At 38.3% G+C, this 72,089-nt stretch overlaps 1 protein-coding gene across 1 annotated transcript; it reads right to left on the minus strand.

Moving 5' to 3' along the window:
* Window positions 1-33,270: 33,270 nt before the first annotated feature.
* Window positions 33,271-58,912, minus strand: LOC140231056 (follistatin-like). The gene is made up of 6 exons (XM_072311210.1): window positions 58,792-58,912; window positions 42,893-43,102; window positions 37,857-38,078; window positions 36,836-37,060; window positions 35,423-35,653; window positions 33,271-33,701 (listed from the first exon to the last, which is right to left on the minus strand). Exons 1-6 carry the CDS (start codon window positions 58,910-58,912, stop codon window positions 33,271-33,273), a joined length of 1,440 nt encoding a protein of 479 aa, XP_072167311.1.
* Window positions 58,913-72,089: the final 13,177 nt, after the last annotated feature.

The raw sequence follows: 72,089 nt of genomic DNA on the forward strand, positions 1-72,089 counted from the left end.
TTTGTCTGTCGGTTTGTTTGTTTGTTTGTTTGTTTTTTCATAGGATATAACCTGTATTCTGTCAGCTACTAATGCCCGGGTTAAAAAAAAAAAAATCGCTTTCTGCCACTGTCGCTGACATAGCTATGTACCTGTGCAAGAGTTGAAATTGAAACCTGTCATTAAGTAAATCTAATTTCACGGTGCTTCAATTTATCTTTCCATTGATGTTCTCTTCCAGAGGGGCTCACATTCTACAAGCTCTGTCTTTTTAGTGGGTCCTTCCATTTTCTCACTTTACGCAAGGTTATACATGTATACTTTATTTCGACCACTTGTTTCTTTTTTTACTACAATGTATAATTACTATAAGGCTCCTCAATTATATAGTCTTTTCATTTGAATGTTCTTTTTACCTTATTCTCTGTTATGAAAGGAAGTGAAATATATATGTTTTGTCGAAAAATGAAATAAACTTTGAAACTGAAAAAAAAAAATCACAAAGGCAATAACTTGATTTGTTTCTGATTCAAGGGGAAAGGAATTAAGAATTCGGCTAGGACCTTTCACGACCGTGCTAATTGTCAATCATCATTGGAAATAGACGACAACACCATAGCGACTGTGAAGAAAGGACCGCCTACGTCCTGGACCAATCAAGTGTCAGGAAGCAGGGCCTCAAATCACATGTCAGACATGCGACCACAGCAGAGAACACTACTGTATAGTAGGACTTTGTTAAAGACACCTGCTGCATGTTATTAATATTGATAAAGCAGTGTTCACATCTGACATTGTGTCCGTGCAATTACGTGAACAGTTCATGACTTGATAGACAGTCAGTATACGTATAATGCGGTAAGATGGCAGCATTGTCGTTTTAAATGATGTTGAGCAGAATGTGTACTAACAAATAAATCGGTCTGTCTTGATATTAGGTATTCGTGTTTTGAAGTAAAGAAAATAAATATGTCACGTTTCACTCGTATTGTCACTTTTTAAAGGTGTGTCATCGAATGAACAGCCTCTTTCAGAATTTGGAAATACTCATATCAATGTACACACCAAGCACATGCACTTACAATCATTTCGCACATCTTTTTATGAAATATCTCAAACTAATGATAACACTAGCATCCACTATGAGGGTATAGAGTTCGCAGTTCAATAGCTGTGTTTATTCCTCGGGGTCCTTACCCTAGTCCATGCAAAATAGCAAGGTAGGCCTATACATTATGACCCATGTAGGCCTATCCATCTCTGGTTCAAGATAGAAATGTCGAGTAAAACATGTTATCAGAGCAGGATTCAAACCAAGCATATCCTGTTTAGGTGTCAAGATCACTATAATAGTACCCAAGCTTATACAGTAATAGACTGCTGCGTTTTAACATGACAGTGCCCATAAGTACTATAGTTAAAGAATTAAGCACTACATTATTCCTCATCAAGAGTTCCTGCTTGGGTGCATTGCACACCTCATTATGATGATCCTTATACACAGAGTGTCGCCCATACCACTGTGTTAGTCATGACCTAGATAAAGGTCCTATTATGTAGAAAAGTGGTGAGGGCAGGTCCCTGGACCTCAATTCAAATATCATTATCATCAACATTATTGTTACTACGTGTATTATAAGTGCTGACTTTGTCATGAATTCCTATTTGTTTTTGTTTTAGTAATTACTTCTTATTGGTAATATTAATGTAACTATAGTTATCTGTACTATTATTGATACTACTGTCATTACTTTTTAAGTGGCTCTTCACAATTATCCTAGGTCTAAGCTATTCGTGTGGTATTGCCTGTTTTTCCCCGTTACCCCTAGTCCTCACCTCGAAGAGAGATCTAACACGGGTGATAAACCATTGCTTGTACATGACGCGCCCTTAATTGTAAATGTGAAAAGTCGCAGAAGAAACTTTGAATGATCTGAACGCCTCTTGTTTTCTGATAGACCTAGACTCGTTCTTGATTTTATTCTCCACCCCCTAGTAAGATATCATCTTTATGTTACACCCAAGAGTTCCCTGACGTCCGATTCGGGGGTTCTTCTATTTCCGGAGCGCACGTCTGTAAACTTTCGACGCGACGGACATTAGAGGATACACGTCAACTTTTATCTCCGTTCTTCCCAGGTTAAGATTAGGTCTGTGTGAACTTGACCCGTGTCAAGCCACGTTTGTCATAATGTATGACAGTCAAATTGTTGTTATAGTTCATACTGAATGCTGGCGAAAACTCCAGATATACATACTCCAGATACAATTGAAGCATAATGATTATGCCAGTCATGTGTTGAATTATTACATTTTTCGTTGCATGATGTTGTTTACGCTTTCCCCGAATTCATGATGGAGTTGTCATAAACTTGGCTACGTGTCTCGTCATAAAATGAGGTGAAAAATCTTTGTCTTGTAAGTAAGAGAATATCACTGCAGATGAGGTGAGATGTGCTATGACAGATCTTTATTTTCTTTTTAATCAATTGCCACCCTCTGTACAAGATAGTATTTGTGAGATCGCAACTGCTGATGTACATTTTAACAAACATGTCGGGAAAAGGAACCATGGGGAATCAAACCTGTCATCTACTGCTTTCCGGGCAGCGACACTACCACCAAGCTATCCCTCGCCCGGAAAGCAGTAGATGACAGGCTCGATTCCCACTGGTTCCTTTTCCCTGACATGTTTGTTAAAATGTACATCGGCAGTTTTGATCTTACAAACTACATTTGTACAGAGGGTGACGATTGATAAAAAAAAAGAGATAATGTTTGTTTTCTTTTAATTCGATTTCACTCTGTGAAATGCGTTCTAACTGCGAATCAGACCATCGCTAACTCGTTCCTGACCTTCAGCATAATATGGTGAAATTGTTAACTAAACGATGAGACGGTGGTCTCGTGAACATTCAACATCTAACTCCAAGTAACGATCCCTCCCGTCCAAAGTGTGGTTATTACGCTTCGCCTCGGTTTCAAATACTAAAAAATGATATTCACAACAAATCCACGCAATGCATTAATGACGTGTCATCATTTGCACTCCTGAGTATTCAACTTATTTTTGTTCTCTTTTTATGTTTTTAATAAATGCCGAATTAAACTGAACTGAACTGAATTGCTCTGCACTGCACTGCTAACTGCACTGAACTGAAAAGAATGGAATTTAACAGAACTGATCTGACTGATGCTCCGATAGGTAATATACATATTATAGTAGAGCTGCTACATGATCGCCCATACCAGTTCCTGAATAGTATAGTGACAACCATTGATCTCTATAGAGGGTATACGATTATTTCACGAGCCAATCACTTTGAAGCCACCTTACCGCCATCTTACCAGGCACATCGTACATGTACGTCCTTACATGTAGGTCTGTGTACTGAGCTCACGACATCAGACCTGATGACCTGAAGTCTTGGTGACAGTCTGTACTAGAAAATGCGTGCAAGAGTGTGCCTAGTTTTTACAGATGGCGGTTTCACTTGTTTAATACAGCGTACATTGTAAATGAGCCTGTTGCATATCCAGATACCAAAGATCAGTGGTGACAATGCTAAGTGTGTCACTGTGGTAAAGTGGCTAAATCAGGGGACAATGATGGCGCCCTTCTGCTTTGGTGATCTACTACCTTGAGGAATAATACCAAGGAGCCTCCTTGATAATGCCTTTTGAGCGGCGCCATATCTTGAGAGCCTGGAAGGCAGGGAAAAAAGCAAACAAACACGAAAAAGAACGAACATGCAACTAGAACAGAAAACATGAAAATAAGAAGCTTTCTCTGAACTACATTATGATCGGCAAAATTCGGCCATGACCGCCGAAGTCCGTAAAATAGGCATTGTACTAGTGTTGAATGTAGCCATCGCGGGGTGGGGTGGGGGGGGGGGGGGTGGGGGCGGCTGGGAGGGGGACTACACACACAACAATGAGTATTGAAGGGCAAACTACTTGAATTTCAGGCCTAAAATGTCAGACTGAGTGGAACAGACGGTCGATTACAAGGAAACAAGTAGGCCATTGGTTTGTATAGATGAGTGATCCGTGTGAGTCACTTCTCTATACGTCAATATCCATCCAGCATGGCCGTGAAGGTTGCAAACCTACGCTGTAGAGGTATTAAACGTCGATGAGACAAACACGAAACGGTGTCAAGAGGTCGACATGGTGTGTATATCACGAGACGTAGATTAACTCTCTGTCTCCTATAATACCAACAATCATTATTATGCTTTATGTGTAGGCCCTAATACACTGAGCACCCGATTCTCCGACAGACAATGGGTTAAAATTGTGCGTACAACGTATATGATGTACAAAAGTAATCGGACTGGAATGGAGGGAAAATTGAAAACAAATTATTGGCTCTCATTGCCTGCAGTTGAGATAGTCGTGCATTACGTTTATAGTGTCCAGCCACCACATATCTAAGTATATTAAACCATGTTTCTCCTTGTGCCATTCTCTCCCTCCCTCCCTCCCTCCCTACCCCCCCCCCCCCCTCCCTAGATTAATTTGGTCTTTTATTTTGCACTCATAATATTCCTTTTCTGCTCCAATCTACACATAACATGTCTATAAAATTAAACATTATTTTCGGGAGGTGAGAACTGTGACAATCGTATCACAATTCACTGTAATGTATATGCTTGCTGGGTTGTTTTTTTTTTTGTTTTTTTTTATCAATGTTTGATGTCTGTCCAAACACTGAACAACCAGCCCTCCGTAATAAGACCATCATTATTCATACAAGACAAGTGTGTCATATTTTTTTTTCTTCAAATTCATTTCATGAAAATTGAACAGCATCGTATAAGCATGGTAAGTCGAGATTCAGCCAAATGTTCAAATCAGTGCGTGATCAGCTACTTTTGTTCTACCATGTTTTTAAACCCTTGTTCCTTGTGGTTTATCATAATTTGTGGCTGTGTACCAAGGACATCCGCCATGATGGCAAAATCCAACTCGTGTGTTTAAAACCATCCTTATCTGAAGTTCCGACATACGCTCTTGACTCATCCGAAAAGGAGCCAAAAGGGGTTAATCGCTCCCCTCCGACCCCCCTCGACCATTCCCTCCCCCATGCTCCCTCTCTCTCTCTCTCTCTCTCTCTCTCCCTCTCCATCTCTTATCCCTCTTTCTGTCACACACACACACACACACACACACACACACACACACACACACACACACATACACACGCGCGCGCGCATGTAATGCCAAGTAGTGTAGTGTAGTAACTGTTATTCGCGGCGCCACATAACACGTTAAAGGGATGATACAGTATTGGTGGAGATGAGAATTGGGCTTTTAACTTTTTGCGAGATGCCAAGAAAACACTTATGATATAGTACAGGCCATACAATTTTAAGAGGAATTCAAAGTTTATTTGATTAATATCGGGTTTGAAATGACTAGAACATCCAAAAACAAAGTAAAACAAAGCGATGGTAATAAAGTTTGGGTCCCACACTTTATTAGAATCACTATTTTTTTGGATATCTCAGCCATTTCAAAACCAAATTTTCATCAAATAAATAAAAAAAGATTACATGCTCTTTCATATTTCATAACAGGTTTCTCATTATCTAACCCAAAAAAGTTAGAAACCTGAAATTAGGTCTCAACCAAAACTATACGGTCTCTTTGACCCCTACACACTACATTATATATATGACACGATATTGCTTATACAGAAAAAAAAACAAAAATGAATACCTCCGTACAATGCGTGTCTTACCCTTTCGTAATCTAGGGCAAGATCATATTGGTTTACTATAGCAATGCGACTTTGAGTCATGTGTCCAGAGAGAGAGAGAGAGAGAGAGAGAGAGAGAGAGAGAAGTTAAAGGACAAGTTCACCTTCATACAACCTGGAATGAGTGAATGCAGCAATATCAGGACACGTCAGTGAACGTTTGGGGAAAATCGGACGATCCGCTTACAAGTTATGAATTTTTAAAGTGTCTGCGCAGTCACTGATGGATGAGAAGACTACTACAGTGTATGATGTCACATGCGTAGAAGGAAAATGTAAAGAGAATTTCACAAATTTTGATTTTTTTGAAAAAAGTGCACATTTTCCTTGACTTGTCGCTGACGTATGTTGAGGGTAATAATATTCCCTGTCTTCTGAAAGAGGCAAATCAAGTGTTCTTTTATTATGCGAGAAAAGTGAAAATATGTTGATTTTTTTGTTTGTTTTCTTTGTATCGTTGTACACATGTGCCATCACAAGCTAGTCTTCTCATCCAGCCTTGAGTGAGCAGAAACTTCAAACATTCATAACTTTTGAAGGGGTTGTCCAGTTTTACTCAAACTTTCACTGATGTGTTCTACTAATACTGCTGCATTCACTCAATCCACATGTCAGTAAAGGTGGACTTGTCCTTTAATGTGGCACACAAGGGTTAATACAGAACACCTACAGTAAATGCAGATTATTTTAGTGAAGGAGTAACTGACTGCTAGGAAAGTCACCCATTAGCAGAATTTTAGATAATTCCTGATATGGAAAATCTGTCGAGATTTGTAGATTTTCACCCTCGGGACATTGTTAAATGGAGTGTAACTTGATTTTGACCCTAAATCCAGGTCTTAACCATTTCCTATGTACGTGCTGCTTCCGTCACGACAAGCTTGAACTGTAGAATTGATTAAGCCGAAGTGATTACATTCAGTAGGATATCAACAGATTCATAGCACATTGGTTCACACAAGCTTGATGGTGACGATGCTATTTCTGTTAGGATTTTTAAAAAGTATCTCCCGTAATTCATTCGCATAAGTCGAAACGGCGGCGGGACAGCGCTGCATTCCCGAACACTGCATGGCGAGAGTGGAACTTGTTTCTGTGCGTATATAATGTTCACTCAACCTTAGTTCTTAATGTGATTCTTTACATATTAATTTTGCATGTTGTGTCCCCTGCATATAACTCACAATACAGTGTCTCTGATTTATTTCCACTTCTGCCTGTCCTTCCTTTTATAACTGCTCTTTATTAACGTGATTATAGTGCTCGAGTCCAATACTTTCAAGAATAAACGCGTTCTTTAGTATGGTAAGACAAATTTTGCTCTTTGAAGTTTTCTATTAATTGTGTATGTTATTTTCGTTTTCATGTCTGTTCAAATTAACTCTTGATATCATTACGCAAGTAAAAAAAAACAAAAAAACAAATCATGAATCTACATAAGTAATCAATCATACTTGCTTACTTGAGTGTTTGCCTGTGGAATATACCCGTTGTTGATGGTAATTTATATTGTTGTATTATGATTCCTTGTTCTTTATGAAATTACTGCATCGTTCGCATGTGATTTATCTAAAGTGAAACACGAAATTAAACTCATTTTTGTTACATTAAATAATGCATTGAACACACACACACACACACATACACACACACACATATATATATATATATATATATATATATATATATATATATATATATATATATATTGTTATGGATACATGTGCATTGTACTATCATTTCTGGGCACTTGATTGTTCCGCGGAGGAATATGTAAATAAAGAGTTCGACAAGATGACCGAGATCGACCAAACACCTTGTTTGAGAGTCTGGGTATTTTTGGTGGTTATGATGGTTCGCTAGGCCAAGTTAACCTCCCGTAACAAATTGGGGGCACGTCACAGGAGTTCGGCTATGGTGGGCCATCGTGTTCATAAGTCGCACAGTCGATACGTATCCCCAAACGATACGTATCCCAAAAGCAACAGATACGTATCCCTATTTGACCAATCAGATACCTCGCACAACAGATACGTATCCCTCCATCATGCGATACGTATCGAGAATAATGAGATACGTATCTCTCTGTGCTTCTAATACGTATCTCCTATTCTCCATACGTATCTCATATTCTCGATACGTATCACACTATTTGGGATACGTATCACATTATTTGGGATACGTATGCTCTCTTCTTGATGATACGTATCTTATATTCACGATACGTATTGAATTATACTAGATACGTACACCCTTTCCTTTGTGATACGTATCTCGTTGTTCTCGATACGTATCTTACTGTTTGGTAGTGCAACTGTCCAATCAAAACCCGCGTTTCACAGTAATGATTCTCGTAGCCAGTAACCCTCTATAATCCCGCTGTTTGCTTCCTAAAATGACCGCCGTGGGGCTCCGTGGTGTACCACGCGCCCGTCTATGTGTACTGCGTGCGCTTCTTTACTCTGTGGCATCACAGATCTCGATGGAAATACACTCTGTATTGATATTTTTCCATAGAGAACAGAGTTAGTATTATGCTGAAAGGCTTCGCCTTGTATCAGTACAATGCAATATACAAAACACACGCCCTCTACGGTCATAAAGGGTAAGAATAGAGTTGCTGGAATTCTTCAGGGTATTCACGTTTTTCCTGCTCCACATTTTACAGCTGGCCATGTGTCTGTCTGTGTGTGTGTGGGTGTGCGTGTGTGCGTGTGGGTGTACTATTACAGACAGAGGACTGGGAAACTTACACTCCGGCGGGCTTATGTGGTTTTCCCACAATCTTAAGTTTTATATGAACTTAAACAGTTTGAATCATGTCTATCTATAGCGCAACCTGGTGGGGGAAGGGAACAGGGTTGTTATAAATAAATAATTAAATAAATATTTATATAATTATTAAAATATCAATGGCTACGCTGGATAATTACATCTCAGACATGCAGAATCATATATGTACGGCTTACGAAATACTACACACTGTAGTACTTTTATCCTTATTCATGCAGTTTTTTTAGCGTGTTTAAGCAAACGAGTTTTCAGACAGTTTCATGCAACAAGCGAGAAAATGCATTTGAATGTGTTTTTTTTTTCAACAAAAAAAAAAAATGTTTGTATTTGTCTGCATGAGCTCTTAATCGTTTTTGGCAAGTGTACGAGACTGGCCACATAATTCGACACATCACTGAACAAGACATTCATGATTGGGGTTCCAGGAAGTCTAAAATGAAGTTACTCAGGGATATCTCCGATGAACAACATGATGGTCTAATGAATTTGAAGTTCTCAGATTTCTTAACACTGCTCTTCTGTGCAATGTGTTCATGCAGGGCCTCCAAGAACAACAGTGTTTAACCCACTGATGGAGCCACCCTGTGAAAATAAAACATATAAATAAATAAATAAATAAATAAAAATGTCAGAGGCTTCCTCCTATACAATACAATCAGTGGCACAATGTCTAAAAAGAGATGACATCTTCAATAATTTCATTCCCCCTCCGTTGTTAAGAAGGCTAAAAATCTCAGCTATATCAATGAAGCTAAAATCCGGAAGGAATTAGAACGACACTACACATGTATGAAGCACACTGTTACGACCAAACTTCACAGAAGGCGTCAGACCACCAATATGGAACCCAAACAAAAAAGTTTAGAGCCATTATTCCTCTAAGCATCGGCTGAGTACAGTATACAATCGAGTCAATATTTTGAAGATGTCGACTTGGACAAAATTCCACAAAACGTGAGCACCACCTCTGTTTAATTTTTACGCCTGAAAATGCAAAATCCTTGTGTGGTACATGTAGGGGAATATCACACTTGCCACTTCCTTCCCATACTGAGTTCAACTCCGACAGACTTAATGATGCTTCTCGAATTGAAAATGCTAAAACACAAATCTCTAGGCCTATCTAATCTGGATCGATATCTAACTGTGAGCGGCGAATGTTTGCTAACGTAGCAAATGGTAGGTTTTGTCAGAAGTTTTGAACATGTTCAAACGCTAAGAAAGACTTGTTTGCAAACAATGAAAACTGCTTTGATGACAACTGTTACCGAACCCTGACAAAAACCTACTATTTGCTAGAATAGCCGATCAGTTAGACAATCCATTAACCAGGGCTCCACACTAATTTTTATTTTTGATTTTATCATTGATTTTTATTTTTTCATTTTTCGGTGGCCCGAAAGTAAAATCTGGTGGCCCGATAAAAAAAATCAAGAAAAACATTGGGAAAACTAAATCGGTCCTACTAAACATAGAAAAAATAAATAAGTGATACAGGCACCCATGTCTAAAATAAATTAATAGAAAATGCAATCATCTTACCGTTATTTTGAATTCTAAGATTTAGCAAATAGGCTTATAGATTATTATAAAAGTTGATGCCTATTTAGGTGGTCAAGACTTACGTTTGAAATGAGAAAGTGGGAGCATTTGCAGACACTTGTAAACATCCGACATTTGTTTTAGCATTGTAAAGAGCCGAAAGTTACCGTTATTCATTTCTGACTGTAAAATCAATCATCCAACATTTACTATTATTTCAACACCTTACGGGGCCAAATGTTACCGTTAATCATTTTCAAATGTAAAAGCAAAAAACCGACATTCATTTTAACATCTTACTTAGCTGAATGTTATCCTTATTCATTTCCGAACGTGAAAGCAAACATCCGCTATTTATTTTAGCATCTAACTGAGCCGATTGATACCGTTAATCATTTCCAAATGTAAAACCAACAATGTGTTATTTTAGCATTGTATACGGCACAGAATATTAGCGTTATTCCTTTCCAAATAAAAGCAAACATCCGACATTTATTTCATTATCGTACGGAGCCGAATGTTACTGCTGTCCACTTCCGAACGTGAAATGAATCATCTGACAATTATTTTAACATCGTACCGAGCCAAATGTTACTATCTTTCCTTTTTGAACGTCAAGGCAGACATCAGACATTTACTTCACCATTAAACGCAGCTAAATGTTACTGTTATTCATTTCGAAATGTAATAGCAAATATCCGACATTTATTTAATCATCGTACGGAGTCGAATATTATTGTTATTTATTTCGGAACGTCAAAGGGATCCTTCGACATTTATTTCAGCATCTTCCGGAGCCGAATATTATCCTTATTCATTTCCGAACGCAAATTCAAATATCTGACATTAATTTTAGCACCGTACTGAGCTGAATCTTACCGTTATTCATTTTCAAAAGTATAAGCAAACATCCGACATTTATTTTAGTATCACCCGTTTCACCCGTACATAGGAATACATACGGTGTCATCACTTTGGTTCTCCTCACCTTTTTTTTTTTTTTTTTTTAACCCCGGAAATGGCACTAGAAAAAAAAAAATGAATCCTTTGAGCGCTGTAAGGCCTTTAATTTTGCGGGGTTTCGTGTGCTTGTTTGTGTGTGTGTGTTTTGTGATTTTGTTTGCTTGTTTGTTTTTTCTTTTTTGCCTGTCAGCTGAGGAAACCCGGAATTGGAATGAGAAAGATGCACTGAAGCCCCCTTTTTTCGCTTTTTACCTCATGAAACCCGTAAGTTGCCCCCCCCCCCCCACTTCTGAAAATAATTATGGTGATGGCAATGAGGGTAGTAATGTCACATAAACATTTTGAGAGGGCCTATACGATCTGAAAGTCAACCGCTCTTTAAATAATGTTGTTTTTTTTTATTTTCTTTAAACGGCACCTGTCAATCTCCTCGACGGGTAAACATTCAGGCAAAGCACACATTAAACATGATGCATCGTAACAAGCAGGAAGCACAACATGGCGCTCTTTATCTGGCAGTAAGAGCCATTCGACTCAATAGAGAAAAAGAAGATGTTTGACCATAGTTTCCTTTCATGAGTTAAACAATGAAAAAATTCTCAATGTGATGAAAACTGGCACCATGATCACATGATCAGCATCAATAATTTCTCCTAGAATTGAAGGTAATTTCAGGCATTGTATAGTCACAGCTCTCATCGCGGTAAACGCATCGTTGATGGCGCTCCGTTTATTGCATCAATTTTCATCATCTCAATCTCTTTTCAGGAGTGAAAAATAATTGCGTGTAACAAGACAGGTCTCAACTATAATATACGGCATGATTAAATGTTATGTCAATTAAACCAAAACTTTCGATAACAAGCATGAGCACATACAATTGTTATACTTATCCCGAGAATGCTCACGATAACACTTTTCCGTCGCATTTGTTTTGTTTTGTTTTGTTTTGTTTTTTTCTGTTCATCAATGTCCTGTCTTTAGAATGCATGCAACCCATTTTTTACCAGATCATGTTTATTGCAGTGTGTAACTGCGTGGGTTGTATGACTTGTGGGATGTATGAATCGTGGGCTGTATGACTTGTGGGCTATGAATGACTCGTGGGGCTGTATTAATATGCGGGTTGGTACATCTCGTGACGTACAAGTCAAGTTGCTTCGAGCCTCAGGGGCTCTGACATCGCGGAGCATGGTGATCTGTAGGACAACGGGTACACATCTATTTCAGCAAAGTTTCCCCGATAGTCACATATTAATAAGCATCTCTGCATGTTTCTCAGATACCAGATATCATGTATATTATATGATTATGTAATTATCAGTCCTTTAAATTCCTAAATTCATTGTACACTGTACTGTAAGATTTTCAATTAAGAATCAGTTTGTTATCTTCTTATTAATTACTATCTTTTTTTTCTTTTGATTATATCATATTGTTATGCGCAGATAATGTCTCACAGACACTGCACAATATAAATTCACAATCACAATTATATCATAATACACTGTATTTAAATAATTTTACAAAATTGACCATGCATAAAAATATAAAACTGGCGCTTATCGTTCTCTGCCCTCGCCCGACAACCCTTGTATAGTTTTGAACAAGAATATTGAAACATGTATACAATATATATATATATATATATATATATATATATATATATATAATACAGTGTATTATAATATAATTATGATTGTGAATTTATATTGTGCAGTGTCTGTGAGACATTATCTGCGCATAACAATACGCTGTATGATATCATCAAAAGAAAAAAAAAAGATAGTAATTAATAAGAAGATAAACTGATTCTTTATTGAAAATCTTACAGTACAGTGTACAATGAATTTAGGAATTTAAAGGACTGATAATTACATAATCATATAATATACATGATATCTGGTATATGAGAAACATGCAGAGATGCTTATTAATATGTGACTATCGGGAAAACTTTGCTGAAATAGATGTGTACCCGTTGTCCTACAGATCACCATGCTCCGCGATGTCAGAGCCCCTGAAGCTCGAAGCAGCTTGTAGTAGACTTGCTAAGGGGGTAAACGCTGCATTTTATAGTACAAATGTCCTACTTGGTACAGATGTTCCCTAGGGCAATTGAAAAATTTTCATCTAAAGAGACAATCTGTATCTATGCAAATAAGCCTTAATTTGCATAATTTATGCAAAAATACATTAAAAATTATTTAAAAATATATGTGCATCCAGCAGAAATACCTAATTTGTTAGAATTATTCTATAGAGTAAGTGAAAACAATTCCTGCAAAAATTGATTTCATACCTATGTAAATAAACATAAAATTTACATAAATATGCAAGTTATTGCGCAAAAATCTGCATTTTTGAGAGAATTTCTAAACTATTAAGCACTGGATCTTGTAGTACAAAGTTTGAACCTGGGATGGATGTTCCTTGGGTCAAAAGTAAATGATTCATCTGAAGAGACAAACTGTCTCTACGCAAACAACCTGTTATTTGCATAATATGCATATCAATACCTACACATCTATAGATAATCAGAACAAACAAAAAGCCTTAATGTGACATGTCTTAAATCGCTTTGAACTTAACATCCAAAAGCTAATAGAATAAGACAATATTCTCACAACAACACTTTTCAGTTGCTTAAATTGTTTCCATATTATTTAATTAACTTAGGCATTTTATGCATAAATTATGTAAATAAGTACACCAGACGTGAAATTTCGAAACATATTGATCTTTGAAATAATTTTTGCTATCAATTTTCCCTCATTGCATAAATGCTTTGCAGGGTGGGAAAAATAGCAATCGATAGTGACACTCTTTAAATAATTATGATTATGCAAATCTAAGAGTAGGGCCTACATAATTATGAACAGATGCAAATCGAAACAATATTGCTTACAAAAGGACTGTTTTTCCCTTGCAAACAGTACACAACTGAGGTCATGGTTAGAAAATCATTACAAAATATACTACTATAGTGAAAGTGTGAATTCTGATTTCCATTGTATTTTGTAGGCAATCAAGCGAATAAGAGGCTTTTTACATCAAACTGATTATAAACTTGTGCAAATTATGTGGATGCAAGGGTATCTGCACACATTAAGAACTTACAAGTTTGAGTTAGAAGCAAAGTCTGTTTCTGGAAAAAAAAATGTTAACTCAGTATACTTTGAGCTGCTATGGCATGGAAACTATGTTAGGAAATTTATACACAATAACATTTTGATAAGGCAATAATATGCAAAAATTGTCATCTGAACAATATATACGAGATGTTATACTTTAAGTCAAATAATCTCAGTCTCTGTCTTAAAATCAGTCAATTTCCACCATAAATCAAAGCAGAAATAACATAATATTATTCATAGCCATAAAAGAGTATATTCGATGGCTTTTACAATTACTAGGATGTGATTTGTCAACAGATCGTCACAGGCTACTGTTTACGAGAATCGTAAATGTCATATTCTCCCTGGTTGTGATTGTTTTCCCTCGAAATAATGTAACTCCCTGGCGGTCCAAAGAATGTTATATTCCACCACATATCAGCTAATACCTGCAAGCGCGCCGGAACACTTCTGTTTTTTTTTTTGTTTGTTTGTTTTTTTGTGTTTTTTTTTTTTGGGGGGGGGAGCAAAATCTCAGCGGGGGCACATTGTGACGATGTGAGATCCTCGGCGCGTGAGCGAAGCGAGTGAGGGGGGGGGGTGGAAAGGGGGATTACCCCCCCCCCCTCCCCCACTGTAGGGAGCTTTTGTAAAACAGGGTACAAAAGTCGCGTTTATAGACCAAATTTCTAAGGAATTAAACATAGTGAAAATAATCAGTGCGAAGGACTGTGATCATTACACACGGGAGTACATAATAATGTGATGGTGTGAGATCCTCGGCGAGGGAAGGGTGTGGGAGGGGGATACCCCCTCCCACGGTGGGGACTTTTTGTAAAAACAGAGTATAAAAGTCGCGTTTATAGAGAATTTAAAGCAAATTTCTAGGGAATTAACATATTGAAAAAATCAGTTGGAAGGACTATGATCATAACATACGGGAGTACATTAATAATGTGATGGTGCGAGATCCTCGGCGAGGGAGCGAAGCGACCGAGCGGGGGGAGGGTGTGGGAGGGGGAATACCCCCTCCCACGGTAGGGACTTCTTGTAAAAACAGAGTATAAAAGTCGCCTTTATAGAACATTTAAAAGCAAATTTCTAGGGAATTAACATATTGAAAAAAATCAGTTCCGAGTGGAAGGACCATGATCTTAACATACGGGGGTATATTATGTGATGGTGTGAGATCCTCGTCGAGGGAGCGAAGCGACCGAGCGGGGGAGGGTGTGGGAGGGGGATACCCCCTCCCACGGTAGGGACTTTTTGTAAAAACAGAGTATAACTAAAAAGTCGCTTTTATAGAGCGAGCCACTTTCACTTTTCAATTTATCTGAAATGTACTCATTAAAAGCTTAAACGTGATCGCATCGTTCGAACAATAAAAAATATTCTTATACTACTAGAAAGCAAAGAAGAAAATGAAAAATGTAAGGTTTACTATAAAGGTATGTTTCAGGGGCACACTCGAGGACACGAGGCTACCATCTATACACTAAATTTACTCATAAGTTACTATTAGTGTATAGATATATCAATACAATAATGTATGTTGTTAGTGTATTATTTTCGCATTTTTGCATTTTCAGTTATGAAATTACAACATTTAGACAAGAAATATATGCCTTTATTGTTCATTCTGGTCTTTAAATCAGTGATTAATTATTTGTTACAGGGGGCACTTTGGGGTGTCAAAAACTCGTTTTGCCCCCCCCCCCCCAACATTTTGTTGTTTTTTTTTTTTTTTTTTTTTTGGGGGGGGGGGGGGGGGGGCAAGTGCCACCCCTGCCCCCCCCCCCCCCCGCTTCCGGCGCCCTTGAATACCTGTATAGATGATCATGACCTACATGATCTTGAAGCTTTTTCAAAAAAATAATTATGTTAACAGGTTTAGTGTAAAAATGTCAGAGGTTAAATTAAAAGAAATACACAGGTAAAAATGTCAAAGGTAAGAATGTCAGAGGTTACATGTGTGCATCAAAATTAACTTTCATGCGACCCATACATTAAACAGTTAATGATGGTGATGACTATACTATGTCACTGAATTCCATGTCCTTTCCTACTAAATATCAAGAAGAAACAAAAACACTTGAGAGGGGAGGGCTTAACATTTTTTCGATAATCAACAAAGGTATCACTGTCAGGGAGAACATCGCAAATGTGTACTTACTAAGTTTCATGATACCTTGATTCACATTCAAGATATGAAAGAAAAAGTGAAATACAGCACTTTCATCAGCGCTTTGACATTTTGGCAGGAAATTTCCCAGAGAATATCCATTAGGTAATACATGTATATATTAAGTTTCAAAAATCCTACAAGCACTGCAAAAACATGAGGGAAATAGTGAAATTTTGAGGGCCCAATTTACCTTGATCTTTGACCCCTGACCTTTGACAAATGACCCCTAAATTCCCTACAAAATCCTTGTCAGCACCAAGTTCCATGAAGACACCTTGAACCACTTGCGAGATACAGAGAAAAAAAGTGAAATTTTAACATTTTCACCTGAACTTTGACCTTTGACCTGAAACTCTCTGGAGAATCTTATTTTGATAGTACATTGTATTCAGTCACTAAGTTTGAAGAAAGTACCTTCAGACATTGCATAGATATGGGGAAAATAATGAAATTTTAGCATTGACCTTGAACTTTTTGACCTTTGACCTCTTGCCGATTTCACTTAAAAACTGCTAAATCACTTGCCCCATCATACGTCACCTTTGGACCAGGTTTGGTGAAATTTGCATAATCCAGTCTTGAGTTATCGCGTAAACTGATACAATTTCTTAAGTCGACCTTGACCATTGGCTTCTGGTACATTCGGGTATTAATATGCACAATATGCTAATTGGGTGGTATTTGCATAGACAAATAGTGTTTTGATATTACAAACCATTTCTTTTTGACTAAAGGAAATGCATACTACTTCCATAGTTTTCATCATAAAATGCAGTTCTTAGACTGTAAGAAAAACTTTAACAATAATATGTGACTTTACTTTCTTTATTAATTATGCAAATTAGCTGGTAACGATGGTTCAATTATTCAAATTCTTTTCTCATTTTGTTTCATAAAGTCTTTCTAACGGGTTATATCTATCTAGGATGAGATTTAAGAGGAGTTTCATTATGGCTTCATTAAGGCTTTTTGTTTGTTCTGATTATCTATTAGATGTGTAGGTATTGATATGCATATTATGCAAATAACAGGTTGTCTGCATGCATAGAGACAGTTTGTCTCTTCAGATGAATCATTTACTTTTGACCCAAGGAACATCCATCCCAGGTCCAAACTTTGTACTACAAGATCCAGTGCTTAATAGTTTAGATATTCATTCAAAAATGCAGATTTTTGCACAATAACTTGCGTAATTATGCAAATTTTATGTTTATTTACATAGGTATGAAATCAATTTTTGCAGGAATTGTTTCCACTCATCCTCTATAGAAGACTTCTACCAAATTAGGTATTTCCACTAGATGTACATATATTTTTAAATAATTTTATATGTATTTTTGCATAAATTATGCAAATTAAGGCTTATTTGCATAAATACAGATTGTCTCTTTAGATGAAAAAATTCCAATTGTACAGAGGAACATGTGTGCCAAATAGGACATTTGTACTATAAAATGCAGCGATCACCCCTTTTTTCGCCCTTAGCAAGCCTACTATTGGCTTGTACGTCACGAGATGTACCAACCCGCATATTAATACAGCCCCACGAGTCATTCACAGCTCACAAGTCATACAGCCCACGATTCATACATCCCACAAGTCATACAACCCATGCAGTTACACACTGCAATAAACATGATCTGGTAAAATGGGTTGCATGCATTCTGAAGACAGGGCATTGATGAACAGAAAAAACAAAACAAAAACAAAAACAAATGCGACGGAAAAGTGTTATCGTGAGCATTCTCGGGATAAGTATAATAACAATTGCATGTGCTCATGCTTGTTATCGAAGGTTTTGGTTTAGCTGACAAAACATTTAATCATGCCGTATATTATAGTTGAGACCTGTCTTGTTACACGCAATTATTTTTCACTCCTGAAAAGAGATTGAGATGATGAAAATTGATGCAATAAACGGAGCGCCATCAACGATGCGTTTACCGCGATGAGAGCTGTGACTATACAATGCCTAAAATTACCTTCAATTCTAGGACAAATTATTGATGCTGATCACGTGATTATGGTGCCAGTTTTCATCACATTGAGAATCCTTTCATTGTTTAACTCCTGAAAAGAAACTATGGTCAAACATCTTTTTTCTCTATTGACTCGAATGGCTCTTACTGCCAGATAAAGAGCGCCATGTGCTTCCTGCTTGTTACGATGCATCATGTTAATGTGTGCTTTGCCTGAATGTTTACCCGTCGAGGAGATTGACTGGTGCCGTTTAAAGAAAACAAAAAAATATTATTATTTAAAGAGCGGTTGACTTTCAGATCGTATAGGTCTCAAAATGTTTATGTGACATTACTACCCTCATTGCTGTCGCCATAATTATTTTCAGAAGTGGGGGGGGCAACTTCCGGGTTTCATGAGGTAAAAAGCGAAAAAAGGGGGCTTCAGTGCATCTTTCTCATTCCACTTCCGGATTTCCTCAGCTGACAGGCAAAAAAAGAAAAAAACAAACATTCAAACAAAAACACAAAAGACAAAACACACGCACAAAAAAAAAAAAACCCGCGAAACCCCGCAAAATTAAAGGCCTTACAACGCTCAAAGGATTCATTTTCTTTTTTTCTAGTGCCACTTCCGGGGATAAAAAAAAAAGGTGAGGGGAACCAAAGTGATGACACCGTATGTATTCCTATGTACGGGTGAAACGCGTGATACTAAAATAAATGTCGGATGTTTGCTTATACTTTTGAAAATAAATAACGGTAAGAGATTTAGCTCAGTACGGTGCTAAAATTAATGTCAGGTATTTGATTTTGCGTTCAAAAATGAATAAGGATAATATTCGGCTCCGGAAGATGCTGAAATAAATGTCGAATGATCCCTTTGACGTTTTCAGATGAAGAACAATAATATTCAACTCCGTACGATGATTACATAAAATTATAATGTCGGATATTTGCCATTACATTTCGAAATGAATAACAGTAACATTCAGCTGCGTTTAATGGTAAAGTAAATGTCTGATGTCTGCCTTGACGTTCAAAAAGGAAAAACAGTAACATTTGACTCCGTATGATGTTAAAATAATTGTCAGATGATTCATTTCACGTTCGGAAGTGGACAGCAGTAACATTCGGCTCCGTACGATAATGAAATAAATGTCGGATGTTTGCTTTTTTGGAAATGAATAACGCTAATATTCTGTTCCGTATACAATGCTAAAATAAATAACAGATTGTTGCTTTTACATTTGGAAATGAATCACGGTATCAATCGGCTCAGTTAGACGCTGAAATAAATAGCGGATGTTTGCTTTCACGTTCGGAAATGAATAAGGATAACATTCAGCTCCGTAAGATGTTAAAATGAACGTCGGTTTTTTGCTTTTACATTTGAAAATGATTAACGGTAACATTTGGCTCCGTAAGGTGTTGAAATAATAGTAAATGTTGGATGATTGCTTTTACAATCAGGAATGAATAACGGTAACTTTCGGCTCTTTACAATGCTAAAACAAATGTCGGATGTTTACAAGTGTCTGCAAATGCTCCCACTTTCTCATTTCAAACGTAAGTCTTGACCACCTAAATAGGCATCAACTTTTATAATAATCTATAAGCCTATTTGCTAAATCTTAGAATTCAAAATAACGGTAAGATGATTGAATTTTCTATTCATTTATTTTAGACATGGGTACCTGTATCACTTATTTATTTTTTCTATGTTTAGTAGGACCGATTTAGTTTTCCCAATGCTTTTCTTGATTTTTTTTTTCGGGCCACCAGATTTTACTTTCGGGCCACCAAAAAATAAAAAATAAAAATCAATGATTTTGGTGGCCCGATCGGGTCACCAATAATAAAAGTTAGTGTGGAGCCCTGGTTAATGGATTGTCTAACTGATCGGCTGATGCTTGCGAACGTACCATATTCTAGCAAATAGTAGGTTTTTGTCAGGGTTCGGTAACAGTTGTAATCAAAGCAGTTTTCATCGTTTGCAAACAGTCTTTCTTAGCGCAACGGAAGTTTGAACATGTTCAAAACTTCTGACAAAACTTACCATTTGCTACGTTAGCAAACATTCGCCGCTCACAGACAAGATAGGCCTACAGATTTGTGTTTTAGCATTTCTAATTCGAGAAGCATTATTAAGTCTGTCGGAGTTGAACTCAGTATATGGGAAGGAAGTGAGAAGTGTGATATTCCCCTACATGTATCACACAAGGATTTTGCATTTTCAGACGTAAAAATTAAACAGAGGTGGTGCACACGTATTGTGGAATATTTGTCCAAGTCGACATCTTCAAAATATTGACGCTTGTATACTGTACTCAGCTGGTGCTTAGAGGAATAATGGCTCTAAACTTTTTTGTTTGGGTTGCATATTGGTGATCTGACGCCTCCTGTGAAGTTTGGTCGTAACAGTGTGCTTCATACATGTGTGGTGTAGTTCTAATTCCTTCCGGATTTTAGCTTCATTGATATGGCCGAGGTTTTTAGCCTTCTTAACAACAGAGGGGGAATGAAATTATTGAAGATGTCATCTCTTTTTAGACATTGTGCCACTGATTGTATTGTATAGGAGGAAGCCTCTGACATTGCACAGAAGAGCAGTGTTAAGAAATCTGAGAACTTCCAATTCATTAGACCATCGTGTTGATCATCAGAGATACCCCTCAGTAAGTTCATTAGTTAGACTTCCTGGAACCCCAATCATGCATGTCTTGTTCACTGATGTGTCGAAACATGTGGCCTGTCTCGTACACTTGCCAAAAACGATTAAGAGCTCATGCAGACAAATACAAACATTTTTTTTTTGTTGAAAAAAAAAAACACATTCAAATGCATTTTCTCGCTTGTTGCATGAAACTGTCTAAAAACTCGTTTGCTTAAACACGCTAAAAAAACTGCATGAATAAGGATAAAAGTACTACAGTGTGTGGTATTTCGTAAGCCGTACATATATGATTCTGCATATCTGAGATATATCCAGCGTAGCCATTGATATTTTAATAATTATATAAACATTTATTTAATTATTTATTTATAACAGCCTTGTTCCCTTCCCCCACCAGGTTGCGCTATAGATAGACATGATTTAAACTGTTTAAGTTCATATAAAACTTAAGATTGTGGGAAAACCACAACCACAGGAGTATAAGTTTCCCAGTTCCTCTGTCTGTAATAGTACACCCACACGCGCACACGCACACCCACACACACACAGACAGACACATGGCCAGCTGTAAAATGTCGAGTAGGAAAAACGTGAATACCCTGAAGAATTCCAGCAACTCTATTCTTACCCTTTATGACCGTAGAGGGCATGTGTTTTGCATATTGCATTGTACTGATACAAGGTGAAGCCCTTCAGCATAATACCAACTCTGTTCTCTATGAAAAAATATCAATACAGAGTATATTTCCATCGAGATCTGTGATGCCACAGAGTAAAGAAGCGCACGCAGTACACATAGACGGGCGCGTGGTACACCACGGAGCCCCACGGCGGTCATTTTAGAAGCAAACAGCGGGATTATCGAGGGTTACTGGCTATGAGAATCAGTGCTGTGAAACGCGGGTTTTGATTGGACAGTCGCACTACCAAACAGTAAGATACGTATCGAGAACAACGAGATACGTATCACAAAGGAAAGGGTATACGTATCTAGTATAATTCAATACGTATCGTGAATATAAGATACGTATCATCAAGAAGAGAGCATACGTATCCCAAATAATGTGATACGTAATCCCAAATAGTGTGATACGTATCGAGAATATGAGATACGTATGGAGAATAGGAGATACGTATTAGAAGCACAGAGAGATACGTATCTCATTATTCTCGATACGTATCGCACGATGGTGGGATACGTATCTGTACTGCAAGGTATCTGATTGGTCAAATAGGGATACGTATCTGTTGCTTTTGGGATACGTATCGTTTGGGATACGTATCGACTATGCGACTTACGAACACGATGGCCCACCATATTCGGCAGGGTTTCTGCGGACTTAGGTGATTTGGTCAGGCTTGGTATGATCCCAGGAGTGTTTTTTCGTTCTCGCTTGGCCGATGAATTTCGGTGAGTAGCGTGGTGTAGCACTCTATGCTATGTCGTGGACATGGGCGATCGCGATACAGTTTACGTCGCGTCGCGCAACTACGTACAGTACTGTATGTAGTTTGCATCGTGATTGTTACAGTTTACTGTATGTGCAGGTGTTACGATTTGAGAAAGCATGATGCGTTTATGGCGTAGTGTGTGTGTGGACGAGGAGTGATATGTTATACACATTGATGTAAATCGGTCGTCTCTCTGTGTCTGCGTGAGGGAAGCTCGCTCACGGTCGTATTTCTTTCGGGATCGAAAGGGTTAATTTGGCACGTGCGTAGTGTTGAGGATGGTTTAGTCCAGTTATACGCTGCGCGTGTGTAGTGTGTGCGTGGAAACGTTGGTCAAACGTTGGTCGTTGGTCCCGTACATGGTGGTTCGTGTGTGGTTCAGCATACGGGTTATTTTACGGCGGTTCGTATGTGGTTAAGCATACGGGTTATTCTACGGCGGTTTGTACAGCTGTATGTGGTTTAGCATACAGGTGATTTCACGGTGGTTCGTGTGTGGTTTAGCACACGGGTTATTCCACGGTGGTTTGTATGTGGTTTAGCATACAGGTGATTTCACGGTTGTTCGTGTGTGGTATAGCACACGGGTTATTCCACGGTGGTTTGTGTGTGGTTTAGCACACAGGTAATGCCATTGTTGTTCGTGTGTGGTTGAGCACACGGGTTATTTCAAGTCGGTTCGTATGTGGTGTAGCATACGGGTTATTCCCAGTCGGGTCGTGTGTGGTATAGCATACGGGTCATTGTTTATAGTGCGACTGGTTTTCTTCAGTTGAAAAGAGTTTTTCAGCTGGCTGGCTGGTGATAGTCAGGTTTTCTTGTAGCACTATTAACTGTACATTATTGGTGCAGAATGGAGAAAGATCAAGAGTTTTCCATTGAGAAGTTTGTGGATTCACCCACAGTTGAGGAGTTGCTAACCTTGAAAAAGGTTGATTTGTTGCGTGTTGCAGAAAACTATAAGGTTCCTGCTGTGAAGAGTACAATGAAAAAGTCAGAGATTACACAGCAGACAATTAAATTTCTTGTAGATGAAGAAGTATTTCCCCTCCAGGCATTGCGTAGCATATCAGGTAGTCCCCCTGGTGATGTGCAAGGGAGTGTAGAAGTACGTCTGAAAGAGCTTGAGCTTGAGAAAGCGAGAATTGAGTTAGAGAGAGAGAGGGTTTCTCTAGAAAGGGCTCGTCAAGTCGGTGAGAGAGAGTATGGTGTAAGCGTCAGTGGTGGGCATTTTGATATCGCCAAAAATGTCAGAATGGTCCCTGAGTTCGATGAAGGAGATGTGGATAGATATTTCCTGCACTTCGAACAAGTGGCGGATAGCATGGAATGGCCGAAAGAAAAATGGCCTCATCTTTTGCAGACCAAGTTAAAGGGAAAGGCATGTGATGCTTATGCTTCACTGTCGCGCGAAGAAGCTCAGCATTACGCAACAGTAAAAAAGGCAATCATGAACGCGTACGCCTTGGTTCCTGAAGCGTACAGACAGAAATTCAGGAATAGTAGAAAACTAGAGTCACAGTCATTCAGAGAGTTTGCAAAAGTGAAGGAAATTGCCTTCACTCGTTGGTTGCAATCAGTAGGCGTGGCTACTGTTGAAGATTTGCGGGAACTTGTGCTACTAGAGGAGTTTAAGAGGTCGCTACCTCAAGAGGTGCGTACACATATTGAGGAACAAAAGGTGAAAACTTTGTTGGTAGCTAGTACAATGGCTGACGAGTATACTCTGTCCCGTAGTCATGGAAACAGGTATGTAGGAAGCAAATATGCAGCTCCTAATCGTGTAAGTGTTGGCAAGACAAATTCTAGCAGTAAGACAGAGGTGAAGGCTGGTCTAGTAGTAGAAAATGAGACTGACAAGAAAGGTAGGAACACTGAGAAGCCTATTGTGTGTTTCCATTGTAGGCAACCAGGGCATGTGAAGTCTACTTGTCCCGTTCTGAACAAGAAAAAACAGGAAAAAGACAAAGAAAGGAAGTCTCATCCAAATGGATTGGTGAGTCGTTCGGTTGAATCGACAGGTGATTGGTGTGAACAAGTTCAGAGTGTGATTAAGTCAGCTGATCAAGACAAGATTAAGTCTCAGTATGAACCATTCACTTCTGTAGGCTATGTGTCATTGGTAGGGTGTGATGAAGCTAGAAAGGTTACCATCCTGCGAGATACTGGTGCATCCCAGTCATTGGTTCTTGACAGTGTTTTACCTTTTGGGCAAACGTCGTCCACAGGCACAAGTGTACTGTTACAAGGAGTAGAAGGAGGTTACGTTGAAGCCCCTCTTCACACAGTCGATTTGCAGTCAGGCCTAGTTTCAGGAAGGGTGAGCCTTGGTGTTAGGAAGTCACTTCCTATGGATGGTGTAGCATTGATATTAGGCAATGATCTTGCAGGAGACAAAGTGACTATTCCAGTGGTCAGTGCAGTCCCTTTGGATAAAGAAGGAAATGAGACAGCTGCATTGGTTCAGGAATTCCCTGAAGTTTTCCCAGCTTGTGTAGTCACACGTTCCATGTCTAGAAAATCAGAGGAGTCTGAAATGAAGGCTAGTCCAGGGGATATCGGTCTAGAAGGGAATTTCTTCTGTCGGTTAGATGATGTAGAAGCAAGTAGAACCGCAGCATCAAAATCACATCAGATAGTGGATGAATCTCGGCCTGTACATGAAACTGAGATTGGGTTGAATAAGAGCTCGTTGGTTGATGCACAATATGATCCACAGTATGTTGAGAGAAGTGCAGGTGAGAGTGTGAAGCCAGTCATGTGTGTGGTAGGAGAAGAGTTGAATCACACACGAGATGACCAATGTGCTGAACTTGAAAGGAAGTGTTCAAGTGTGAAGCTTAAGAACTCGGATGCACTTTGTGATCTTGACAGGAAATTGGGTCATTTGTCCCATGGTGAGAAAGATGATGTGAAACAGATCATTGCAGATTTTCCTGAGTTGTTTTCAGATGTTCCTGGTCGCACAAGTGTGGTGCAACATGATGTGGATGTTGGGGAGTCAGGTCCCATCAAGCAGCACCCTTATCGTGCTAACCCAGAGAAGATGCAACATTTGCAGAGTGAGGGGGAGTACATGTTAGAACATAACATTGTAGAGCCAAGCACTAGTGCATGGAGTTCACCATGTGTATTAGTTCCCAAGCCGGATGGCTCATATCGCTTTTGCACGGATTATAGGAAGGTGAATTCATGTACCAAATCAGACTGCTTCCCTATTCCAAGAGTTGATGACTGCATCGATCGTATTGGAAAAGCGAGCTATGTAAGCAAGTTTGACCTACTGAAAGGGTATTGGCAGATACCGTTAACACAGAGAGCAAAGGAGATATCTGCGTTTGTAACTTCAAAGGGCCTTTTCCAGTATACCGTGATGCCGTTTGGGATGAAAAACGCCCCGGCTACATTCCAACGCATGATGAATGAGTTGATTTGTGGATTGGATGGCTGTGAGGTATACATCGATGATGTGGTGGTTTACAGCGATACTTGGGATGACCATGTGAGAACGGTGAAGGAGTTGTTCAAGCGGTTGTCAGCGGCCAGTCTCACAGTTAATCTGGTGAAAAGTGAGTTTGGGCATAGTGAAGTGCAGTTTCTTGGTCACGTCGTTGGTCATGGTCGAGTTCGTCCCGCAGCGGCTAAAGTCCAAGCAGTCCAAGATGTCCCTGTTCCCAAGACGAGGAAGGAGCTGATGAGATTCATCGGCATGGCCGGATACTACCGTCGCTTCTGCCATAACTTCTCGGATGTTGTGGCACCCTTGACTGATCTCCTGCGGAAGAACGTGAAGTTCCAGTGGTCAGCCGCATGCCAGTCTGCGTTTGACCAAGTGAAGGTAATCCTGTCGAGTGGTCCTGTATTGGCAGCGCCGGACTTCAAGAAAGGCTTCAGCCTAGCTGTCGATGCAAGCGATGTCGGAGCAGGCGCCGTGCTGATGCAAGCTGATGACGATGGAGTGGACAGACCGGTCGGCTACTTCTCAAAGAAGTTCAACGCGCACCAGCGGAAGTATTCTACCGTTGAGAAGGAGACCCTGGCGTTAATTCTTTCGCTCAGCCATTTTGATGTCTACGTGGGCAGCACAACTCAACCCGTTGTTGTGTGGACTGATCACAACCCACTGACATTCGTCAACAGAATGAGAAACAAAAACCAGAGACTGATGCGATGGAGTTTAATCCTACAGGAGTATAACCTTGACATTAAGCACATTCGCGGAAAGGAAAACATTGTCGCAGACGCCCTTTCTCGTGCTTAATTGAGACATCTCAATATTTTGTCTTGTTGCCAGATGCAACATTTGTGCAAATGTATTTTATGTTTGTAACACTTTCAACAGGTTTAATTTTGTTTTGCAAGTACACAGGACAGTGTGTGTACATCATGTATATGTACAAGTGGTACATGTATGCATCTTGCATACACTATAATTGTGATGCCAACAGCATGAATGGCACTTTGAGTGTGTAAATAACAACATGGAAGTATGTTCAGACATGTTTGTGTTAATAAGGAAACACAGCAAACTATATTTGTGCTTTGAGTCACTCAACAAAAGAAGACATTATGAAGGCTGTTTTAAGTTATGCTAGCCATCAACAGTTGTCAAGAATGTGAGTTGTTGGTAAAATGATTTCAAACAGGTAGTGTCGCTGTTTGTATAGAGAGTGTGGTGTATCGAGTAATGTAGGCACAGTTCAGGTATATGAAGTTTAATACTTGTACATGTACAAGTATTGGTTGGGTTTGTTGTGGCACATACCCTAAGTTTATTGGATGTTGCTTTTTGGATTTAATTAGCATGTATACTGTATTAGGTACAGAAATTATATAGTTGACATGTACAAAGCTTTTGCTCATTATTATAGCTCAATCATAGCCTTGGCAAAGGTGTTCAGTATTTCACAGTTGATCCAACATACCAACAGGCATATATTTAAGCTGACTGTGTTATACCAGGATGTATACAGGCAGGTATATACTCACTTATTAAGTTTAGGTGTACACACAGGTTATCATCAAGTATAGCTCATTCAGGTTCATTTGATGTTTTGTCAGGCAGGTCATACTCTTGGTGTTTTGTATGTTGACAGGAAAGTTTTCAGAAACATAAGTAGGATATATGACATTTGTTGATGTTTTAACGTTTCAATAGATGCTGACACAACGTGTACAGGTATATGTAAGTCACATATCATGGAATATGATGTTTTGGTTGTAGGTAATATGATGTATATGATTACATCAGTTGGATTATATGTAGTTGTTTGTGGAAGAGATGACGTGTTTATGATCTTCGTACACAGGTTAATCATTATGACAGTGTAAAATTGACTTATATGTATGTTCTAATGAGGAAACCATCTGATTTTGGTACAACGTGTATTGTTTGTATGCATGACATGATTGCATAAAGGTTAAGGTGTTGAGAAAGTTAATATTGTAGTATTCAGTGTTGCACAACTACATGCAATTCCAGTATGCTGTAACTCACAAGCAGCAGTAATTCACGAGAGTGTTGGTTTGGTACACGTTGAATGGTACTAAAGTCGTACATGTTTTATCACAGGTTATGATGATGATATAACCATAGCATACTTTGTTTATGTGTTCTTATAATGATGAAACCATGGTAAACTCATGGATTTATAAGAGTGAATTGGAAGAGGAATGTACAATGCTGTTCCAAAATATTGTGCCAACGTACATAGAGCCCATTTGTGTTAAAAACGTTAAATGTACTCTTTTAGGGGGGAAGTGTTATGGATACATGTGCATTGTACTATCATTTCTGGGCACTTGATTGTTCCGCGGAGGAATATGTAAATAAAGAGTTCGACAAGATGACCGAGATCGACCAAACACCTTGTTTGAGAGTCTGGGTATTTTTGGTGGTTATGATGGTTCGCTAGGCCAAGTTAACCTCCCGTAACAATATATATATATATATATATATATATACTTAGCAAAAAAAAAAGAAAAAGAAAGTAAACACCTTTTCAAGTTTATTTTCTCATAGAATATTTGGCAGAAAGTTAATGTATTCGTGTGTACTCGTATTATATACCATATATCAAAGATAATCTAATTAGCTATCAAGATTGTAGGCTATTAAAAGGGGAAACTCTACGCATGAGTAAACATCTGTGTTTTTCCCTTCCAAGGCACGAGAGTAAAACTTGGAAAAATGAACACGTTGTCATTCATGTGTAATGAATGACATGAATAACTCTTCCACATAACAACAAGAACAAAAGACAAATCTAACATAATAAGAAACATTTAATGAAGTTGCAAAATTAAACCTCTGATCTCTATGCTATTTGAAGCCAAAAGTTTAATTGATTTTTTTATTTTTTTAGATTAGGAAAATTGTAAATAATATTTGGTTCTTGAATTTGTATTATGGATTAAAAGAATAATAATAATAATAATAATAATAATAATAATAGCTGGTTTTTATATAGCGCATTTCACACACTTCAGGGTTTCAATGCGCTTTACAGACTATTATTACCCCGGTCACTGGATACATTATCAACCAGCACTAACAGTGCTCATTCTCCACTCCCTGGGGAGCATTCCAGCCAGTCGCAGCCATTTTTACAGGCGCGCACATGCTTATCAACCAACATAAGCTTTCTCATCCTACCGGGTACCCATTTATACTCCTGGGTGGAGAGCAGCAATGTGGATTCTCTTCCCAACATTCTCTTCCCAACTCCGCATCGAAAAAACTCCCCACTCGTTACCTGAAGAAAACATGGCTCGCACCAAGCAGACGGCTCGCAAGTCGACTGGAGGCAAGGCTCCTCGCAAGCAACTGGCTACGAAGGCTGCTCGCAAGAGTGCCCCCGCCACCGGAGGAGTGAAGAAACCTCATCGCTATAGGATAAAGTGCCTTGCTGAAGGGCAAACGTGTCGGGCTTGGCATGGGCTCGAACCCACGAACCATACCACGCTCATGTCGTTCACAGACGAGCGCTCTTATCCACTCAGCCACGACACCTCCACATAAAAATAAGAATAAGATTAAGAAATTCCGTTGACTTAATCATCCTTGTGCCTTTATTCCCTATACCATTTGAAATTTGAGTTGACAGAAAATTCTTTTTCCCCCTTAAATTTCCCACTTTACTTTCGTTTGAGGTTATAAAGAGATGAAGAGAACAAGCACGTATTTTTGATATTTCATTCAAGTGTCTCCTTGTGTTAAACTGGTCGTTTATTATCATCGTTATCTTGAAAAGCATTTGCAAATGAAAGAGGATATTTCGAAATAACAACGAAAGACTTATTGTAGAAATTATTCTACAGTAGAACTGACTGACTCCTGCATTACCCTTTATGCAAAAATAAAGAGTAGAGTATACTTTTGTAGATATTCTTATTCATATACTTTCCTTTGACAAAAGAAGGTGAGTTTCATTAACAATAATAAACACCGTACGTGTTTTTAAATTTTGGCTATAGATCGATGAAACTCAACTAAGCAAGCTACGATTGTTAAATTGGCCGAAATAGTGTTCAACGCTATTTATGTATGTGACTGAGTGCATTATAGTATAATGGACTCAATCACATACATGTTATCATTCTCATAAACATATATACAATGTATATATATATATATATATATATATATATATATATATATATGTAACCGTGCATCACAAAACGAACACAAAGTCGCAGCCCTCGATTTTGCGGGAGGACCTCAAAAGAGTGAAACAGGTCAACCAAGTCAATCTCGAGTTTTTCATACTTTCTGAAAGAGCTTTTCTTCGTCTACATTATGCATAAGTTTGGGGTCATAAAACGAACAGGAAAGTGTTTTTTCAACAGTTTTTCTACAACACCTTTTTTGTAGAGTAGTGCGATTGAGTAAGTCTTCAGAGGTCCCTTTTCATTTCTTTAAAGGTAGGGGATACCTTTTACAGACCTCCCAAAATGCAGCAAAACATTAAATATGAACCTCAGGGGACTTGTTTAGGCCACTGCTGAGAAATTTGGAAGTCAGCAGTTATCTACAATTTGAATAATGCACAAAACTCAACTACTCAGTAGTTCTGTGTGTCAGCCACACTTAAGCCTTTTTGTTGCAGTCTTCTGTATTTTTTTTTTATCTATAAACAAATCTAAAAGTATAAGAGCTGATGTAATAACATATAGAGTGCGTGGCAAGAATGTATATAGAAATGTTTGTAAGTTTTGATGAACTTTCTTCACAAAATATACATGATGGACACACATGCAGTGCATGGGTCTGCAAAGGTAGCCTAGTAATGTACTGGAATTTACGGTGAGCCCCGAAAAAAAAAATCAATTCAAAATCCAACGGTCAATAAAAATGTACTAAATGTTACCTTCCACTTTCAATACTTTATGGGAGTTTTTAAAATGATACTCTCTTCAACATACCACTGTATTTATACAACTCTTCATTTAAGGCCTGCAAATGGGATTCCCTACCTTTAAAATCCTTTACACACCCTTCAGTTTTAACTCTAATAACTTTTGAATAGGTAGTGCTACCATCTTGAAAGTTGACATTTATTATGGACAGAATTTGTTGATTGAGCACATTTGATTTCAGCTCAAACTGATAATCGCTTCATTGTTGTTGCTACGGTGGTTTACATCCTGTTTTTGTCCCATTCATCGCACAGCCAGGACGAATTCTAAAGTAATCGCTTGAGTAGACCCTCTTTAAAATCAAAGCCTCTTTTCTCAGTTCACACCTTTCCAGAGTGTGTGCTTTCTTTCCAACATTTAGATAGGTTAGGAGAGTCCATAAATGGACTCTCCTAACCTACCTAAATGTTGGAAAGAAAGCACACACTCTGGAAAGGTGTGAACTGAGTTTTGAATTGAGTTATACATCATTTTACGCTTAGAATCTGTTCTTTCAAAATCTGCTCTTAACTAAAAATCCATGTCTGGCGACTTTTTGTTGGTTTTGTGATGCAGGGTCACATATACATGTATATATAATTATGTATTATCGTTATAGTTAAATACATGGTTGTATCAAATGCGTATAATATCATAGGAAAGATTATGAACTCATTAAAAAGAAAAGCATCTTAGAGCTAGACAACTTAACGTTTAACAATAAAAGATTTATTTTCTGTACAATGTGCTTCAGGTTGAGTAAAGAAAACAATGCATGCACAATCAATTATTACAGCTGAGACAAACCAGCACAAAGATAAGCTGCATGGGAAAATACAACATCTCTTATGAGGTACATTTCGAATATTTGAGGTATTCAGCGTATTGTTTGAATATTTAAAAAAAAAATCAAGAATTTTACATCACTACGAATAATCACTAAGTAGCATCTAAAGTTCATGAAATCCTAACCTTGGTCGGAAATTATGACTCGAAAACCTCATTACATTAGATTCACATACAAGAGTGCATAAAGAGCGCTCTAACCTTGTACATTAGGAATGAAACACATTTTTTTTTTCTAATTTACATCAACTGTTGCGAGGAATCTGGCATGTGTGTCACACATCCCTGCCAGTTTAAGGAATAAAGCAAAAACAAATGCCAGCGGAAGAATTCATTAACAGTTTCTTTTTCTGTTTTTGATGGACGACATAACGACCGAATGTCTTCACCAGTGTTCAAAAATTTATTCCGAAAATCAATGGAGAAGTCTTCATCTCATTTTATAGAACAGATTTCTTCCCATGACCAACACACGAAGAAATTTCTGTAACATTGTATGCATAATTAGTTTTTGTCATGTTTACACATTATTTTGTGAATACATTTTGGGGACTCAATTTAACTTGGCTCATGCGTGCAAGTTCATATCGAATGTAAATTAGACTTCACTATAATTATAATAATGATCGCGTAACCGTGTAAAGCCGTTTTGTCAGCTGATGATAATTCAATTCAATTCAATTCAATTCAATTCAAATCAAATCAATTCAATTCAAATTAATTCAAATGAATTTATTGGGAATTGTCTGTATTGAATACATACTACAAATGAAATACTGAAAACTGAAATACTGAAAACTAATACTAAAAACATTAATCTAAGCCTTCCTTATTCTACGTCTATCATACTGAAGAACAAAAAAGTATACACCAAACAAACTGAATGTTTTAATTATAATCTTCATAACATAATGCTTGCTGAATAACTCTGTCAGTGTAATGCTATTTACAGAAAAGCATAACTAATAATTACAGACTCATAATCATATTTCTCGCTTGTAACGATTTTTGGTAGTTTAGTTTTTTTTTTTTAAAGATAAAAAGCTGAGAGATATTGGAGATGAAAGAAGGAAGAAGACACGGTGATTAATAGCGCCACCAACGTTTGAGACACGTTTGTCTATCTAGCATCTTGCCTCATAGATTGCGACAAACTTGAGAAAAATTGAAGACGGAAAAGGACTGATGATTTAGAAAGAAGTAAACATAGATCATACCAAACACACACACAAAAATGAATAATCATTATTTCTTTCTTCTTTTTTTTTTGGGGGGGGGGTCAAACTGAGTTTGTACAGAAAAAGATAATAGAGAAGGAGAAGCTAAGAACATTCTGTGGACGCATATATTATCATCAATACATAAGAAAAGAAAAAGCAATTACTGCGCATGATAATTTTTATTTACAGCTGAAACTTAAGCGAATAATGTTTAGAAACGCAGGAAGCAACTTTTCTCCACTCATAACTCCATGCATAATCGAGAGTACAGTGAACAGATCTCAATTCACAATCGCGATCTATATTGCTTTAGTTCATCGAACCAACTGCAGCCACCGATTCCATTTCTTGCTGTTGATTCTCTGTGCTCAAAGTCTACACAGAATCTCCCCCATCTGGTTCGTTAGCAGGGGGAACGGCGGCCCTTTCCTCGCTCTCGTCGTCACGTGGTCGATGCCTGTCGCCTACACCGTGCGTATCTCCGTTGCGGTTGCTGTCGTGCGTGTGTGCTGATGTCGCCCTATCTTCCGCGGCGTCGCCGTTGATCTGGGCGGACGGTTCCCTCTGGACGGACGGTTCTCCCTCGCTGTCTATGTCGAGAGTCACAGGCACGATGGTCGTTGCCTCCTCGTAGATTTCCGTGACGAAACTGTCCGTGCCTTCGACGCTTTTCGGACTGGATTCCCTGTTTTGTTGTCGAGCCAACCCACTGTCGTTGCCAATGAGCACGGCTATGGGCTCCACAATGTCTAAGAAGGTATCCCGGTCAATGGACCCAACATCCTCGCCGCTGTTTGGAAAATTTGCTGGATGTGAACAAAAATTTTCGGTATTAAGCACATTATGAATAATAAAGATTCACAACTTTATGTAGCCTTTCACGAAATTGAAATTATCAATCATTCTGGGAGATCACGAGTGCGATGGCGAGAAGTCGAGTTGTAGAGAGCGTTATCTTTCAATGAATGAAAATCTTGTTCCAATGCACGAAGAAATACCATTCCCCTGTGCATTGTCTTATAACATTTACAACACCAGCGAGTGTGGTAAAAGCCGATTCCTGAATGTAGCACATTAATGGCAATCCTCATGGAAGACGAATGGTACAATAATTGTACGAGGAAGCCGTCGATTGAAACTATTGAGCGCTAGTAACCAATTTAGCGCAAACTACAAGTGTATGTGCATATTGTGAGGTCACAATTTTTAGAGTACTATAAATAAATGCGAACTTAACCCTTATGTGTTCTGATTGCCGATTTGTACAGAAAGCCACATAACACTGCACACACTGTCCAAAATCTCAAAATCTTGGTACATAAAGGACAAAGGGTTACTGAGAGTCTCTCATGGGAGTAAGATGTAAATGACTGATGACGTCAGAGTGTACTATCAAAAAATATTCGACTAAACTTGCAAGCACAACAGCAAGGACTTGCATTGCTGTTGTGAATGTAACGTGATGAGCGGTCAGCCAATGGGATAACAATAATCTTTTTTTTTAAGATGTTGTATGTAAAAAGATATTTCAGATGATGTTGGCTAATGGGCACGAGTTGAACCCAGATTATCTTGTTCACGGCTCCTCATCCTTATTCGCTTTCAATACCACAGTGCTCATCAATGTAACCCTCTGAAAGGGAAGATAGTTTAAAGGTACAGTTTACCTTTGGGAGCAGTGATTTTAAAAATTTTACTTGACCATTTAATGGTCAAGTTATCACATGATGCATATGCGTAGGTCAGTTGTATCACAAAACATCAAACATTTTGCAGTAAAACCTAAAATATAGTGAGATATCACTGTTTTTTTCAATGAACCATAACTGCAGAGAGTTTAGTCTAGAAACAATCTTATTATAACTATTGTTCACATTTTGCATATTTAACAATACATAACATTGATTATCCTGATTACATTTTTTACAATGACTGTTTGTATGCCTAACTCACATTTTAGAAGGATTTTGAAGAACTAAAGCCGGGTTTTTGTTTCATCTGCAAATGGTAAATTATGTCTTTATAGGCAGATCGGCAATGATACTGACATAATGTTTTAATAAGCCAGTTCGGAGATAGCTCATGTGCACATGGGTACAAATGACCTTTCATTTTTCTCAGTTGGTTAGGCACTTCACTCAATTCAAAGCGACATAATGCAGTAGCTTGCCCAACATATCAATTTATGGAACTCGTATTCTAACAAAGAATGACCCTAACCAGTGTAGATGAAGTGACCAGAATGGTTCGTCAATCAACACTTTGGGAAGCATCCATTTCATTGTGCTGTTTTGAATACATTTAAAAACTTTATCTATTAACTTTGCCAAATACCAGGCTTGCTGTCAGGTGGATGTACTGGCAGACACGATTTATAAGGATTACATGAATAATCATAGTATTACAGATGCTTATCTCAGTGAATTTAAAAACCAATCTGTCTCTCGGTACAAATGACCTTTTTCTGCTCATGCTCAAACTGGAACCCCCGAACTGGCTTATACACAAGTAATTATCAGACAGTTACCGTCACAGGCATGTCGCTGGACGACGTGCACGTACGTGCCGTTGGAGCACATGTGTCGCTGGAGATCGCATTGCGTCTTGTACGTACGCCCGTCGCTGCCGCACACTTGGCCTTGTTGCCATCGCTCTGGGCAGGTGATGTTACAACGGACACACCGTGGCTCCCTCGTGCTTGGGTCCATAACACACGTTTTTCCTCTTACGCAGCTCAAGTGGCTGCAGGTGGTGAAATCTGTTCGAGGTAAGCAGAATGCCGGGCAGAAGTTGAATGCACGGGAAATTACTTGGTACATTGAAATGCATGTTATGATATCCTGGACAGTAGAAATAATAGCATGATGGGTAAATAATCCATCTGGGTAGTAAGAACACTATTATCAAATATATTAAGAAAAAGAGAGACAGACACTCAGACAGACTGAGAAATGTAATTCATAAATGCAACATTTCGAACAAGCTATGAATTCAATCAAAAATTGTTTACTCAATCACTTGTTTGTTTGTTTGTTTTTCTGACAGTGTCTGTAATAAGTTTAATTTTTCACAGCCAGTATCGACACGATGAAAAAAAAAGGCAACAACACAGTCAAGGAATAGTCATTCCTCTTGTCTTTCATTGAATCATCACCATTATCATTAGCCATGTTATCATTTACCCAATTCCACAAATTTTACCATAGCTTGAATACACTTTTTTTTTCATTTTTTGTGTGAGGTCATGAGATCATTATTGCTTTCACCATGGCTGACATCAGCATCACTGTAACTACAGTTATTAACTATTATCACACGCAAATTTATATTGCATTGCTATCGTTACATTAATTTTTGCCCTTTATAGTATAATGAGCATTGTGCCTTTTAAAAAATAAAAGTGTCGAAGTTGTAAACAACATTATCTGCAAGAATGAAGGGACTTTGTTGAGAATAACTGTGCCACAGTCATGCCGTGGCTTCAGCTCAGTGGTAAGGCCTCAGATCAGTAAGGAGTAGATGGCGTGGGTTCATATCCCATTCTAGTTCTTTCTTTTTCTCTTGGTGTACAGGTGACTCCTGTTTTAATGACGTCTATTGGGACCCGGAGTGTTCGAAGATGAAAATTTCGGGGCCCAAATTTTACTTCGTTGTATCCAATATTTCGCTATAACCGTAATCGTTATAACAGGAGGGCACTTACTGATCAAGAATACGGTCTTATTCACGGGGAGTAACAGCAAAAGTAAAACCAACTGATTGATAAATTGTCCTACATCGACGTAAGTAAAAACATCTCGACGGAAGAATTTGATGAATTGAAAAGCAGAACTTCTGTAAACACTTTTTGTCGGGTAACGTTAGAAGCGAATGTCAAATACGTAGCCAGTATACTCAGTCAACTCAAGCAAAAAATACACAAGGGATCGAGCAGACGTACTCTCACAACGGCCATAGTGGGTGATGCCGACCGCTTTCCCTCTCAGACACGAACTTAATCGAAGATGACACCGAGACTCGTAGGTTACTCCGTCACGTCCGCACACGAAATCCTCGTCGCCGATTGGGAAGCTGCACACTGCCCAGCACATGACACAATGAGGGCGCCCTGCCTGATCCTCAACACAACGTCTATCTCCCGGACATGTAACACCGTTGCACGACTCTGGGTAGGAGAGCAATAAAGAAGACAATAATAGTAGTAGTTATGATTATACTGATATACACACAAATACATGCATGCATATTAATACACACATACATACATACATACATACATACATACATACATACATACATACATACATACATGTGCATACATACATTTAGACAGACATACATACAAACAAACGAATAAAGGCCTTTACAACAGATAATAAACAGATAGAGCCTATTGCTTTTTTATCACGTGATAGTTGTACTCAAAGCGCTTCACAAGGAATTAGTATCCATTACTATAACCCCTCAAACGTCTTGTTTACCTTTGGGAGCAGTGATTTAACTTTTTTTTAAGATATCGCATTTGATGCATATGTGTAGGTCTGTTGTATCACAAAACATCCTACTATAACAAATTTTTGAATAAAGCCTGAAATGAAAGGAGATATCAGTATTTTTCTCAATAAACCATAATTGTAGACGGTTTAGTGTGGAAACATTTTTATTATAAATATTGCTCACATTTTGTGTATTGAACAGTATTTAACATCAATTATACGGATTCAAATTTTTACAGTGGTTGTTTCTATCCCAAACTCACATTTTAGAACTAAAGTATATTAAAGCACTGATGCTGGGTTTTCGTTTCCTTTGCAAATGGTAAGTGTATGCATTTAAACTTTCATTCATTCGTGAATTCAAACGCTGGAACATTGTTTTTAATGCAAACATTTACATGTTATCATGATGATTTTTTTTTTCATTGCATAATTTACTGAAGACAGGGCCAAACTAAATCTTACTTTGACATTGCCCGTAGTAGGCCACCTCGATGTCGCTGGCGGGTTCCAGGCATCGTTTCATGAGGAAAGCGCAGTGGGACTCGTAGTTCACGTTGTCCGTGCCACACACGGGTCCGCGGTGAACGTGGCGTGCAGTGCAATCGGGTTCACACCTACACAGCGTCCTGTTCTTCTCCACGACGCACTTCTGGTCGCTGCGACATTTGATTTCGTCGCACGTTTCTGTGTCAAATCCACAGCATTGCAAAATATTGGGATTAGTCAAATTAACCATGGTTGCCCATATGGATGTATGTGTGTGAGGGGGGGGGGGGGGTAGGGTCGCGAGAAGGGGGATGCCTTTATTAAAAAGGACGCACAATATGTTTGAAATTTATAATTTCTCTTTTCTAAGGGGATGCTATGATTTTAATAGCTATCACAAGTTTATCTCATACTAACATCTCTTTACAAAACTACCATGACAAAAAAAAAAAGACAGAAAGAAAATGTTTGCAAAGTTATTCTATTTTTTTTTTTGGGGGGGGGGGAGGGGGTACATTTTCATTGAATATAGAGACGAAAACAGATTTTATGTCTTCACGAGAACGTGCATTTCGTGTTTGATATCCAGACAATTATGATTATACGCACATAATTATTTTCATATTTGGTACAAAATGAGAAAGAACAGTCTCCAAAGGATGTAAAAAGTGTCCAAAGTCAAAAGAAGAAGAAGAAGAAGAAGAAGAAGGAGAAGAAGAAAAAACAGACTGTGAAAGTGAACACCAATATTAAATACAAAGAACGGGTATAATGATTTATGATAATATATACAAAATATGGTCATACACACATGCAATATCAACTAATAAGAATTATATCAACCACATCAGGTATTTCGTATATATATACCGGTATGATTATATAATTCATGACTAAAGAACGACACAAGTGACATATTTGTTAAACTAATACAAAATGTGTTTGTTAGGTCGTTATACATCGTAGTTACGTTGTCTGAATATTACACAGTATAATGGATACAGTAATGGTATTGGTACAATGTGTGTTGTTAGCTAAAGGGTGAATGTGAGATATATGTTGGTTGAAGGAAACGGGTTACACGTCCTCGTAACAAGACTGACTAATTCGTAATTAGGTAGTTAATTCGTTGAACTGTTGTGATGTGTGATACAAACAAAATCGCCGCCCAGCGATCTATCAAGGTTTTACGTTGAAGACGGACAGCGCCACCTCTCGTTATACGGAACGGTCGACGTCGCAACGATCACAACAGACCTGCGTGTCGTGTGCTGGAAAAAATCCATATCATTATTGACTCTCCCTCTCCAGATAATAAATCAAAACGCATTTCTTTTTAATAATGTGAACCTAGTTTTATGATAAGCAAACATCATTTCTGAGTGTTGATTACGGTAGCCATCCCTCAGTGTTGTAGATAATACTACTTCCTGTGCTATCAATTACACCAGGGAGGTGCTAGAGAAGGAGAGGCAACTAAAGCTCTCCTTTGAAGTCATGCGCGGCACCGCCGAGAAATTATGCGTTCAACTACAGGTGTTACCCATGTGCTTTGACAAAAGAGAGCATCAATAATCGGGACTAGCGCTCTCACATCTAGAAATATTTGCTCCTACTGCAATTCGCTCTCTCTTTCAATGTGATGGAAACAATGAATTTGTGTACCTTGAATTGGAGCAGCGAATCAAAATGCAGTGTAAAACTCACAATTTTAACAGCAAATAGTTTAAAAACACGCTGGAACACGCTTTTACGGAGTACTTTATTTGAAAGATCAAAATATCCCTTTATTAAAAGATAGAAAATTAACATGCGGAAATGTGCGCATTTTAGAAAAAAATAGGTTTTTAAGAGGGCCTAATTTTGATTTCCTTTCGATTTGCGAATTACGAAGAAACTAGAAATACATGTTAATAATATTGAATTCTTTCCTAAACTATTCTAAATCGATTCGAGTATTTCATATAAAATTTTGCGGTGAAATAAAGCTTGTAATCCAACGAAAGGAGAAATGCGTTCTTCGTCTCCGAACTTCGTCTTGCAACTAGAGCGGTGCCGAGCATGACTTCAAAGCGTAATGGAATGCTAGACATCCCATTGTAACGCCTTGAACCCAAACATGTGTTTGCATGAATTACGAAGAGTTGCCACTCCATCTCTGTAACACCTCCCTGATTACACGTACGTCTTTGTGTATTTGTGGATGTCACAAGATCGGTTTTGGTGTTCTTGTTGTCAGGGGTGCATTCGGTTGTTACGAAGAACAGGGTGCTATATAACTTTGTTTTACCACTTACCCGGTTGGGCAAGCAAATCTTCAAATTTGCAGCAAAACACTTGCAAGAATATTAATTTTACTTGCCCGAAAAGAAAGTCCAAAATATAAGGAAATAATATAGAAAATCATGTGTTTCAAGTCAAGGGCTAGTAAACACGATCATTTGAATAAACAGCACACATTGATTCGCACGCTTAAACACAATGGAGTAAAAAACTTGGTCCATTCAAGTGTTGGCGTTGCATTGCATTGGGCTTCTTCATGTAAGTGTTGAAAAGTTGCTGAAATTAGATGTATAAAGGTGTGTTTCATCACTAAACAGCCATTATCATTGTGCTTCTGTATGGTTGACTTTGTGGGTTTGCTTGGGATCAAGTGGAAAAAAAACTCTTTGCTTGCGTAATTCGGACAAGCATTAGGTATATTTTGTTCTCATTGTTCAAAAACACTTGCCCACATTTGATTTTCACTTGCCCCGGGCAATCGGGCAAGTGCTTATGTAGCACCCTGGTCTTCACGCATCATTGTCAGTGAGTGCATATAGAATATCGCCTGTCAGACAGGTCATTACATGTATGGCATTGAAGAATTGATCCGAAATAGCCTAGACTTACAATAGACCAAATTTAGATGCACTTATTTTTCTTAGAGGGAAAATGACGCAGAAGCTCCCCTGTAGATAAACACTCGTGATTTCAGTAAGTCGAAAATATGGGATGCCCAGAAGACCGAGACGATATCATTCCCTCCCACTTTCCTCCCCGCCACCCCCTCTCTTCCCGCCATCCCTTTCTCTGTCTGTCTCTCATTCTCTCTCTCTCTCTCTCTCTCTCTCTCTCAGACCAGTTTACATGTTCTCTTCGTTGGTTCATGCTATTTTTGTCTCAATCACATCTTAAAATATCATAATCACGTAATGTTTCCAATGACAAATTATTGTTGTTATAATTGATATTGTTAACATCAATATCATTCTGATTATCATTATCATCTGTATTACTGTTATTACCATCATTGATAATATTGTTTCATCATAATGGTAATAATCATTATCTGTATCATCACATTCATTGTAATTGAAAATACTTGCGTAATAACATGATTTCCCTTAACATTGTTCCATTTTATTGCGCAATCACTTTCTTTTTCTTCTATTGAAACGGAATATTACATGAATTAAGTTTTATAAGCAAAACATCCATTCCCCCAACACCACCACCACCACCAACAACAACAACAACAACAACAACAACAACAACAACAACAAGGACAAGTCTAACAAACATCGCATTTACGGATCGATCACTATAAACGATACTAACAAAATATCTGCCTATCGTTACATCACCCACCACCCCCCCCCCCCGTCGTGTTTAGCAGGATTGAAATATATGCCTCATGTCCGCTGTCCTCGTTTGCGTGCGACCACTGTCCCGATCCCTCTTCTTTTATCCAGCTACACATAATATCCAACATGTCATATCATACAGAGGTTGCAGACAGGTAATGGGCCAAAAGAGGAAACAGGTGCCAGTTTACTACGATTCCATTGACAGATTTCGCTATATCTTGTCATTGCCCGCTTCTATTGGTAGCCTATATCTATTTGGATGACCACTACGAGGAGGAAAAAAAAAAGCAACAGTTGATGGTGCCTATCATACAGTCATGATTCTACTCAAAATTTCATGTCTGGGCTGGCAATGCTTGTAGCTTTCCATCAAAAAAAAAAAAAAAAAATCAACTCTTTTTGTAAATGCACTTTTTTTTTTTAAATCGCTCTACGATATGGTACATATGTAGTCAACACATTTTTGAGTTATGGATATCAGTTTATCACTGATATGCGTCGCAAATATAACCTCTTTGAATAGATTATTTCTTGTTACATTGAAGTTTGGATGTTTTGGTCTGTAACCAACATACAATCCTCGCTAGACTAAAAAACACATTCTTATCTGGATTATCGAAAGCTATTACAGGCCATAAAAGCCTATCTCCAATTTATTTACAAAAACCATTCGAAAATTAATCATGAGCGATTACTCCATGTTTAGAGTTGTCTGAGCAGGAGGAGTTGTTTAAAGGCACAGTTTACCATTGGGAGCAGTGATTTACAAAATATTCGAGATATCACATTTAGTGCATATGTGTAGATCAGTTGTATCACAAAACATCCTACCATATAAGAATTTCACAATTAAGACTAAAATATATGGTGATATCACTATTTTCTCAATAAATTATAACTGTAGACGGTTTAGTCTAGAAACATTATTTTTTATTATAACTACTGTTCATATTTTGCATATTCAACAAAACTTAGCATTGATTATACTGATTCAAATTTTTATACACTGGTGTTGTTTCTATCCCTGACTCACATTTTAGAACTATTTTGAAGCACTAAAGTTGCGTTTTGTTTCATCTGAAAATGGCAAATAACGCAGTACAAAAAAAAAAAAAGAAGTGGTGTTGGTACATGTGTACTTATTTTCCGACATGCACCGAAAACTAGCTAATTTCTTATTTCACTTATTGTCTTCAAAGTATATTCTTTTTCTTTCCACATCTCAATTGCGAAGATATACCACCTTTCACTTGACGCATGGTAACCAGGCTACGAGTCATAGAGGAAAGATTAGTCTACGAGATACATACCGACTACACAGAGAAGAGTGATACAAGTGAAGGAGCGTGGGATGAGGTCACGGTGCTAGTTGCGTGCACTTACCGGGACGAGACTCACCTCGGCACGGGATACACTCCGATAACGAAAATCCCGACGTGATCAACACCCGAATAATATTACCGAGCGTGAGGTTGGCGGGCGACCAGGAGATCGTCGCACCCTGATGCTGGCAGCACTCCTCTCGGGATATGTCCAGCTTGATGAGCGAGGAGCAGTGGTTACCCTCGCTGGACGCTCCCCAGCAAACTCCAGCTGGAAAGGAGTGAAAAGGAGACGAAGGTGAAGGGGAAATTATGATATATTCCTTAACTGTAATGAACGTTATTGATAGTGGAAAACATAATGGAAAAAAAAAAAGCATTGAATGAATGAGCGCGAAGAGTGAAAGGAAACTGAAACTGAAATATAAACGCTGATGAGTGAAAGCAGCAATATTAATAGAACATATCAGTGAAATTTTGAGGAAAATTTAAAATTTCGGTGCAGTCATCGCTGGATAAGAAGACTACTACAGTTCATGACGTCGTTCTGGACAACAAGATAAATTATATAGATATATTTTGCTGTACGGTTACTCAGTATACATATAAGTTACATAACAAACCATTTAACAAACCATTTAAAACTTTAGATATAAAAATTCAAAACTTAGATTTTCTATCACTTACACCAATATCATTTTTGAAACTTTTAGTCACGCAGAATATCGCATAACTATATTTCGTGAGTTTTCAATGTTCACTTACCTTTACAAATGCTAAAGCTAAAAGCTAACACCACGGCAAGAAACCCCCCCCCCCCCCCAAAAAAAAAAAAGTATCATCTTTGAAATCAGTGTCATTCTGGAAAATAAAATGATTATGTTTTGTATGACATTAATATTCATGTTTACGAAATAATTCATAGTTTTTGTATTGTTTACGTATACGTGAACTTACATGCATATTGATATGATCAATAAATACATTAAAAAGTCGCTGATGGAAGATGTAGACTTTCAAAGACAAACGCCAATCTAAATTTTGCTGGATTTATAATAAGTCCTGCTGCTGGATCCGTTTGAAATCTCATTTCATCCACTTATAAAACTGAAATGTATAAAGAGAGATTATATTTAAAGGTCATGATTAAAGTTCATCTCTCCCCCCCCCCCCCCAGGTCCGTCCCTGTTTTAGACGACAATGGAAGAAAAGTTCATCTGTTTGTCATCACTGAAAAAATCCCACATTTCAAATAATAACAACAAATTGGAAAATCATTGTGATCATAATACACGATTACAGTTTGGTTACGTCTATGTTTACACGTTATGTTACTGTAATCCAGTAAAGTGAATCCAGTGAAGTAACAAGTCTCGTATATTATGAGAATCTAATTTACTTCAACGCCATCCATCAAAATTCATCGTTTGCTTCATTTTCATTTTCACTTAATTGCATTACTTACAATCAGAGTGACCTTCTTTCGACATACGTATAATTACGTGTTTTGTCCATTGTTCATCTCATGGCATTTCACTCAACTCTGCAATTCTCGGCATTTGCATATCACAGCATAATAATGCACTTAATTGCATCAATAATTGCAATCGTTATATTGACCTTTTGCGACATTAATTACCTCATGTTTTGTTCATATTTTAATAATTTTTTTCAGTCCATTCATCTTTGCATTTCACGGTATTTGCATATCACAACATGATGAACATCTTATATGGCTGCATTGTTAAAGGATGATTTTGTCGAGACTAGGTCAGATGCCCTTAAAGTGCAGATAAGAAACTCGTCGCATAGCTGAAACACGTCTGTTCTCACCTTTGCTTCCGTGTGGTGATACGATGCAATGCGAATCAAAGCGGAGGATTGATAAAGCCCACGCCACTCCATTTGTCAAAATCAATCGTGTCCCATTTGATTACTTGGTGAAGAAAGAATAATGACAGCTGTTTAAACTCTTGACACTACCAGTATTTTGTCATGGAAAACGTTTGGTCAGGTAGAGGTAATGGTAGTAAGTCCTGCACAATGAATGAGCGAAGAGCTACCTATGTTTAAATCTGTGAATATCAAACTAATTTCCTCCCGCAGTCCTCCCCCATCCTCCTCCGCTCTTTCTCACTTTAACTCTTTAACCTCTGCTTTAACCTCTTACAGGCCCAGCAAAGACTTAAGAATATGACCCGAGATGGGATATATGTTGTTGTTGTTGTTTTTCGTGTTGTTGTTGTTGTTATTATTATTATTATTATTATTATTATTATTATTATTATTATTATTATTATTATTATCATTGTTGTTGTTGTTGATGTTTGAGTAGTTATACGCCACAGGTTATTTGACTTGATACGAATTGATTGAATTATGAATACTACATGTACGATATAATATGCAATGTTTGCAAGTTGTGCCTTTGTGGTTTTGTTTTTGTTTATGTTTTTTTCTTCGCAGGATTTTCTTTCGGAACAGATCATTAACGACTAAACTGCACAGCGGAGTGTAAACTGATGGAAAACGTAAATTTAGTAATCAGAATTCGTTTTCCAATATTATTTACCGAAGCATAAATGAATGTTGTTGTTGTTGTTTGAGTAGTTATACGCCACAGGTGACTTGACTTGATACGAATTGATTGAATTATGAATACTACATGTGCAATGTTTGCAAGTTGTGCCTTTGTGGTTTTGTTCTTGTTTTTGTTTTGTTTTTTTCTCCAATATTTCAAGTCTCCAATTTTACAATAGTATTTACCGAAGCATAAATTACTAGCTTGTATTAGTTGTGTGTGTTTTTTTTTTTGAGGGGTTAGTATACAAACTGCAATTCCTGATCCCAATACTGACTGAGTTTATTGCGTTCATCTCGTATTATCAATTCGATATAACGTGTACTTCCATGTGAGGTCACAAAACGAAAAAGGGAAATTAAGCATTGGAAATGTGAGAGGTTTCTTTTTCTTTATTGTGCAGATATATTCCTAGTATTCTCATACATTCGTATCCATGTTTGTAAGTTAAGCCCCCATTGTCTACCAAAATTGTTTGCTAGTTTGCTTAGATTAGGTTAGTCTACTCGAGCAAGGATATAATCACAATGAGCTTTTTAAGGACAAAAACACATAGTAAAATTTTCCCTGGGAGTTGAGTCAGTAAGTGATGAGAGTAAATCTGCACGTGCACCGTTTTCTGCGACTTGTAGGCCCTATATTCGACGAACCTACAAATTAGACCACGCGTGTGTTGTTCGTTCTGTTTTCTTGTTGGTTTTTGGTTTTCTCTTCCATTCCCAGACACTGAGTCAGCCAGTGACTCCTTTGCGGCTGTATGCTGCGGCAAATTAAAAAAATTTCTCCGCATGATATCCCAAACCACATCTTTCTCGCATATATTTCTCTTTCATCGTATCTTTTTACCCATATATTCATGTATCTACTCTGTGTCAAAACAACTTTATGAATCCCTCGTGTATGTGAAAGACGCATTTGCATTAAAATAGATGACTTAGTACGTACTTGAACATAAATTATTAGCAATAGATCGTTGATAAAGGTGTGGCACGTCTTTTCTGAAATTAAGGAGGGTGAAGCTTTGGGTGCTGTTCGTTATTCCGAAGGTTCGATATTCCGAAGGTTCGTTAATCAGAAGGTTCGTTAATCCGAAACACACAAATTCCCTATACCTAGAGGTTCGTTAATCCGAAAATGAAAAAGGGTTCGTTAATACGAACATTTGTGGCGTTATTCCGAAGGTTCGTTATTCCGAAGATTTGTTCATCCGAAAATGAAATTCGGAAAAACGAACCTTCGGAATAACGAATCTTCGGACTGAAGAGCCTTCGGAATAACGAACCTTCGGAATAACGAGCTGTAACCGAAGCTTTACGTGTGCATGAAAGAATGTAAGTCCCTAATTGGAAGGTCATGGACATACAATAATGTAGATCACTTCAAGTGAGGCTCAACAAAGTAACTACATCCTTAGACATCAGGGCACATCACATAGATTACTTGGTCAAACATGATGACTCCTCGGGTACACGTCGCCAGCTCCACACCCACGAGTCATACAGCCCAAGAGGCATACGACCCATGAGGTAGACATTAAATGAACAAGGTTCACGAGCTCGACATCAAGTGAAATAGCCGCTAGGTATACTGTCCACGACCTATTTTAGACACTACAGGCAAGTAAGGTCCAAAGGATCGACATTACATGAATTAAGCCCACAATCGTAGTCTTGAGCTTACGGACCTCTTCTGCATATTGTAGAGCTCGGGGGCCTTATTTGCCAAGTGTAGAGTTCTTGGACCTTATTTCCCTAGTGTGTATAGCTCGTGGGCCTGTGTCACTTGGTGTCTAGCTTGTGGGTTGTATCACTCTTTGGCTATTATTATGACTCGAGTGTGTACCGTATGGCTCATGAACCTGTTTTGTTGTTGTTGTTGTTGTTGTTGTTGTTGTTGTTGTTGTTGTTGTTGTTTTCAATTTCTAGCTCGTAGGTCATAATGATTCCTGGATGGGTATCTGAAGAGGATGAGATACAATGACGTAAACACCTTGCGAATGATACAACATCAACGGTAACTCTTTTGGCCACTTCAACAATTCAAAGTTCATTTTAGGAACGAGGAGTTGGACACCAGCTTGTTCAAAAAGGCATCGACAAGGAAAATAACAATAACGCAGCAAAACAAGAAAGCACATCTTTTTAGCTTATCGCATTTTGAAAAATTTGCCATTTAAGACACGCGTAAGAATATAATGTTGGCTAGACATAACGGCTTACGATTAGTCGATGCAATTATGTTAATGTCATTCCTTATGGCCAGTGAGTTTGCGGAATATTCTAAAGGCTTATTCACCACAATATGAAGGGTATGACTGCGACACATTTCTTGAGAATTCACAACACAATACGATGGACTTTTTTGTTGGCCTAGTGTCAAGCTCGACCGTGGACCACATTTTTGTCTTGTGTCAAGTTCGAGGATATTATTTCTATGTCATTTCGTGTCTGGCTCGTGGCCGTATGACTCGTGAGCTGTATGGTTTGTAAGTGTACGACTCTTGGACCTTTTATCCCATGCCTAGCTCGTGGGTCTCTTGTATAGGTCGTGGGATGACCCCCCACTCAGACGAAGAGCGTGATAGAAACTGCACCAAAATCGGACATAAGAGATAATATTATGGAAGTTATAAAACTTTAAAGTCGCAAAATGTATTCACCACTTACACGAGACTTGGACGAGGTCATCATATCCCTTCGCAACTACTTAGTGGTTTGTACACAGATATTATCGTATTATGCTCTTTTTTTTGGGGGGGGGGGCGGTGATTTAGCATAATATGGGTATCGCCTTTCATAACAGTAATCGTTGCAAGGTTATGACAAGATCACAGTAATTTTATGCGGTTATATCTTATTCTTATCGATTCTTTTTTAAGAGAAAATTTTATGTACAATTCTCAAAGGGAGATTTTGAGGAAATTTCATCATCATCTTTGCCAATATGAGAATTGGTTTAGGTTAATATCATTTCTTGTGAAAGCGTGGAAAACTTTACGATTCCATGACTTTTTAATTTGCTGAATTAACTCTTTACAATAAAAAAACAACCTGAACAAGGTGCAAAATAGAACTTTAACAAACCGAACATTGTGACCAAAGCAACATAGACCGAAAATGGCAATTTGAATAATATTCGAATATCAAAAATTACTTGTTCAAATACAGTAAACGAATAAGACAACCAAAAAAAAAAAAACAACAATAAATGATTCCTGTAACAATTTTCTTATCAGTGACTAGTGTATTTCTGAATACTTTAAAAAGATTATCGATCGTTTCCGTCTTAGTTTCCTTTATTAGCATTCATTGTAATTTCAAATTCTAAATCTATCTTTCATTATATCTTGATGTGGTTACTATTTTTGCAATATAGCCTACATGTAAAAAAAAATAATAACAAAAAAATAACCCCCAAAACAAGGACCACTGACTTTCAGAGTCAGCCCTGATGAGATAGTGATCGAATGTATGACTGGGGAAAAAAATGATCATGCGTGGGTTCTTGCACTTATATGCATTGAAAATTTTGATTTATTCCCCCTCCCTGTTTTTTTTTTTTTGTTTTTTTTTTTGTTTTTTTTTTTAGAGAGCTAAGATGTTACATTTTAAGACTCTGAAGTAGCATTTAGACAGTTTAATCATATTCGGTGTTATCAATGCGAAAATTTTATTGTATTTTTTTTTTTTTTTGGACATACTGAGTTTATAATGTTTTCTCATGTACAGCTACTCCTCCCATATTCCAGTTTGTTTATTTCTTTGTTCTTTTCTCTCTGTTTTCTGGGGGGGGGGGGTAGGAGGGAGGGGTTACTATCTGTGTCCTGAACCATCACTTGTCGTGTTTTACAAGGGTTCAAGTATTGAATAGTTGATCATTGACCTTATATGGGGCAGGCATGTAACCCAACGCTTTGCAGATCGTGATAACTAAACAGTGAATGTTGCAATTCCCTTGTGCAACATCCCACATACACTTGGGCACGACTCCTAATTCTGTGTAAATGGTAAAGCAGATATTGACAGAGCCACACGTAATTCTTTCAGATTTTTCGAAGAAAACGTGTCCACCATGTGACTATACCCAACTACGTGTATATCCTCGGGGTAGGGGAAAGGAAAGTTAGCATGAAACATCATTTCCCGCCATTGTGTGGAGGCATAGGGATCGAACGATAAAACTAGATTAACCTGGAAAGTGAAATCGAATCAGCCCTTGCACCAGTCGACCACTAAAGTTGCCACCTACTGCGGATACTGACTGGAGTATAGTGCATGGCGTGAGGGAAATACGGGGAAACAGCGGAGAATACAAACCATAACATCAGTGGCAGCGAAGGAAAATGACACAATGAGTTCAAACGAAGTATCAGCTAACCTTTATATGCAGGTATGACTGCTTAATTTTGATGTATTCTGACAAGCACCAAAGAAGATAGAAACGATAAAACTGCGCTGATTTTTAGATTGTCATGAGACATTTCTTTGAGATGCTGCAGACGATAGTTTTGCCAATCTGCCGGAGGCATCTTGTAGAAGATGCCGTCTGGATTATGTTTTGCTTTGAGCTAGTCATGCAGTCACGTAAAGCGAATACAAAGTAATGCCAGGCGAAGTCGTGTCACATTGAACATGTGATGTGCACATTTCATTGTCATATGACTATTTAAGGCTGAATTCTTCATTGATACCAGTAATTGTCAAGTTTTATGACTTTTCAAGTGAAATAAATCCCGAATAAAGTCAAGCCGCGTTTTCTTATACGCTTCCATAGTTTAACAACGCTCTTACAAAAGAGTAAACGACTTTAAAGTATTCGAAATTGTATCCATGACGTCTTCAATAAAAGATTCGGCTTGATCATGGAGATTCTCCAGGGGCATACATAGCCGAAGTCAAATGTCCATAAGCCCGCTCATTAACATTCCGATTGCTTCAATAATCTACGCTTTTCTAGATTTTACTTCACTAGTACTATTGGTACCATTCAAACATTATACGCGATAGAAGTCTTTAGATCATCAAAATTAATCCTTTATGAAACATTCTCTTTTACCTATATCTTCTGGTATTATGTCTGATGAATATTTACCAACATGCACAGCTGCAGCTAAACGGGAAATCCAGCCTAAATATAAGTAAAATATTACGAGTTCAACGGTATTTTTTTTTTATCCAAATCGGGTGAAAAATAAGGACATTATAACATTTTGAAGATTCGCTAATTTTTCAGGAAACAGTTCTTGAATGGTCGATGTGAATATGCAAATGATAAAGTGAGCATGTTATACCCTCACAACTTGCAATATCGTTTGTATATAAAATTTTGAAATTTCCAGTTTTTCATTCAAACGCAATTATGCCCGAGGCTCAAATCCTGGTATATCCAACTGAGTACTATTCTGAGGTTATTCAATCAGGAATGACATCATGTCTTGGACTTCAATGACAGAAACATTGAATTGTCGTCATTTTTTTTTTTACAAGATCAATTGAAAATTGAGGGTATGACATGGTTAGCTCACTCATTTGAATATTCATATCCATTGTACAAGAACCGTTTTGCAGAAATTAGCAAAATTTCAAAATGCTATAACTTCCTTATTTTTCATCCGATTTCAGTCAAAATTTTACCGGTGATTTCACTGTTTATTATCAGACTAACTTATATTTGGATCGGATTTCCCCTTTAAGTTGAATAGGACATGTTGTGTTCATTTTCATAAACATTATTCATACGCACATATACATACACAAAATTAACAATAACATTGTTAATCATTACATTACATTGCGTCATACACATCAGTGCTTTTCATCTGGACCCACGGCTGTAATGTATAGCACTTAGCTCTCTGAATGAGAACAATTTGTTCTCTTTACATCTGACACATCTGCTTTATTTTGTTTTTATCACCATCCCCGTGACTGAGGTTTTGTAAACTACATCTGAATCTATAATAACTCTATTAGAAAGAAGTTGAAATTGGAAATAAAAATGACCCTGTATCGACATTACAAATGCGATCAGACACACACACACACACACACTCTCTCTAATACACACTCAAATGCAATGCGCTTTTACACACATCCGTTTTGTCAGAATCACTCACATGACTAAGAAAACTTACTCTTTACGAAACAACCAATGTCCCTTCTGCATGCTCGTCTGACAAATCAGCGGAAACTTACATAACATCTAGCAACGCATCGTCATTAGATCGTCGCAATAGTTGCGTCATCAACCTGGAGGTATTTCGTTACTGCCATTTCCACCCCATCCCTCCCTACTCTCACTCACTGCCTGTTCTTTGCGACACATCGCCAAAAAGAGGAAGTACTTTCTGCAGTAAATGAGAACTTCTCCATCAGTTTTCATTCATACTATTTATCTTCAGATTGCGCTGATCCCGTAGTGCAACTATGAGACTTGCTTCTTTGAGTGGTTTATTAAAAGCGTGTAACACATCGTCTGATAAACCGCTTGTATTGGTTTTTGAAATACGACTCGCCGCCATTTGGCGATGGATTGCACTTCAAACAATCACTATCTATCCGATTGTCAATGTTTTTCTAAACTTCACGTTGCCTTCGAAAGTACTGTAAATCGTGAAAAAGAGGGCAACTTTAGGTTAGAACAACCTAAAATGGATAAGAACGTTTGTACCTTGTAACCTGACGTTTGAGCTGACGGATGGAGAAGACAATGACTTTTTAAGGAAGAAGAAGAGGAAAACACGGGGAAAGGAGAGAAAAGAATGAAAAAAAAAAAGAAGAAGAATGAACTTGTGTTTTGTACTGCCCGAACTCACCGCTTGTAGCTCGTATTCCTACCAAAATCCAAAGAAGACAGACAAGGATGCGATGGCAGGAACTGTTCATCTCCATGACGATCGTGTTTTTATTTCTTTTCCACGGCAATGAAGCTTCTCCAACAAGTCTATGCTTGTCAATGAATTTCTGACGAAGAAGAGTACGGATGTAGCAAACTTGAGGTGATTGCTGGCTGTTTCCCACTGCTCACTCAATGCACCATTGATTTCGAATATACCAGTGCCACGTTTGATTTTGAAATCAATTTGCGCCCATCGGAGATGAGATCGGTCTGTTCAAATGACTCAAGCGTTGACTTCTACTCTACAAAATCTCTCGAGGTAGACATATGTTATATGATAGTTGGATGTCTTGGAATAGAAGAATATGTAACTCGTGTTATTTGAAATTGGCAAGCAATGGTGCATGACGGAACGACTAAAGATTGACCAATCGAGTTCAGCGTATCAATCTATCGTCATCGAGTGAGTTCATCTCCAAGAAAACTCCTCCATCCGGATTGGACGGCCAAAAAACACATTCCCCGCCGAGATTGGACGTATTGCCTTTATGTGTGTAGAGGTAGGATGCTGGCCTGTGAATGAATGAAGTAAAGGGAAAAAAGCTTAACAGAAAGAGGTAACACCCAAGAGGGAGAGAGCAGGGGGGCGGGAGTGAGATAGGAATGAAATAGAGAAACAGGTCATTCTTCCTCCTCCACTTTCCGCTATCTCATGTATGTTGACAGAATCACGAGCGGGCTCTAAGTAATATCCTATTCCCTCTAACCGTTAATCATCTACTTTGTAGCTTTTCCGCTGATTTATGCTCTCTTTGCTGCTCTTCGAATTTCCCAACCAAGTCTATCTGGACACTCCGTGTGCACCTCCCATTCATGCTGCTACGCGTGAAAGCGTGAACCGTTATTGAAGTACTCCTCATTCTGCTTTCTGTCACGAAGTTGGGGTCGAGATGACTGAGACAAGGGGCGAATTCCCGCGTGAGCTGCAGGTGCTTAGTTAGTGTTTGGTGGTGGGCGCTCCAATTCTTAAAAAATAAAAAAAAAATAAAAATATTTTCAGTCGTCTTCTTGGGGATAAGATTGAGTATTACGCCATGGAGCTACAACACATAGATTCATGGTTACACTTTCCGTTGTTATTATTATTTGTATGAGTGTTTGTTTGTGATGTTTAGTTATTCATCTTTCTTCATTTACTTTTATTCATTGAGGGGACAGAAGAGTCGGATTTACGGCACCGGTTTTACATTCTTGTATTCCTCAACGCGAGTTGACTCATCACCACGTGTATTTCACGTAGGTCATCGGACAGTGTCGGGGAGCTCACGGAGCAATGCCATCCTTACTATCTGTTGAGTTTCTATAAACTTAAAACTCTCTGTGGTCAAACGGCTTCTTATTGCACTATTACATCTAACATAATGACAAAGCCCATTAGATATAAAGGAAATATGAAATGACCACTGCATTAGAGGTGATATACTTTCCCAACGAATATATGTGACGTTTAATCTATTTCGTATACGGTTTAGAGGAAAATAAATGGTAATAGGAAATCGATTTAACGACAAAAAAGCATGGGGAATCCCGAATACTATTATTACTGATGATATGGTATTTGGCGATAAAGGTGGATACAAAGACTGGAATTTTAAGTAATGAATACGAATAATGTAGCAATATAATCAGAAATAAGTTGGACGTCTTTGTACCCAGATCAATTTTGACCATCATGTATTCATTGATTTTGTGACGAATCTCTGGGCCGACTTTAAGTTTAATGTCAAACTATCTGCATACATTGCTTTGATTCAGTCTGAGACATTGCTGTTAAGGTACAGACGTGGGTATAGGGTCATAACGTTGAGTTACTATCACACGTGCCAACTCTTGTCATGTAGGCCTATATTTTTGTCGTTTCTGTTGTTGCTCTTTTAGTCTATTCGAATGTGGTCATTTTGCCGATAAGAGTTGGTGCGGTTATAATGATATTAATGATAAATGGCTTCGGAGAAAAGCGGTGAGACGGTGGTTCAGGACACGCTATCGTGACGCCCCAATCTGCCAATGTACGTCATTTATAGTTATTTGTGCCATTTACTGTCAGCTGGGAGGGAACTACGGTAGGCAACAGAGCTGAATAGGGGTGGGACTATTGGGAATTCAATTGGAGGGGCGAATTGAAACAATTGGCCCAACACGTCTGCCGTTGGCCGAGTGGGTGGTAAGGGACAAGTTTAAAATCAAACACAACCAGACAGATGCTACTCAGTGAATGAGTTGTACTTTAAACGAGGAGCTTTAGCGAAAGGTTTCGTGGTTTCTATAACATTAGATGCCTCATCCTTCTAAGCCCATAAGTGGCCAGTATATTGTGGCCAGATCGCCGGTTTTAATAACAAACCACAAACAACGACAGGTAATTAAAAAAAAAATATGGTATGCTCTGCCTTGATGATCGTGCAAGTCGTCTTCGGAGCTGGCTTGATGGGAGATTAGGGTTAAACATTGTTAACCTGTCCCTGGCTCGTTAGTTCTGTACCTGAACGACAGCATTCCACATGGGTATGGTGTGTGGCTCCATCTTTTTCGATATGCAATCCCGATCTGTTCAACGTCCTTAAGAAACATCTTCCACCGCCACGCCGATGACACACCGGTGAAATTGCAGAAGATACTGTTGTGTATTTGATTTGATTTGATTTGATTTGATTTTGATATTGATGGAATCATGACTCAATGACATTTTAGTTTAGATGAAAAGAAATAAGTTGCTGATCAACGATGACCAGACAGAGTTTCTCATCATCGCTACTAGTCAGAAACTGCAGAAGAACAGCAACCCTTCTGTTAGGATCGACAATATGCTCCATGCATATCATGTGCAAGAAGTACGGTTGCAATCCATGTTTGATCCAAACACATAAAACAAAATAATGAAGAAACTTTGCGTCGTATCGACATTGAAATTAAAACTTTAGTAGAAATGCTTCATCATTTTTTTAAACTTCAAAATAGTAATCTTTCTATTCATATCCAATAATATGCCAAACAGACAAATTACCAAAGAAACAACTATTAAAACGAAAGTAATTCTCTGTGTAAAAACACATTACTGAAGTTCGGGTTTTTATTTCATGTTGGTTATTTTAAAGGTTCGTAAATCGAAAAAGATATGAAGTTCCCCTATTCCGAGGATTCGTTCATCTAAAAAACGAAACAAGGTTCGTAATTCTAAATGTACATTCGTAGGTATCTTATTTCATTTCTGGATTAATATATTTAACTTTTTGTTTTCATTTTCGGATTAACAACCCTCCGAATTAACGAACCTTATTTCATTTTCGGATAAACAAACCTTCTGAATAACAAAGCCTATGTCGTTTTGCGATTAACAAACATCTACTGTAATGTTCGGAATTAGCGTGTTTCGGAAGAACGAACCTTCAGATAAGAACAAACATCATCAGGTTTGTCATTTCAAAGGTTCGTAATTCCGAAAACGAAATAAAGTTCGTTATTCCCAAGGCTCGTTTATCTAAAAACGAAATAAGGTTTCTTATTTCGAAGGTTCGAAATTCGCACGGCTCTTTTTTTTCCCCTTTCTTTTTCGTTTTTCTTTTTCATTTTCGAACCATTCAAACGATCCCTCGGAATAACGAACCTTTATTCTTTTTTTCGGAAAAGCGAACCTTCGGAATTACAACTTTACATTATTTTAAAGACCAACGAACCTTCGAAATAAAGACACGAATGTTCGGATGAACGAACCCTATATTATATATATGACATTTCGGATTAACGAGCATCTATGCATCAGGAATTGGAGCTAGGTTTCGGAAAAAAAAAACCAACATTCGGACAACTAACCTTATTTCATTTCGAAATAACCAGCATCATTCGGTGCTTCTAAAATTTCGAAAATGAAGTAAAATTCGTTATTCCAAAGTTTGTTTTTGTTTTTTGTTTGTTTGTTTGTTTGTTTTTTGTTATGTTTTTTTTTCTGCAACTTGTCACTAAGAAATTTTGAACAATGTTTGGATTAAAAACCATAATATTTCATTTTCGGATTAAAGGGGATGGCTAGTAACTGATCAGTGGGAATCAGTGGGAGTGATGGGGGATGATTGTTCAAATTCTTGTGGGATTCATTTAAGAGTACATTATAATATTATATCTATTGTTGTGTGAAAATTATTTGCTTCACAATGGTCTAATATTCAAGTAATGTGCAGTTTACTGTTTCGAGGTTAGCATGCCTGTACAGTGACGGGGCATTAAACTGCACATTACTTGAACATCCCCTTTAACGAAAATCTACTTATACGGTATTTGTACATTTCAGTAAGACGGACCTTTTAAATCAATCTCTAGATGAAAGATTTAATTTCATCCTGAAATGTTGTTTAATTAAATACCTTAGATGTCATCAAACCGGTTTATATCATCAAATCATCGAAATGGACTTATGATAATATGAACGCACCCAATGTCGTCCTAGCCTAAAATTCTCTGGATTTGAAATACTATTTTTTATAATGACTTGATAGCAGTACGACCGAATGGAGTAGTCATAATTTATGCGACATGGGTGATCGGTCCGTCTAGGAGTTTTCCAACAGGTGCGAGGTTTTTTGGTGTTTTTTGGTGTTTTTTTGGGGGGGGGGTTTGGGGGGGGGGGAAGGGGGGCAATGCTTTTCCTATCAAGTGATATTTCTGTTCACTCACAAAAGAAGAACTACGAATCTATCTCGAGGAGCACCTTAAATCTTCCAGCTTGTCTTTTGGGAGGAATACAGCGTTGACCCGGACGTTTCGAATTCTTCTTAGTGTATTCATTCATTGTCTCTATACCCATCGCGGTAGGCTCCGTGGCGAAGTTGTGAAGGGTTCATTGACATATTGAGAGTCCGATTCGTTTTAGTGTCTCAGTTTATAATATCTTCTGCCTCCTAGATCCTTCTGCCTCTCCTACGTTTCGTCCTTCTTCTCCTATATTTCTCCTCTTAAATTTCCTTCTCTCATCTTGCATTTCCTTCAATTCGTCCGTAATCTTTATCTTCATCTTTACCTTTCGTTTGTGTTCGGCCAGACCCAGTTTCACTATTAGACTGTCTTCCCAGCACTGTCTTATAATACCTCTCTTCCTCGCTCCTTCACTCTCTTTCTCTCTATCTCCTTCTATCCCCCTCTCTCTTTGTATTTTTGTAGTTTAATCGATCCACTTCTCAAGTACTTTCAGTCTGAAAAGGTACCTCTCAATTTCATTTTGAGCATTACAGTTAGTCTGGATTTGTGTTTTCAATTTTTCACCTTGCTTGATATAGATTTCGATTTGCCGAAAAACGATAAGACAGACAATTAATCGAACAAATAAAAACAAATTACAGAAAAAAAAACCCAACAAGAATTATTAATGGAAGCGGCTCTCTGTGCAAAAGCCAATATGGAGCTGATTTTATAGAAAGCAACAATTCTTTTGAAGTCATTCGTGTCACCTGAAGTGAGGATTTTCTGCAACAGAACGGAAATAATTTAAGCAAAATGGAAGATGAGAAATGCTTATACTATTTAAGCTGAATGTGTACCGCTTTGTATACCTTACATGCCTTACGTTGGGTACAAGAATATGTGACAATACGAAGTGTTTTTGATAGCTGTAAACTATGACATGGATTTCAGTTTTAATGAATGCTGAAGAATAAAAAACGAAGAGAAGAGCGATAATGGGAAATAAGATGATCACATTGGTGGTTGTATCATATAACATTACTATAAAAACCCATAGTCAGGTTCGTATAATGTTCGTAATCATGATTGAAAAGACACACACACACACACAAAAAAAAAAAAATTAAATATATACATTATCATCAACAAATGCATTATTGAAGTGATTATAAGGCAGAGTTATCATTACAGTAGGATAGTGTCTATTTGTCTGGATAAAATAGTGCAACTTCGTTGAAACAATCAGTAAAAACATAGTTTAAACAGTTTGCCGAAGGGTATGACAGATATGAACAAGCAGGAACAACATTTACATTACTTGTAGAATTTTCTTCTGGGCTTCATGTGCATAAAATGTCAAATGGGAGCTATAATGGTGACTCTGGTTTGTCATGTACGGCACAGAATCATTGTAACCTTTCAATGTTTATGGTTTGAGCGCTTTTGCGGTTTACATTTAACAACATACGTCAACTAAGGTAATAAAAAATACTTCGCACATGAAATCTTACCGGACAACGACTGAAAGACGCCCCGACCGCTAAGATAGATGAAGTAATAATCTATTATGATAGAATTTTCCGATGCCGTTTGATCCAAAATTTACCTCATTGATTGCTCTGTCCCCCTTGTCGCCTACAAATCATTTTTGTTGAAACCCGGGTGGCTAGTGATAGCAGGTTAATGTTGAAATAACCGTCCCTTAGAAACAGTGCGGTCGGCTAGTATCAGGAAACGGGAGCTAAAAGCCATCTTAAAATCAGATAGATTTGTCCAAGTGCGAGGGCTGCTAATGTCAAGGGCGTGCTTACATTCCAGGCAAACCATAAACCTCGAAGTGCCGGACGATGCCCCAGTCAACCCCGGGTTACGGTGAACTAGGTCTGAATCGGACAGACACCCCGCAGTGGAATACTTCCCCCAGTGGGACATTGTTGGCAAGAGACATAGGTTTGTGTTTGTTTTTGTGATGGGGTGCTGGTGGTAAACGAATCCGAGGTAGTAAACCTGGATGGCAATCTTTCTAACCTTCCACTGGTATCCATCCATGTACAAGTGTATCTGTTTCTAGAAATGACCTTTTGTGTGTGTGTGTGTGGGGGGGGGGGGGTTCGAAACGGCCTAGCCCGCGTTTACTCCTTCACGTTTGGCGTCATAACATCAGAGCGATTCTTTGAACTCTTTATGTGACCTGCTACCTCTCAAAACAGGCATTTATTCCTCTTCCGGAGTCATATGACTATAACCCCACCCAAACACAAAACAAAACAAAACGAATTTAGATGTAAAGAAAATACCAGTAGATGAATAAAAAGAATACATTATAAGCCTGGAAGAAAGCCAATTTATCGCCCGAAGTTGGCCGTCATTGATGGGAGGAAAATTTTCTACAAAGTCACCCAATTCTTATCGTGGTAAAATCATACACTGCCTTTTATGTCACACCTTTCCGGGCAAGTTACGCGGCCTTTTCGAGAGTAGGAATTTTCCAGCACGCAGGAGAATTTTCTGCGGGTGGACAAGAATATTTGCGAGTTTCGCACTTGTGTCTTACCTGCTAGACGCGTGCTGCTTACTTCTACTTGCGTGTATTCCGTGTGACCTGCGTGAGAGCTTTGAAACCGATCCGTTTTCTGCTACGAGCTACTCATGGGTACTGCGAAGTACCTGCGTTGGAGTTGCCTGCGAGGTGCTGCAGTAAGGGTCTCGTACTGGTGTTCTACGTCTACCTCTGCGGGCAAACCCCCGCGACTCACTCGGAACAAGTTTGAGAATGCTCAAGGCCTTGTCATACCGTATTTGGGGAAGTTTTGCGGGTCAATTTGCGGGGAAACAAATTTGCTACCCGAAGTTGGTCCGCACCTGACAGTACCTAGCGCGTTTCTCGCCCGTAGTTGCCCGGAGGTGCGCACGCAAGTCCTATTTACCCGCAGCCAAGTTTTGAGCTTGACCAAAACTTTTTTTTTTTTTTTCCGGCTGAGTCGCGGAGATTTCCCTCAGAGGTCCACGCAGAACGCCAGTAGGAGGCCCTTAGCAGCAGCACCTCGCAGGCAACTCCCACGCAGATACTTCGCAGTCCCCGCGTATGCGGCAAAGGTAATGACATTCTGTGGGACTACAAATGCCATTCCTTCAGAAGAATTCCTTCACTGAATTGTCAGCCCCCACGCACCTGGCACGCAGGTAACACAGAATATCCGCAAGTAGAACTTTAGTAGAACGCGTCTAGCAAGTAAAACACATGCAAAACTCGCCAAATCCTTGTCCGCCCGCAGAAACTGTCCGATATACTGGAAAATCCCCACACGCAACAAGTCCGCGTAGCTTGCCCGGAAAGGTGTGACAGGGCCTAAACATGGTTGCGGGTAAAAAGGATTTGCGTGCGCACCTCCGGGTGACTATGGGTAAGATCCGTGCTGTGTATAGGTACTGTGATGTGCGGCTCATATGCGGGGACCTCCGGGTAGTAAAATTTGTTCTTCGCAAGTCGCACGCAAGGCTTGCCCGGAAAGGTGTGACACGGCCTGTAAGGCCGTGTACCCCCGCAACTCACTCGGAACATATTTGGAACATGCTCAAGGTCTTGTCATACCGTATCTGGGGAAGTCTGACTTGCGGGGAAGCAAATTTGCTACCCGGAGCTCTCCGCACCTGACAGCACCTATCGCGTATCTCGCCTGTATTTGCCCGGGGGTGCGCACGCAAGTACAATTTACCGGCAGCTAAGTTTACAGCATGACCAAAACTTTTTCCGGGTGAATCGTGGGAAGTTGGAGCTGCCAGGAAAAGAGATTCGATGATTAACGTTCAGTATTGTTCGGTACGATAATTTTAGCAGACATACAATTTCAGTCGTTGGGGGCAGCATTCTAGTGTGTAGCTACAATGAACAAGCGAGTAGGCCTATCTAGTAACATACGCACGTGCATCAATGAATCAGAATCGACCAAAAAGGATCTGATCAGAAATGCTTTTGTGACCCTTCCAATTGTTGTTGTTTGTTTGTTTTTTGACAAGGTCGCCGACATTTATTCTGAAAATCATGTAAATAAGTTAAGAAGCCTAAAAAATAGGCAAATTCATTAATTTTGTGGTACATAGGGCAAGGGGCAAATCTAACAATTAATCTTCTGTCGGAGTCCAAAGCATCTTCTATTTTCTTTTAACCCGTTCCATACTGAATTCTGAAATGCCCATAGACTTAGTACGCAAGCCACCAGTTTCCCGTGCGGAACGGATATAAGTTGATCACAAACTTTGGCTCTTCGATGATATTTTTTTCATCAGCCCATTGTGTTTAAAATGGTTCAATAGCAATTACACTTATGATAAATACTGTGGCTTTTAAAAAACGACAACCCTCCGTACAATGAATGAACTACAACCGAGCTTGTGAACATGATGATGCTAATAATAGTACTGATGATATAAAGTTAAGTATAATGATATGGTATTAAAGTATTCAGTGCATTAAGTACGAATCAATAAGTCTTTAGGGTAAATACAAAATTTGTTACCACTATTTGGCTTGTAAATAAATATGAAGACCTTCATGCAGGGAGAGAGAAAGAGAGAGGGAGAGAGAGAGAGAGGGGGGGGGGGACGAGATGGAGAAATGTTTAATTACGAACATAATTATACGTCTTGTAGCATAATTTGTGACCACCCAGCTCAAAACCCGCAAAAAGTCGTAAGTTAGGATTCTCTGTAATGGACCAAAATAGTCATTTGAGTTGAGTGACTTAATTTTTTTTTTTTTTTTAAGTTTGTCATACCTGAAAGAGCACTATCTCAAATAATTAAACTTAACGGCTTCAAACATTACCGAAATCGAGATTTTACCACTTTTTTAAATATCTTTTTAAACGTATATCTGTCCGGACAGGCGCTGTTTTCACTGTGATTTTTACTGATAATTCTGCACAGTGATACGCCAGAGTGACCCCACTCTTTAAATCTCCTTTTTTGTGGAGCTGCACTTTGAAATTATCTCTAAATAATAGAGTTTAATAATTTTTGAATGGATTAAGATGATCAAGTTTTAACAAGTTATATACTTTTAAAACTTAGAGCTTACTCTATCAAACTATATGTAGAAAAGTGAAAATTCCTATTGGCCTGGGGGGGGGGGGGAGGGGGGGTGGGGGTTGCATTCACATACCTTATCGTTTTATTTTCTTCATATGATATCTCGTATTCTTCAGAATTTGGATGATTATCTACAACCCACTGTTACGGCACATTTTGGTAAATCGGCACATTTTGGTAATTTACCAAAATGTGCCGATAGTGCACCTATACCTGACGGGATCAATTGTTACCAAAATGTGCAGTTAAAAGTGGATTTGCCTGCACATTTTGGACAATCTGCACATTTTGGTAACTGAACTAAAAACCCATGGATGGGCTTGAGATTTATAAAACGGTCAAGGAGTTAAGGTGATATGGTCCTGCAGTAAAGACAGGCAAGACACTCATTTAGCTCACCCGAGGTGAAGGCTCGAGTAAGCTATTGCGATTGGTTTTCGTGCGGGTATGCTGTGTGACCTGCGTGCCAGGTGCGTGCATGGGGCTGACAACTCAGTGAAGGAATTCCTCTGAAGGAATGGCAGAAACACCACAGAATGCCATTATCTTGGCTGCATACGGGGACTGCGAAATACATGCGTGGGAGTTGCCTGCGAGGTGCTGCCGCTAAGGGCCTCCTACTGGCGTTCTGCGTGTACCTCTGCGGGCAATTCCCACGATTCACCCGGAAAAAGTTTTGGTCATGCTGTAAACTTAGCTGCCGGTAAATTGTACTTGCGTGCGCACCCCCGGGCAAATACAGGCGAGATACGCGATAGGTACTGTCAGGTGCGGAGAGCTCCGGGTAGCAAATTTGCTTCCCCGCAAGTCAGACTTCCCCAGATACGGTATGACAAGACCTTGAGCATGTTCCAAATATGTTCCGAGTGAGTTGCGGGGGTACACGGCCTACCCTACAGGCCGTGTCACATCTTTCCGGGCAAGCCTCGCGTGCGACTTGAGAAGAACAATTTTTACTACCCGGAGGTCCCCGCAGATGACCTGCACGTAACAGTACCTAGCACGTATCTCACCCGTAGTCGCCCGGAGGTGCGCACGCAAATTCTTTTTACCGGTAACCATGGGCCTGGTCACACCTTTTCCGGGCAAGCTACGCGGGCTTGTTGCGTGTGAGGATTTTCCAGCATACCGGACAATTTCTGAAGGCGGTCAAGGATTTGGGCGAGTTGTGCATGTGTCTTACTTGCTGGATGCGTGCTACTTATGTTCTTCTTGCGGGTATTCTGTGTGACCTGCGTGCCAGGCGCGTGGGGGCTGACAACTCAGAAATTCATCTGAAGGAATGGCAGAAGTCCAACAGAAATGACAGAATGTCATTATCTTGGCCGCGCTGATACTGCGAAGTACCTGCGTGGGAGTTGCCTGCGAGGTGCTGCTGAAAACTTGGCTGCGGGTAAATCGGACTTGCGTGCGCAGCTCGGGGCAACTACGGGCGAGATAATTTTCTTGCGTGCTGGAAAAAAAGCCCGCGTAGCTTGCCCGGAAAGGTGTGACACGGCCTTTAGGCTGCAGAACTCACTCGGTGGGGACAAAATGTTTTTGTGATGATTGTGGAGGAGCAGAAAGTTACCAAAATGTGCCGTCAATGTCCTGTACATTTTGGTAAATTTACCAAAATTTGCAGTTATCAAAATGTGCCGTAACATAGTAACGGCACATTTTGGTAACTGCACATTTTGGTAATTTACCAAAATGTACAATTTACCAAAATGTGCCGTAACACCCACCAACCTGGTAAGTTTATAATTCTATATAAAATGACGGATTACATAAATATGTATCACCTGATGGACCAGACAAGCATATCATTACAGCACATGACACTAAACAGCATAATGAACACACAAGCCAAGACAATGGAAATTTACAAAACTTTGCTAGAGGGACATATTACGAAACAATGCTTAAATTCAGACATTTTTCTGGGAAGCGTAACTGTCAATATGCGCACTTAGGGTAATTTTTCTTCCGAGGGTCGCCGCGGTTTTTTGTTTGTTTGTTTGTTTGTTTGTTTTAGATAAGTGAATAGCTTGGAAAATATAGAGCAACGTCTTTACAGAATAGTGTATGGCCTGATGAAGGAGAGGGCAACAAAATAAGAAACATTTTAAAAATCAACAAAAACAATACTGTAAGATATCATCTGGCATTGATCCAAAAGTATTTTAGAGAAAATTGTCGCTGAGACAAATGAAACAAATGAAGGTGACCTTCATCTGTAGGCATCATCAAATTCCAGAGTCATCAACGAAACCCTTTATGACAGAGAAGATCAATATTTTCTTTGACTATGTCCACACTTTGATATTTGACGTCAGGCGTATCAATCCGAGCTGACAAGCTGCACAAGAAGTCCTACTAACAATACTATAATTCTACCTCTTATACTGTAAGTCTATATTTCGAGATGAAGAAATGAAAGAGTTCCTAGAAAGAAAGGAAAGGGCTGTCTTGGAGATTTTATCTGTTGGCAAATATCTCACCCTAAACTTCAGTCGCGCAACACTGAATATAGAGCGAAAGATTTGGTAATATTGATTACTTTATCTACCCACTGGAACAAGAACAAGAACAAAATTATCATGTCGTCTTATATCTCGAGTTTTCATTTTTACTACTTAACGGTGTACAAAGTATCATCATGATTTCAGCCGTTGGTATTTGGTTTCGAGTGCATGCAACATGCAGCTCCAACTGCTATGTGTGAACAACGCCATACATGAAATCATGTTTGGAATCAAACTTAAATACTGAGTTGAAAATTGAACTCAAGAACAAGCAAAATAAATGAATAAATGAATGAATGAATGAATAATAAATAAATAAATAAATAAATAAATAAATAAACAAATAAATAAATAAACAAATAAACAAATGACACAAACACAGAAACAAAAACAATGATCAAGCCAATAAATGACGCAAAACGATATTGGATCGTAATAAAAAAGCATGAGGAGCACCAGAAAGCATGCTTATGCTATCAATGATCCGTGGGTAATAATGATTCTCTACCTCTGCAGACTCAGTGTCTCCAACGCTATTTTTTTTCTTGTTTTGTTTTTGCATTTTGATTGAAAAGATTATGATCATGAGTCCCTTAATTTTGTTACAAATTCAATACAAGGGAAGAAAGTAGTTCAATGGATATCATATAATATGCATGCAAATACAGTGGAGTTTGATGAGGCGATGACATCAAAATGATCATAGAAAGGTAACAATATCAGGGCGAAATGCCAAAATGTCAAATGTAAAAGATTCAAAATAAATGTAATCATAAAGGACAGATATGGGTCAAACTGCTGAATGTACCCAACGTGTTAAGTTCGAAATTCAAATATTTGATTAATGTTTACTTTGATACTGAATCATCACATTACCATCTATCCTCACCTGCATTGTTATAGAATTGTATGTGAAAGTGACCGATATTTGATTGCTCTATATAAATCCTTGAAATCTTTATTTTCCGTTTTTAGTCTTTTTGAAATAACGAGAGAACGATTAACACAATATATTCTTATTATGAACGGCATTATTGGATAGCTCATTTTTTTTATTCGTATATTCAATGGCATCATTTACCATTTGCAGATGAAACAAAAACCCAGCATTAGTGCTTCAAAATAGTCCTAAAATGTGAGTTAGGGATAGAAACAATCAATGTGAAAATTTGAGCCAGTATAATCGATGTTAAGTGTTGTTAAATATACAAAATGTGAACAATAGTTATAATAAAAATGTTTCCAGACTAAACCGTCTACAGCTATGGTTTAATGAGAAAAATAGCAACATCTCCTTATACTTTAGGCTTTATTGCAAAAATTTTATCTGGTCGGTTGTTTTGTGATAAAACTGACCTACACATATGCATCAAATGTGATACCTTGAATTTTAATTTTACATCACTGCTCCCAAAGGTAAACAGGACCTTTAAGCGTTATTAATATATGAAACAAAGCACGTTGAGGTAATGTATATGTATCAACAAGAGAAAAAAATAATCACTGTGGTTAAAATTAAATACAAAGTGCGGTTGGACGAGCAAGTTCAAAGAGATTTATCTAATAATCTTGTTCTTTCATGGGGTCTAATTCTCATTCAATGACGACAACAACAGAAACAAAAATAACAAGATAACACAAAACAACACAAAATGAAAATAATACCAAACGTAAAGAACACGGTGTTATTTTTCCTTGCTATAGAGAACTCAGTATCCAAAATGATTGTCTGCATTGCAGCTTTTGAAATAGCACAGACCAGTCAGAAAGAACCCATATTATGTCAAGAAAAAACTAACTGGAGAAAAAAACAAAAACAACCGACAACTACAGAGGCCATTACAACCGGCAGGTCTCGAAATTGACGCGACGCTTCAAACTTTTCTTGGAAGAGGATACACCTCTCCCTTTGGTGAGAAACAGCCCAGTCCCCTGATGAATTTGTCGTCTCACATCGTGTGTGATAAAACAGGGCATTGGCTGTTGCGTTTAGACGTTCATGGGTGTACAGGGCCTTATAATCACGTCTGGATCGTACCTCACACAGTAGGCGACGCCTCGTTTCCGTTTACGGTCCTATTTTCATTATCTCATATTTCATATCGCTCCGAATGTTCCCCCAGGAGCATTTAGGCGATCCCAGTTCCCACCTCTTCTTGGGCAATAATGTCTGCGCCGCGTTTAAAAGGTTGCGAATTATGAGTGCTTTGGTATCAAACAGTGTTGAGGCGTTTACCTTTTTTAAGACTGTCTAAAAATGGAGACGGATTGGACCAGCCACGTTGAAGCTGACGCGACAAAAGTTGATGATATGCCATTAAAGGCATATCGAACCATATTTCTTCTTCTTATTTCATTTCATTTCATCGTGTATGTCTTACTTGGCAATGTCTGAAACTTTGATATCAGACAAAGAGCACTGCCCTACAAAAATGCTGGCTTCCTTATCGGGCACATTTAAAGTTAAAATGCCGCTCCATCATGTCAAGTCGGCTGTTCACTACCGCACCGTCGAACTGAGAGAAAAAAAAAAGGAGACGATTCGGCGAAAGCGGGCTTTTAAGAACATTTAAAGTCTGAAAAGAAGCAATTTCACTGATTTTTTATTCTTATTTTCTGTTGTTTGTTTGCTTGTATTTTATGCACTGTGCTTTTCTTTCTACTTGTATGTCTGGTTTCAGTGCACCTGCTTCTAATATTCTGTTTGCTTTATTCTATCTATTTTTTTAACCTTTTGATTGTCTTCAATATAATATTTATAGTAGAGTCCACGAGAATGGAGTAGCAATCACATTAAGAGCTCGAAGTCAAATAAATTAGAGGTTGTATACACTTTAGTTGCTCTAATGAAATGAGATAAAGAGTGTGATCTACGCTCCACTTCAAGATATCAAAGCCAGGAGCCGAAGTACAAGACATTGATGTTATTGATGCAGATACAGTTCTTACTCAGGAAATACTTTTATGTGTATAATGTATGCACGTAACAACATCGATCAATAAATAGTCATATGATTTCTTTCATCAATTAGTAGCAGGTGTATAAATATCTTTCCCTCAAGCTATGGAAAACAGTTTTGGTGTGTTTTTTGTATTGTTTGTATAAGGAAAACTGAAATAATTATATTGGAAATCTAAACTCATTATCTTTTGGATAATGGGTTTAGATTTTTTTTTTTTTTTTTTTTTACTGTTATTTCGATCTTATTAACAATAATAACTAGTCCAACAAAGCATGATCGTTGGCTAATGTTACTCATGAGCTTTGTGCACAACACAGCATCCCATTTACAGTCACGAAAGTGCGCCCAGTCAGCTGCATGCACAAATCTATTAAAGATAGGCCATCCCTTTTGTATTCCTTCCCAAATAGCACAGAACATAATATATTCCACCAGAATGACAAGACTATTGTAAAGCTATAACATTTCTATGAATTTGACGGTTGTTAGCCGTTAAAATTCAAATAATGCACCAAACGCTCACCGTAACGTATTATGTGCACTAGGCACAACTGCATACATAATCCTCCTGTGGTTGTAATATGATACTTATACTTCGAACAAAAGATATGCATGTTAAAGCTGTCAGAAAGGAAGAATTCACCAGCTTCTTTTACTTTGTTATTTATGGCAAGTAACAACACACCACTTACATGAACTACATATTAAGTGCATCACACAGATCTGTAAAACTAGACTAGTAGTTTAGATTTGTCATTTTTTCGTAGTACGAAAAAATCATTCGAATCTTAACGGTCAATTTAACTCATCAAATAAAGATCCTCTTGAGTTCAAAATTTACAGGTTTCTAAATAGTGTTTTCTTCAATACCTAAGTGTTCTCACCAAATTTTCAAAAATTTGCATGCAAAAGGGATGGTCTGTCCGTGCGCACATACTTATACAGACACACAATAGACAAAATACCTCCACAAAAACACATGAACACGCTTCTGTTTTTATTTTTTTTTTTTTCAATCTGGGCAAGTCATAGAGTACTGTGGTTAAAAGGAGTAAGATAAAGAAATCTGCCTACATACGTTCGTATGTGGCAACCCCCTCCCTTTGTGTGTGTGTGTGTGTGTGTGTGTGTGTGTGTGTGCGTGTGTGTGTGTGTGTGTGTTACCTGAATAATACATGCTACTGGCATTATCATCTTCTCTTATAGAAGGAATGCATGAATTCGTCCAAAAGTAACCTTTCTTATTACCTGGTATTAAAATCGATCAACAATTTCAATGGCCTGGGGAAAAGTCAATTAAGATATACTTTGTCTTTTTATAGTAGATAGGTCAGTTTAATATAAGTTGTGATTGGTCAATGGTGTTAATACTTTTAATCAAGAAACACAATAATGTCCATATTATTGTTTTTTCTCTTAATCTTTATCAATGACCGTGCGTGGCAATTTCTGTTATCATAATCTACAACAAGCTGACTAGAAAAAGAAAGATACGTATCGAAAGATGTTTAAAGAATTCAAATTATTATGCAATGAAGTCAGAAATTGCACTCTCTTTTTCTCATGTCTAATCGTTGTCTTCTTTTTAATCAGTGCCTGGGAATGTGTGGGTTCTGTTCCATTTATTTTCTCCTTTTTTTCTCGATAATTCCTCCACTTTAGCCAGTTCAGTATGAGATTCTTAAAGACCTGAAGAATTACAACCGTAACACAGGATCTGCCAAGGTCCTACTTCGTAATAGATGTTAGGATTGGAACTCTTGCTAGAGTAGAAACTTCTTGTAGCCAGCCCAATTAGAAGCAGTTTTGTTGTCATTACCATGACATTCGCCATTACAACAAGAGTTGTTATCACGGCAACTTCTCACAAAAGTGGCCGATGGTTTTCTGTGTAGGGACGTGGGTCAGGTAAGGGAGGTGTCTCACCTACCTGATCAGGTGCATTTCTCAGGTTCTGTCCGATCCTGCCAATAGGTGGCGTAAATCGATTTTTAAAGGTACTTAGGCCCCCATCTCACTAGGAAGGCGACCATGACGACCATGGCGATCTGTGACGATTTAACAAATCGTGGCGCGATCGCCGTCCGTCTCCATTTTTGGCCTCAGAGGCGACTGCACTACGGTTTCTCTATGCTCTACCTGCGCTGTAGGCCATAGTGCCACGAGAAAGCTACGACGCTGCCACGTTTTTGCCGCTTTTCCAAGCCGACGAGACGCGCTGCTTCTGCGATCAAAGCGATCGTATTGCGATATTCGTACGCTTATCAAGACCTTACTACAACAGTGATACGATCGGTGCGACAGTGATACGTTTACGCCGGGCTCATGCTACGATCTCAAGCGATCGGGGTATAAAATGGGTTTCATGATTGAATGTCTTCAGGCAGATGTCAGTGTCAAACCAACATGGATATGCAGAATATGGCTTAACCCTTACATCATAGCATTCTAGAACACACCAGTTAGAACCTGATGTGAAATTGCACTATCAGATAAGTCATCCATTAATATAATAAAATAATATAATATAATATGATATTGAAGAATCGGCTTACGAGGAAACTACAAATCGTATCCTACAATGAGACAATCTTATGAAGATATATTTGAAAAGATTACAATTAAATTCACTTTCATTGACTTGCAATGGTATATGACAAACAAACAATGTAATAATCAGAGTAGATTCGTACTGAGTGTACGTGGAAAAATGAATTTTATATACGCTTTTCTCCATGTCCACCTTCCTGTTCTGGGTATCACTTTCTTTCGTTCATGGCTGGTTCTTGTTACGTAATACTGTAAAAGTGGTAATTTTCATGGGCGATGGGGGCCGCTTTCGATGCGCTTGAGCAGCGCTTCAGTTACGCCTAACGCGTTGCTACGCCGTCAGAGTTACGAATGTGGCGCTTTTAATGCGCTCGTGAGGCGATTGTGATACGCTCTAAAACCACGGCGACCTCGCTATGGAAGTTTTGGACATGTTCAAAACTTCCGTAGCGATCCTCCACGCTTCTGAATCGCTCAAGTTACGACGGAGAAGATTTAAAGCGATCAAGCCACGATCCGCCGAGCTTTGTCGATTTTTGATGATCGTAGCGGAATCGCCGTCTAGTGAGATGGGGGTATAACCAATGCACAATACAAGCTGACTTCAATCGATTCATCAAAATCATGGTACTCGGCTCATCACTTCCGGTGGCCAAAAGAATGATTATCATGTGAAGTATACATATCTTTTCAGTTATTTTTTTTAGATTACTTGAATACGTCCACAAAAACAAACAAACAAACAAACAAAAAACAAAAAACACAACAAAACACAAACACACAACTTCCAAATCAAGATTCTGTCAATCATTCTGTCAATCACTGGTAAAGAACCTACTATCATCATGGTTAAATGGGAAATCAACTCAAAAAATGAATTAACTTCAAAAGAAGAGAAAAAAATATTCCCTACAGAACGATACAAAAATGACAAAAATCGGATAAGAAATAGCAAAGGTAAATAAGAGATTTTGAAATTTCAGGGTTTTTTTTCTGAAAACATTTTCTTGACCACGTAGTCCTTATGAATATTAAAATCAGTAAGTTGACGATGTCATGCTCTCACAATTTCTTAATTCTGGACACAGAAATGAAAAAAAAAAATCCCATATATTCAGATGTGTGAATATTAATTTTTGCCTTAAAATTACCCAAAATAAAAATGAACAAATGTTAAAGGGATCGTACAGTTTTGGTTGAGACCTAATTTCAGGTTTCTAACATTTGTTGATGAGATAATGAGAAAGCTCCTATGAAATATGAAAAAGCATGTAATTCTGTGAGGAATTCAACGTTTATTTGATGAAAATTGGTTTTGAAATGGCTGAGATATCCAAAAAAGAGCGATTCTAATAAAGTGTGGGACCCACACTTATACGATCGCTTTGTTTTACTTTGTTTTTGGATATTTCAGTCAATCCAAACCCAATTTTCATCAAATAAACTTTGAATTCCTCTTAAAATGGTATGCTCTGTACTATATCATAAGTGTTTTCTTGGTATCTCGCATAAAGTTAAAAGCCCAATTCTCATCTCCACCAATACTGTACCATCCCTTTAACTCTGGTATCGTGATGGGAACTTGCTTTTATTTATATTTATATCTAAGAATAACAATTTTTCCAAATTTTAGAAGTGAGGGTAGGCCATTATCAACTCGCTCATTTAAATTTTCATAAGGACTAGTTGAGGAATGTTTTCCGAAAAAAACCTGAAATTTCAAATTGCCATATCTTCCTTATTTCTCATCCAATTTGTTTTATTCTTACATCGTTTTGTAGGGGATATTTTGCTCTTTCTAATGAAGTTTATTTTCATGAGTGGATTTCCTCTGTAAAAATCAATCCAATTTTGTGTTGCAAAAAATGTCGCTCTGCTTCTTTCGCTCCATACAAAATTGGGAAATTTTGAGAATTCATTGACAAACACACAGCAGAACGATTAGTTCATGCTTTCGTCATGTGCCATCTTGATTTTTGTAATGGATTGCTTTGTGGATTG

The sequence above is a fragment of the Diadema setosum genome, chromosome 7, assembly GCF_964275005.1.
Source record: "Diadema setosum chromosome 7, eeDiaSeto1, whole genome shotgun sequence".
Lineage (NCBI taxonomy): Eukaryota > Metazoa > Echinodermata > Echinoidea > Diadematoida > Diadematidae > Diadema > Diadema setosum.

Coding starts and splice junctions, on each gene's coding strand:
- LOC140231056 (XM_072311210.1), bottom strand. CDS start 58,912: ATGTCCCACTGGGGGAAGTATTCCACTGCGGGGTGTCTGTCCGATTCA. Junction 43,103..58,791: donor GTTTATGGTTTGCCTGGAAT/GTAAGCACGCCC, acceptor ACTCCTTTCCAG/CTGGAGTTTGCTGGGGAGCG. Junction 33,702..35,422: donor CCAGCGACATGCCTGTGACG/GTAACTGTCTGA, acceptor GTTCACATCCAG/CAAATTTTCCAAACAGCGGC.